Below are 70,916 nucleotides of genomic sequence, written 5' to 3' on the forward strand. Positions count from 1 at the left end.
TTTACAGCCACTCCCCATCACTCACATTACCGCCTGAGTTCCACCTCCTGTCAGATCAGCAGCATTAGATTCTCATAGGAGCGTGAACTCTATTGTGAACAGCACATGTGAGGGATCTAGACTGCGTGCTCTTTATAAGAATGAGAATCTAATGCCTGATGATCTGTCACTGTCTCCCATCACCCCCAGATGGGACCGTCTAGTTGCAGGAAAACAAGCTCAGGGCTCCCACTGATTCTATATTATGGTGAACTGTATAATTATTTCATTATATATTATAATGTAATAATAATAGAAATAAAGTGCACAGTAAATGTAATGTGCTAGAATCACCCCCAGACTATCCCCCACCACCCCAGTCCATGGAAAAATTGTCTTCCATGAAACTGGTCCCTGGTGCCAAAAAGGTTGTGGATTGTTGCTGTAGTAAATGGGATATAGATAACTCTCATCGCTGTTTGTATCTCTAATGATTTCAGTTACTTTATTATAGTGGCTAATGGTTTTTCTTCCACATTTTTTTTTTTTTTGAGATGGAGTCTCACTCTGTTGCCCAGGCTTGAGTGCAGTGGCATGATCTCGGCTCACTGCAACCTCCGCCTCCTGGGTCCAACCAATTCTCCTGCCTCAGCCTCCTGAGTAGCTGGGATTACAGGCATGCACCACCACGCCCGGCTAATTTTTGTATTTTTAGTAGCGACAGGATTTCACCTTGTTGGTCAGGCTGGTCTCGAACTCCTGACCTTGTGGTCCACCCACCTTGGCCTCCCAAAGTGCTGGGATTACAGGTGTGAGCCACCACACCTGGCCTAAATTTTTTTTACATGGCACTTCCCATTCCTTTTCCCCCAAAAAGGCCCTGTGGGGAATCTGGGGTGGTTAGTTATAATAGTCACAGAGATTTCTGCAGTGATTGACCCTGTGGAAGAGCTCTTGCTCCAGCAGGTGCTGAACTTTAGAGAAATCCTCACTGTACTGTTGTTTAACAGATTTGTAAAAAATATGCAACTTATGTACCCTAACACTCACTATAAGTATACAATTCTATAAATATTAGTAGATTTAAAACATTTTAAAATCAGGCCAGGCATGGTGGCTCACACCTATAATCGCAGCACTTTGGAAGCCCGAGGCAGGGGGATCACTTGAGGTCAGGAGTTCGAGACCAGTCTGGCCAACATGGTGAACCCCTTCTCTACTAAAAATATAAAAATCAGCTGGGTGTGGTGGCACACACCCGTAGTCCCAGCTACTTGAGAGGCTAAGGCATGAGAATCACTTGATCCTGGGGGCAGAGGTTGCAGTGAGCTGAGATCGCACCACTGCACTCCAGTGAGACTCTGTCTCAAAAAAATAAATAAATAAAATCCAGTTTCAGAACATTCCCACTACCCCAAAAAGATCCCTCATGCCCATTTACAGTTAATTCCCACTTCCAGCCCCAGTCTATCACTACTCTACTTTCTGTCTCTACATACATGGATATTTCATGTGTATGGAATCATACCATGTATGGTCTTCTGTGACTGGCTTCTTTCATTTAGCACAATGTTTTTGATGTTTATGCAAGTTGTAGCATGTACTTCGTTTCTTTTTATTGCTGAATAGTATTTCACTATATGAATTTGCATTTATCAGTTGATGGACATTTGGATTATGTCTGGGTTTTTACTATTATAATACTGTCATGAATATCTGCACATGTCTTTGTATGAATATAAATGTTTTTCATTCTCTTGGGTTAATTCCTTAGAATGGTAAAATTATGTTTAACTTTTTAAGAGACTCCCAGATTGTTTCCCAAAGTGGTTGTACCGTTTTACATTCCCACCACAGCGTATGAGGGCTGTTTCTCCATATCCTTGCCAACACTTGGTATTGTCTATTTTATTGTAGTCCTTCTAGTGGGTGTGTCACACTGTGCTTTTTCTCAGTACATGAATTAAGGTCACAAGGAAACATCACCGGCCTGGAAAATCCTTTTGTATATCTAAATTGAGCTGAAGAGTAGCTGAATCTAGGACATGATGTTCAGCTGGGAGAAAAGACAAACTGCTGTGCTCGCAGTGGGGACAAGTGATTAGCAGTAGGTGAAGTTGGAGTCTTGAAGACTTGCAAAAAGATCCCAAAGATCTTTTCTCTTTTTTCTTAAATAATACTTTGGTGAAGAGTGAGTTTATTTCTTATATTGCTATCTGGTTTGTATAGAATCCTATAGGCTTAGCAGATATGTCGGTCAGTTTTACTATTATCATACAAAGTTCTGATTTATGGGCTTGAACAAAGATGTAACTTAATTTTCAATTTCCTTTAGGTTACCATTATAATTTATCTCTCCATTTTGGGCCTTCTACTTCTGTACATGGTATATCTTACTCTGGTTGAGCCCATACTGAAGAGGCGCCTTTTTGGACACTCACAGTTGATACAGAGTGATGATGATATTGGGGTAAGTTCCCAGCCTGCCCTAGTGCTCATGGCTAGTCCCTGTCATCGTTTGATGTGAAGTGCAAGTGAAAAATAGTCACATATAGATGTTCATGTGCTGAAGCAGATCCTCAACTAGAGAAGCTAAAAACAGCTCTGATTTCAGTATATATCTCGTTATGAAGAAATTACTTGATGAAGCCATAAATGTGATTTAAACTGATGATCTTTGGTGAGCGTGCTATACAGGGCTTTGCTTCCAGTACCAAAGGCACAATTTTATTGCCATTCCCTGTTTACATTGAGAAAAGTTTCAGAGATGGTTTTCTCTTCAAGCCCTCCTGCCTAAAACTCCTTTCCTGTCAATATCACCAAATATTTCAGAAGGCAGAGGAGTTTTCGTCAAGGGAAGTGTGAAGATCATGATGTTCTTTCCTTAATGAAGTACAACTTGATAACCTGCTGATGTTTTATATTTCCTTTTTTTCTACTGCTTAAAAAAAAAATCTGTGGGCCAGGCGTGGGGGCATACACCTGTGATCCCGGCACTTTGGGAGGCCAAGGTGGGAGGATCACTTGAGCCCAGGAGTTCAAGACCACTCTGGGCAACATGGTGAGACCCCGTCTCTACAAAAAATAAAAACATTAGCCGGGTGTGGTGGTGCATGCCTGTGGTCCCAGCCATTCAGGAGGCTGAAACAGAAGTGTCACTTGACCCCAGGAGTTTGAGGCTGCAGAACTGTGATCACACCTGAGCAACACAGCAAGAAACCTATCTAAAAAAAAAAAAGAAAAAAAAAAATTTGAGCTCTTTAGAGAAAAATAAAACCATGACTGCCATCACTCCAGATTCTCTTCCTGTCTTTAAAATCACACACACACACACACACACGTGTGTGTACATTATATATGTTTATAATATATATGTGTGTGTGTGTGTATAAATATATATAGTTGGCATAATCTGTATAAATTGCTTTATGGTCTCCTTTTTGTTTTAATATTCGTTTATTCAAAAATGTCCAGAAATTGACATAGTCCACAAACTTGTTCAGTATAGCCTAGAGAATTTTTTTTTTTTTTTGAGATGGAGTCTCACTCTATTGCCCATGCTGGAGTGCAGTGGTATGACTTTGGCTCACTACAACCTCTGCCTCCCAAGTTCAAGCGATTCTCCTGCCTCAGCCTCCCAAGTAGCTGGGACTACAGGCATGCACCACCACGCCTGGCTAATTTTTTTTGTATTTTTAGTAGAGATGGGGTTTCACCATTTTGGCCAGGCTGCTCTTGAACTCCTGACCTCAAGTGATCAGCCCACCTCGGCCTCCCAAAGTACTGGGATTACAGGCATGAGCTGCCGCACGTGGCCGGATATTTTTGTTTTATCATTATCCTGTATGAGATTGTTTCTGAATTTTCCATTCTTTCATTATTATATATAATTTTTTTTTAGAAATTCCTTTTTCTTGTGGATTATTATATTGGACTATGTTCCTTAAAATGGGTAAAATTCAGAATAGTTTTAAGGTTCAAGTCAAAAGCCAAACCCAGAGTGAGCCCTTGCCAACCAGTCAAAAGTCCTTTTACCCTGGAACGGCTTGTGGATCTATAGGCATAGACGTTGAAAGTCTTAAACTACATCCTTCCTTTACAGCATTAAATATCTGTTCCTGATTTCAGAAATAGATAATAACACAAAACATAAGAGAAATGGATGTAGAGATGAAAACATGTAGGGCAGGCATTTAATTGGTGGGGTCACATGCTCAGTAATTGTTTTGTCCAGCAGTGATTGATTCTGCTTGTGTATTGACTATTTGAGAACATTGTCTCTGAGAGGCCTGGCTGATTCTTGGATGTCTTTTAAACTGATTCTAGGCAGAGGGAGGTTTTCTGACCAAAGCTGTGAATTAATGGTAACAACTCTACAAAAATAAGTGAATTTTAATGTTTAAAACTGTTGCTTATCCAAGGTGTGAGTTCTGCACTATTTATATACTTTAAAAATGTTTTTGTTAAATTATCAGTTTTCATTTCTTCAGTTTTTGTTCAGTGTAGAGCATTATAAAGCAAATAAAAGTGAGTACAAATAGTTAAGCTCACAGCAAGTAGTCACAATATTTACTGTATCACATATCCATGACACATCATTGTTATTACCAAAGCATTACACTAAAACATGTTTTGTATGTATTGTAATTTTATCAGGTGTGAAAAAGAACAAACATAAAAAGGGTAGATCTCTATTTGCATTCCCCCCGCATCCATGACCATGAGCAGCTAGTTCAGTCTCGTTCTGATAGGTAGAAAGCAGACCCAAAGGATTAGCTAGTTTGTTTAGTCTTTTGAACTTGTTCCTTAAGAAGATTTTTCTCCCCTACCTTGAAGAATAGGTAACAGCACTAGGAAACTGAGAGGTCCTCTGCTGATCAAGTACATCCTTCTTCCCAGTAGTGCTTATGTCAAAACAAACCAGTGGTGATAATATTTTCTTCCTCTGGTCCTTGACTCAGGGGATGATATTTTATATACAAATTCACTGAATCACCATATTCTTAGAGTGTCATTTTAATCTACCTGAGCAAAATCTGTTTTGAGACAATATAACACCAAGTCAGGGTTAGGCAGGCTAAATTTTAGTCTTTGTGCTAATTTGTTAAATGACCTTGGGTCAGTTTATTTCCCTAAGGGGAAATCAAACAATTCTATAACTTTAGACTGCCTTCTTTTTTTTTTTTTTTTCTTACATTTTTAAAAACATTTTAAGCCTCATGGAATTGCCTTTATTATTTTCATTTGTAAGGTTAAAAGTTTAAAAATAGGTATAGGTCCCAGCTACTTGGGAGGCTGAGGCAGGAGGATCACTGAAGGCCAGGAGTTCAAGGCTGCAGTGAGCTGTGATCACACCTGTGAATAGCCACTGCATTCCAGCCTGGGCAACAAGGCTAGACCCCATTAAAAAAAAAAATTAAGTTCATGACCAGTCTGGGCAATATAGTGAGACCCCATCTCTTAAAAAAAAAAATCCACTCTTTAAGTAAATTGAGTTTTAGGGTTTGTACAGGCCATTACCTAAATAAAGTGAAAAGTTTAAGGAATTTTGGCAAAGAAGAGAAGGAAAGATTCTTTATAAAATCTCTTTGATGTCTCTCAAATGTAGACATTGTATAAATGCCTTGCTATAAAAACAAGACCAGGTGTTCTAACTCCTATAATTATAGTTGTATATATAGTTATGTGGTTATGTATATAGCTTTCCATATACATGCTGACTCCTGCCCTGGATATATAATAGAGCTTTTTCAAACATGCACCAGCAAAATAATGTTTCTCTCCTAGAGGCAAAGTTTAGTATAAGAGGTACAACTTGTGACTTGGATCTTCTGTTAGAACATTTAGAAGCTTTGCTAACATGGGGTTCAAGAAAAAAAGATCAAGGAAAAGGCAAATAAAAGCAATAAATTGCTATTGAATGCTTTTTGTCATTTAGACAGCTGTATTTATATCTCATTCATAGATTAGCATGATGGTTTCCTGTGTAATGACTATAAACATCCAGCTGTACTGGTTTACTTTGACCAGGATAGGTTGGTTTTCTACACAGATACCTGGGCAACCCTTCAATCGCCTCTTTCCTAAGGTGGCAACTTACATGGAAGCCACTGAGTGCTTAACAATGGAAGATTCAATCTTTGTTGAGTAGAGAGGGTGATTGTAGCACTTGAGCTGTGTCTCTTTTCATTACAGATTGGGGAAGTGGGGAAATGCAGCTTTTGGAAGCTAGTCCATTTAACGTGTGTGTTGAGGGTACAGGGAGAGATTAAAAACAACCCAAGATAAGAATCTGTCGCTCACCCTCCCAGAGTGAATGTGGCCCCAAGCTGGCAAGAAACCATTCTAATGGAGACACAAAATTCAAAGACAGATCTTTCCTCTGCCACAGATTAGCTATATAGTATCAAATAAAGCAAGGAAAGACCCTACTTTCCATATCTATAACATGGAGAGATGTTAACATGAAAACAGATTTTCTTTTCCCTAGGAAGCCTTCTCTTTAACATAGATGACCACTGTCTTTTGCTTGGTCTCCACTTCTTTAAGGGAAATATCTTTGGAAGTGGCGATCCATGGGAATGTTTCACAAATACTCCCTCATCGCTTATGTTTCTTGAACCACCTAGGTCTGTACTTGAGTTCATGCTCTATCTGGTAGTTGAGTGCTTAGCCAAATAGATGCTCTGTTGTTTGAAAAGTCCACCTACCCCTATCTCTGTGGTGGGCTGGTGACTGTTTTCTGTCTGTGTTTTACACTGACTGTGCCATCTCTAATGTTCTCCACTCCTGGACTTTTAGGATCACCAGCCTTTTGCAAATGCACACGATGTGCTAGCCCGCTCCCGCAGTCGAGCCAACGTGCTGAACAAGGTAGAATATGCCCAGCAGCGCTGGAAGCTTCAAGTCCAAGAGCAGCGAAAGTCTGTCTTTGACCGACATGTTGTCCTCAGCTAATTGGGAATTGAATTCAAGGTGACTAGAAAGAAACAGGCAGACAACTGGAAATAATTGACTGGGTTTTGCTGGGTTTCGTTTTAATACCCTGTTGATTTCACCAACTGTTGCTGGAAGATTCAAAACTGGAAGCAAAAACATGCTTGATTTTCTTTTTCTTGTTAATGTAATAATAGAGACATTTTTAAAAGCACACAGCTCAAAGTCAGCCAATAAATCTTTTCCTATTTGTGACTTTTACTAATAAAAATAAATCTGCCTGTAAATTATCTTGAAGTCCTTTACCTGGAACAAGCACTCTCTTTTTCACCACATAGTTTTAACTTGATTTTCAAGATAATTTTCAGGGTTTTTGTTGTTGTTTTTGTTTGTTTGTTTGTTTGTTTTGGTGGGAGAGGGGAGGGATGCCTGGGAAGTGGTTAAAACTTTTTTCAAGTCACTTTACTAAACGAACTTTTGTAAATAGACCTTACCTTCTATTTTTGAGTTTCATTTATATTTTGCAGTGTAGCCAGCCTCATCAAAGAGCTGACTTACCCATTTGACTTTTGCACTGACTGTATTACCTGGGTATCTGCACTTCATGGTAAACTGGATCTGAAATGCCTGGTGGCTTTTCACAAAAAGCAGATTTTCTTCATGTACTGTGATGTCTGATGCAATGCATCCTAGAACAAACTGGCCATTTGCTAGTTTACTGTAAAGACTAGACATAGTCTTGGTGTGTGTGGTCTTACTCATCATCTTCTAGTACCTTTAAGGACAAATCCTAAGGACTTGGACACTTGCAATAAATAAATTTTATTTTAAACCCGAGCCTCCCTGGATTTATAATATATACACATTTGTCAGCATTTCCGGTCGTGTTGAGAGGCAGTTGTTTGAACTCCAATGTGTGCAGCTTTGAACTAGGGCTGGGGTTGTGGGTGCCTCTTCTGAAAGGTATAACCATTATTGGCTTTTTTCTTCCTATATCCTCTTTGGAATGTAACAATAAAAATAATTTTTGAAACATCCATCAGTATATCTATGTCTCCTAGTTATTGCCTCCTCCCTCTTTTGCTGTATAATGAGATTGAAGATATAAAGACATTTTGTTTTTTTGTTGTTTTTTTTGAGACGGAGTCTCTCTCTGTCGCCCGGGCTGGAGTGCAGTGGCCGGATCTCAGCTCACTGCAAGCTCCGCCTCCCGGGTTTACGCCATTCTCCTGCCTCAGCCTCCCGAGTAGCTGGGACTACAGGCGCCCGCCACCTCGCCCGGCTAGCTTTTTTTTTTTGTATTTTTTAGAGACGGGGTTTCACCGTGTTAGCCAGGATGATCTCGATCTCCTGACCTCGTGATCCGCCCGTCTCGGCCTCCCAAAGTGCTGGGATTACAGGCTTGAGCCACCACGCCCGGCCATAAAGACATTTTGTACTCTGTTCTGAGACTACTGTTTTATACCGATCTAACTATAAAATATTGGTGTAAATTATCTGTGTGTGCATGTATAGACAGAATATATGAATTTGGGGGTGGATCTCTGAAAAGTATACTAATATATTGATAAATTGGGAGATTTCAAATTCCTGAAGGCGTACTTGTTCTGAGAAATTACTGGCAAAAAAAATCAGAATTACATTAAATTCATAAAAATGAGGTTTTAGGAGCCATTAATGGGGTTTTGGGGTTTAGTAAAATTTAGTTTTTAAGCACCTACAAAATTATCTACAAAAATAACTAAAATTATCAATTTTATTGTTAGTACTAAAAGATTTAAGTTCAACCATGACCAAGTGGGATTTATCCCAGGTATGCAAAGCTGGTTCAACATTTGAAAATAACATCACAGCTAAAGAAGAAAAATCACATGATAATATCAATAGCAGAAAAAGCATTTGACAAAATAACCCCATTCATGATAAAAATTCTCAGGAAACTAGGAATAGAGGAGAACTTCAATTAGATAAAGAAAGCAATGAGCTTACAAAAAAACCACAGCTAACATCATATACTTAATAATGAGAAATTGGAAGCTTTCCCACTAAGATCAGGAATAAGGCAAGGATGTCTTCTCTTACTATTCCTTTTCAACATTGTACAGGAAGCCCTAGCCAATGCAATGAGACAAGAAAAGGAAACAAAAGATATACATATTGGGAAGGAAGAAATAGAACTATCTTTGTTTACTGATGCAATGATTGTCTACGTAGAAAACCCGGAAAAATTGACAACAGCAATAATAGAACTAATAAGTGATTATAAAGCTTACAGGATACAAGGTTAGTATACAAAAGTCAATCAAACCAGGTGCAGTGGCAAGTATCTGTAGTCCCAGCTACTCAGGAGGCTGAAGCAGGAGGATTGCTTGAAGCCAGGAGTTTTGAGGCTGCAGTGAGCTATGATCGCTGCATGAATAGCTACTGCACTCCAGCCTGGGCAACACAGCAAGACCCTGTCTCTTAAAAAATGTCAATCATTTTCCTACATACCAGCCACAAACAGTGGAATTTGAAATTAAAAACAATACCATTCATAGTAGCACCCCCAAAATGAAATACTTAGGCATAAACCTAGTAAAATATATATAAGATCTATGTGAGGACAATTGCAAAACTGATTAAACAAACGAAAGAACTAAATAAGTGAAGAGATATTTCATGTTCATTAATAGGAAGGCTCAATATTGTTTAGATGGTGGTTCTTTCCAACTTGATCTATAGATTCAATGCAATCGCAATCAATATCCCAGAAAGTTATTTTGTGTATATTAAACTTATTCCAAAGGTTATAAAAAGGCAAAAGACACAGAATAGCCAACACAATATTAAAGGAGAATGACAAACTCAGAAAACTAACACTACCTTTGAGACTTACTATAGAACTACAGTAATCATGACAGTATGCTACTGGCAAAAAAGATCAGTGGAACAGGACAGAGAACCCAGAAATAGGCCCATATAAATACAGTCAACTGATCTTTGACAAAGGAGCAAAAGCAATACAATGGAGAAAAGATAGTCTTTTCAACAAATGGTGCTAGAACAACTGGACATCCACATGCAAAGAAATAAATCTAGATACATACCTTATACCCTTCACAAAAATTAACTCAAAATAGATCATAGGCCTACATGTAAAATGCAAAACTACAAAACTTTTAGAAGATAACATAGGAGAAGATCTAGATGGTGGTGATGACATATCTGATAAAGGACGGCTATCTAAAATATACAAAGAACACTTAAAACTCAACAATAAGGGACAAAAAATTTGATTTAAAAATGGGCAAAAGTCCTGGACACCTCATGAAAGAAGAGATACAGATGGCAAATAAGCGTATGAAAAGATGTTCCACATCATATGTCATCAGGGAAATGCAAATTGAAACAACAATGGGATACCAACACACACTTATTAGAATGACCAAAATCTAGAACACTGATAACACCAAATGCTCTCAAGGATGTAGAGCAACAGGAACTTTCTTTTATTGCTGGTGGGAATGCAAAATGTTACAGCAACCTTACAAAACTAAACATACCCTTACTATATGATCCAGCAATTGTGCTCCACAATAATTACCCAATAAGTTGAAATCTTATGTTCACACAAAACCCTGCATGCAGATGTTTATAGCAGCTTTATTCATAAGTGCCAAAATTTGGAGGCAACCAAGATTTCCTTTAGTAGGTGAACGGATAAACAAATTGTGATACATCCAGACAATGGAATATTCAGCGCTAAAAAGAAATGAGCTTTCAAGCCATGAGAAGACATGGAAGAACCTTAAATGCACACTACTAAGTGAAAGAAGCCAATCTGAATATGCTGTATGTGGCCAGGCACGGTGGCTCACGCCTGGAATCCCAGCACTTTGGGAGGCCGAGGCGGGCGGATCGCGAGGTCAGGAGATCGAGACCATCCTGGCTAACACAGTGAAACCCTGTCTCTACTAAAAATTTAAAAAAAAAAAATTAGCCAGGCGTGGTGGCGGGCGCCTGTAGTCCCAGCTACTCAGGAGGCTGAGGCAGGAGAATGGTGTGAACCCGGGCGGCGGAGCTTGCTGTGAGCTGAGATTGTGCCACTGCACTCTAGCCTGGGCGACAGAGCAAGACTCTGTCTCAAAAAAAAAAAAAAAAAAAAAGAAAAAAAAGAAAATGCTATACGCATAATTCCAACTACCTGACATTGTAGAAAAGGCAAAACCATGGAGACAGAAATATCAGTGGTTGCAAGAGGTTAGAGAAGAAGGAGGGATGAATAGGCAGAGCACGGGATGTTTAGGCAGTGAAACTATTCTGTGACATCACAATGATGAATACGTGTCATTATATACTTGTCAAAACCCACAGAATGTAAATGTATAACACACCAAGGGTGAGCCGTAATGTAGACTATGGACTTTGGGTGATAATGTGTCAATGCAGGTTCATCAGTTCTAACACAGTACCATAATGGTGTGGAATGTTCATAGCAGAGGAGGCCATGCACATATAGGGGCAGGGAGTATATGAGAATTAGCTCTACTTTGTGTTCAATTTTTCTGTGAACCTACAACTGCTTTAAAAATTAAAGTTGGGACTGGGCGCGGTGGCTCATACCTGTAATCTCAGCATTTTGGGAGGCCAAGGTGGGCGGATCGCCTGAGGTCAGGAGTTTGAGACCAGCCTGGCCAACATGGTGAAACCCCATCTCTATTAAAAATACAAAATTAGCTGGGTGCGGTGGTACACACCTGTAATTCCAGCTACTTGGGTGGCTGAGGTGGGAGAATCACTTGATCCTGGAGGCAGAGGCTGCAGTAAGCCAAGATCGCACCATTGCACTCCAGCCTGGGCAAAAGAGCAAAACTCTGTTTCAAAAAAAAAAAAAAAAATTAAAGTCGGCACAGCACAGCGGTCTATAAGCCCAGCACTTTGGGTGGGATTTCTTGAGCCCAGGAGTTCAAGACCATTGAGGCAACAAAGTAAGACCTCATCTCTACAAGAAATACAAAAATTAGCCAGGCGGGTTGGCTCACACCTGTAGTCCCAGCTGCTCGGGAGATGGAGGCTGCAATGAGCTGTGGTAATGCCACTGCATTCCAACCTGGGCTAGAGAGTGAGACCTTGTCTCTAAATAAATAAGGAAAGAAGGAATGCTTCTAATATTTACATTTTTAAAAAGATAAAAGTATACTTAAGAAGAAAAAATAAAACGGCTATTTAAGAAAAAGGTATTGGCTAGTTCCTATGATACTGGGCTATCAGAATTTAACATCCACATTCAAGTCACTAAAGTCCCCACTGCTAAATTTGACTGGCTTTAAAAAAATAAAAAGTAAAGAAAATAAGTTCATATTGACCTTCTTAGTTCTAGCCTTAATCTCTATCTAAAAGAATATTGACCAATATTTGCACATTATGAGTCTATTGCTCCATAAATAATTTTGATATAATATCACATAACCCAGAAGAATGGGGGACATTCTTTAAGCAAAAGAATTTGTTACAAGTATCCAGTTTTGTAAGCACACCTTTCTATTTAGCATGGTTATCTGTTGTCATATCTACATGCTGGGTAGGAAAAACAGCCAAACCAGAACTGAGCAGTTCTATTTAACTGTAAGCTGTTTTGTATATTGTTATTAAATGATCACCTATAAATCAGGTTAAGTCTAACTCAGCCCAAAATACAGCATCCTGACGACAAAACTCAGGTAAGAGACTCTTCTCCAGAGTGGCCCATGGGGAAGGATAAAAACATGCCTAGGCACAGTTGATAAATACTGAATTTTGTCAGCTATCAGATTATTCCATTATCTTAAACTACCAATATTCTCCATATAATGGAAGATCCAGGTTTTGCTGGCAATTAAATCCTCTAGAAGAGCAGAAGGAGTTTTGATTTGGAAGTCAGGATACTAGGTTCTGGCCCCTGCTTTGCTATTGGCTTTGTAACCTTAGCAACATATCATAACCTATGAGGAAGTTTTAAGTTTCCTTCTAGCTCTAACATTCCATAATTCAATTATATTGGCAGTTGTAGCTTTTTATTTTTTACATGTTACATATCTTTTATATCTCTGAAATTTGAAGCTTTTATGCTCAGCAGAGTATCCAGAATCTCTTATGATTTTATCATTAAGACCTCATCATTTATTTCCCAGAAACCCTCTAAGGCAGAATCTGAGATTTTCCCATCACAGGTGTGTTTGTTAGCTGTGCCTATATCTGGAACCATGGAGCCCTGGCGCTACCAATCTGTGTTGCTTTCTTTTAAAAACTTATACTCAATTCCTACAAACACATCCAGACCCCAGTAGGCTTTCTATCTTGATTCTCCTTGTTGCTGCATTTTATTTCATTTTCTTAACTTTGTTGTCTTAAATTACCTTCTTTGAATAAAAGGTGATCATATTTAAATGCTAGTACACCGATTGGTGAACTTATTGGAAATGCTCAACAGAAAAAACTTCTTATCAATGTGCCTCCAGAGACACCATGCTCTTTTTTCAAGAATTATGCAAAGTATTGTTAAAACCTAGAAAGTTTTAATTACTTGTGGCATATACAAATTACTCAGATTTCATCTGGGTCAAGATTTAAGATATTGTTTAAATGGTCTTTTAGGGTAAAACCATCACCAACAGAATGATTTTTGTATAGTTAGATGACATCTGCTTTACTTTTTGGTAGCCTGTTAACTCCAGTTCTTAACTACAGGCAACAATATGGCTCTGCTGTTGTCAGAAATGCAGAAATACAGGCTCCACACCCATTTGCCACCATTTTGCAGCTTCTGCCATACCCATTCTTTCTCTCTTACCCTCTAGAATTCCTGGCTTGGGAATTTCCTAACTTGTTTCTCTCAGCAACTTTTTCTTTTTGACAGAATCCTGGCTAGTTTTCAGTTTTCCAGAGATTTTTGTTTTGTTAGTTATCTTAGGTCATTTGGTCAGTAATTTGGAATCTTTCATTTCCTGTTCCTCTGTTTTGATTTTTAATTGGACCTATTCCACTTATCTCATCCCCTAACCCCGTTCCTTTTAGGAAGAGCTTTTCCTGGCATTGACTTCTTTTCCAGTCTCTTTCACCACAACTTACTATAACCCTTTAACCTTGGCCACTCCTCCCTCCCAGCACCCCTACCCCTGCTGCCCTTACTGTTTCCTTAGTCCCCTGACCTTCATACTTGAATTCTGGTCTTAGAGGCTGCTCCTCCCACTACACAGTGCAGCCTGCTGAGTTTTTGCTGTATTCAGGTAGAGAAATAAGTGCCAATATTATCTAATATTGCCCTAAACATTAGGACTGGTGTGTGGGTGTGTGTGTGTGTGTGTGTGTGTGTGTGTGTGTGTGTGTGTGCATGCAGTATGCCAAGCACAGATAATAACCCCTCACTCCTAAAGATACCGAAAAATCAACCTGCTGAGAAATTAACACCATATTTCCTTCTTTGATGGAGGCCCACAATTAGACTTCAAGCTGCTTTTCCTTCTCTATTTTAGGTATGTTCCTCATCTCTTAACACATGTGTTTAGGATAGATCAGTGTTGTGACTCTACGGTGTTAAGGAAAACATAAACCAGGTTTTCTATAAGGTACAATTTAGATAGGAACACTACATAAAGATTCATTCATCTCTAAAGAAAGGAAAGAGGTAAATGCTGGGTGCATTATAGGCACAGTCACCCCTCTGTACCTGGGGGGTTGGGTTCAGGACTCCCCTCAGATACCAAAATCCACAGAGGTCCAATTCCCTTGTAGAAAATAATGTAGCACTTGCATGGAACCTACACACACCCTCTCAAACACTTTAAATCAATCATCTCTGGATTACTTATAATACCTAACACAATGTACATTCTATACAAATAGTTGTTACACTGTATTATTTAGAGGCTAATGACAAGAACAAATGTCAGTACTTATTTAGTACCCATGCTGCCATCCCTTTTTTCCCCCTGAATATTTTCCACCCATAGTTGGTTGAATACACAGACCCCAATACGGAGGGTCAACTGTATTTTTTTTTCACTTTATCCTCACAACCACCCTGCAGAATAATTAGTAGCTTATTTGGACATGGGGAAAGTGAAAGCTCAGAGAGGTTAAGACACTTGCCTAAGGACACATAGCTAAGAAGGAGTAAGGCCATATTGAAACCTGAGGGTGTTACCTCTTAGAGAAAAAGCTCTTTTCCTACAGAACTACCCTGCCTCCCAGTTAACGGGTTATACTGCAGTGCCTCCGTAAAATCTACTGTTGCTACATGATTATGGTCAAAGGCAAAAAGTAATGGTAGTTTAAAAGAGGAGAAGGATATAGACCTATTCACAAAGAAGAAATGCGTTGGTATGGAACCTCTTGGGTTATACTGCTTCGTCCTTGAGTTCTGCAAAAACACACACACACACACACACAAAACCAATAAAACTTAATTATAGGCTGGGTGAAGTGGCTCATGCCTGTAACCCCAGTGCTGTGGGAGGCTGACGTAGGAGGATTACTTGAAGCTAGGAGGAGGTTTAAGATCAGCCTGGGCATCAAGGCAAGACCCCATCTCTACAAAAAAAAAAAAAAAAAAAAAAAAGGCCAGACATGGTGGTGCACATCTGCTGTCCTAGCTACTCAGAATGCAGGAGGACCACTTGAACCCAGCAGTTTGAGGCTGCAGTAAGCCATGATCACATCGCTGCACTCCAGTCTGGGTGACAGAATAAGACACTGCCTCTAAAAATTAAAATATAAAATAAATAAAAATTTTAAAAACCTAAACATAGCTGCATTTTACTCAATATATTTACAGTTCTACATACGTAAAAATGTGTAAATTGACTATGTTTTAAATGTGTAGGGGAAGTTTCTCACCTAAAGGAGTACCATAATGAACATTTAAGAGCAAATTATTCCTTTTTTATTTGTATTTTCAGTTTTGCCTCTAGCACATCAGGTATTCTTTAAGAAAGCTATGCCTCTGAGGTTGCATGATCATTAACTAGTTCATAATTTCCCTTGCATATATTTGAATATTGTGGTGTTTTAGCGTTTCCTACACTTTTTTTTATTTGCACGTCTTCACAATCACTATTACATCTTTGTTCCACCTGTACTATTATTTACTCACTCTTTATCTTTAAATCAAATCACGTTTTCTTACTCAAGTAGATTTAATTTTAAGACGAACTTTATGGTCGGGCATGGTGGCTCACACCTATAATCCCAGCACTTTGGGAGGCTGAGGTGGGTGGATCATGAGGTCAGGAGTTTGAGACCAGCATGGCCAACATAATGAAACCCCCATCTCTACTAAAAATACAAAAAAATTAGCTGGGCGTGGTGGCAGTCACCTGCAATACCAGCTACTTGGGAGGCTGAGGCAGGAGAATCACTTGAACCCGGGGCAGAGGTTGCAGTGAGCCAAGATCATGCCACTGCACTCTAGCCCAGGCAACAATGCAAGACTCTGTCTCAAAAAAACAAAAAAAGGAACTTTATATCACTACCATAAATCACCAGAACTCACAATAAACAGAAGTTAGTAAAGACACTGAATTCTAATGAGATGTTATTGCTTGTTGAAGGCTTTGATCTTAGAAGGATTAGAAAGCATTCTAGGCCAGGTGTGGTAGCTTCCTGTGTATGATCCCAGCACTTGGGGAGGCCAAGGCAGGTGGGTTGCTTGAGCTCAGGAGTTTGAGACCAGCCTGGGCAACATGGCAAGACCCTGTCTCTACAAAAACATTCAAAACTTAGCCAGCTGTGGTGATGCCCGCCTATGCTCCCAGCTACTCAGGTGGCTGAGGCAGGAGGATTGCTTGCACCTAGATGATGGCTCTCTAGTGAGCCATCATCGCACCACTGCACTCCAGCCTGGGCGACAGAGCCAGACTCTGTCTCAAAAAAAAAAAAAAAGACAGAATTCTAGTGGTGTGGTGTGGAAGACACATTCTCAGCAGACTAAGGTTGTATCTTTATAACCACAAGGACTGAAAGAGAATTGAAGGAGAATAACTTTCTCATAAGGCGATTCAATGTTATTTAGTACTGTTTCTGTGTACCATCAATCATCCTCTTACTACACAGAATATTATAACACCATTTCATTGTCCACATGAGCTCAGAAACTGGTCATCAAAGCAGAAAAGTCTTTAAAACATTGCTCTCTGGCTGGGCGTGGTGGCTCACGCCTGTAATCCCAGCATTTTGGGAGGCGGAGACGGGTGGATCACAAGGTCAAGAGATCAAGACCATCCTGGCCAACATGGTGAAACCCCGTCTCTACTAAAAATACAAAAATTAACTGGGCATGGTGGCGGATGCCTGTAATCCCAGTTACTCAGGAGGCTGAGGCAGGAGAATTGCTTGAACCCAGGAGGCGGAAGTTGCAGTAAGCCGTGATGGCGCCACTGCACTCCAGGCTGGGCGACAGAGCAAGACTCCATCTCGAAAAATACAATACAATACAATACAATACAATACAACACAACAAAACATTGATCTCCAAGAAAGTAGATCATATCTGCTCTCTTTCTATCTGACCACATTGATAAATTTTGTTATGTTTGCAGATTAAAGAGGAAATGATGGACAACAGAGGCAACTCCTGTCTGCCTGACAAACTTCCTATCTTCCCCGATTCTGCCCGCTTGCCACTGACCAGGTCCTTCTATCTGGAGCCCATGGTCACTTTCCACCTGCACCCGGAGGCCCCGGTGCCATCCCCTTACTCTGAGGAGCTGCCACTGCTGCCTTTTCCCAGTGACTCCCTCATCCTGGGAAATTATGGTGAACCCTGCCCCTTCTCTTTCCCGATGCCCTACCCAAATTACGGAAGGTGTGAGTACTCCTACGGGCCGGCCTTCATCCGGAAAAGGAATGAGCGGGAACGGCAGCGCGTGAAATGTGTCAATGAAGGCTACGCCCAGCTCCGTCATCATCTGCCAGAGGAGTATTTGGAGAAGCGACTCAGCAAAGTGGAAACCCTCAGAGCTGCAATTAAGTACATTAACTACCTTCAGTCTCTTCTGTACCCTGATAAAGCTGAGACCAAGAATAACGCTGGAAAAGGTTCCTCCATGATAGTAACCACCAGCCACCATGCTGACCCTATGTTCAGAATTGTTTGAGTTGTTGTTTCCAAATAGAAATGAATAATATCACAAAATGAGGTATCTTACAGCATCATTCAACAGTTTTTCCTAAGTGTAATTTCCATGTGGGCAGGAAATAGCTCAAATGCTAACCTATGCTGAGTATTACTCACCTGGGTTTCAATTGTACTAAATATGATCTCATGTAGGTTGAGGAGCTGCTCTGCTTATTTCTTTCATGAGCTCTAGGGGAGCAGGGGGCCCCAGAGTCTCTGCATGTCTCATCTTGCCCTTCTCACACGCTTGGCCAGAGGCTCAGCTGTGAGAAGCTCTCACAGAAGCCTGTGAAGTGTGACTACTAACTACTAGAGGCCTGTCTCACTCCGTCGAAGCGTCATGCTGAGCAATCACAATGAACCTCTCTTCGTTTGTCAGCATTTGGAGATTTTTATTTACTGGGGATTCACAAGAAGTCACCACCATGGGAAAGTGTCTTGGGGCTAAAGCAAAAGTAGTTTACAAAACCTTGTTGTTATTTGAAATTATTTCAGATGCATCATTTTCCTGCATGCAGACTTCTTCAGGCAGCTCAGTATAGGGTCCAAGAAGGCAGACCTGTAGCTGGGTGCGGTGGCTCACGCCTGTAATCCTGGCACTTTGGGAGGCCGTGGCGGGTGGATCACAAGGTCAGGAGATTGAGGCCACCCTGGCTAATGCGGTCAAACCCTGTCTCTACTAAAAATACAAAAAATTAGCCGGGCGTGGTGGCAGGTGCCTGTAGTCCCAGCTACTCAGGAGGCTGAGGCAGGAGAATGGCGTGAACCCAGGAGGCAGAGTTTGCAGTGAGCCGAGATTGTGCCACTGCACTCCAGCCTGGGTGACAGAGCGAGACTCCATCTCAAAAAAAAAAAAAAAAAAAAAAAGAAGGCAGACCTGTATTTGCAGTATAACTCTGCTACCTCTTCTCTATGTCTCAGTTCTTCTCCACAAAATGAGAATAATAACAACAGCAATTCTCATGTGTTTATGATGATGATTAACAGAGCCTGACATGTAAAAAGTATTCATAATCATTAAAACCATTTTTTTTTTTTTGAGATGGAGTTTCGCTCTGTCGCCCAGGCTGGAGTGTAGTGGTATAATCTTGGCTCACTGCAACCTCCGCCTCCTGGGTTCAAGCAATTCTCTGCCTCAGCCTCCCGAGTAGCTGAGATTACAGGCACCCACCACCATATCCGGCTATTTTGTTTTTTTATTTTTAGTAGAGATGGGGTTTCATTATGTTGGCCAGGCTGGTCTTGAACTCCACCTCGGCCTCCCAAAGTGCTGGGATTATAGGCATGAGACAGCACTCCCAGTCAAACACATTTTTTTTTTAGAGATGGGGCCTTGCTATGTTGTCCAGGCTGGTCTCGAACTCCTAGCCTCAAGCAATCCTCCCACCCCTGCCTCCTAAAGTGTTGGGATTACAGGTATGAGCCACTGTGCCTGGCCACCATTACTGATTATTATTATCATTATCTTATTTTGTCCATAGCATCACCATTCTCTAGGTTCCCTAAGCTAGAAAACTTGGAGCTGCCAGACCTTTCCTTCATACCTGGGAAGGACAGTCCCTGCCCCATATCTTGGGGGGTCTGCCTTCAAAATGTGTCTATTTCTGCTTCCATGGCCAGCTTCAGCTCTTCCTTCTCCTTTAACTACCAAGTCCCATCTGTCCCCAGGCCCAGTCAATGACCCATCACACACTGTCTATCACATTCCTCTCCACTGCTATGCCTCTGTGAAGTCCTCCCCAACTTCCTATCCCAGCTGTTACTTGTTCCTTTATTTCATATAAATATTTGTCTTATGGTTGCTATCCTGCTATCTTTAAACACTTTACACACCTATCTCTGTCTTCTTCAATAGACTGCAAGCTCCTTGAAGATAATTCATCCAGCCTTATTCATCTTCTATTCCTAGCACCCAGCAAAAAGCCTCAAATCAGGAAGGTGTTGGTGAATATCTGTTGTTATCGTTTTCTTATTCCAATCCCATCACCTGTGTCTGGGTCATTGGTAGCAGTCTCCTGTCTGGCCTCCTGGGCTGTGTCCTCAACAGGCTCCACCCTCACTCTCTCTGAAAGTATTTCATGTCACTTCGTCGCTTAAGCTGCCTGATGACTGCCTTCTGAACGCCATCTTGTTTAAATTTATCAGCTTAGTTTTCAAAGTTCCCTACTGCAAAACAAAGCAGCAAACATAAGAAGTCATGTTTTCTCACTTCTGCTTGCCAGCAACATTTCACAATGCCCCTGACTCTTACCACGGGCAGCTCTTTCGCTCTTTGAAAAGAAGCTTTGAAGGACAGGACAGAGTACACGCCCCTCTCCCTCTTCCACCCCGTCTCCTGCCTGAGTCGCTACATTCCTTAAAAGATAAATGACCCAAGTTTTGGCCTTTTCCTACATGTAAGATAACATCTGGTGGGGTTAGCGATGATGCCTCTGTAATCTATAACCAAAATTACTCTCACACGCAAACCCTGATGTGAGTCTGCTTTCATGTGACTTCTAAGCAAGTTCAGGGTGATTTTGCACATGCTGAACCCATTTTCCCCAAACAGAAAATCACTCTTGCGAATGTATCCTTCTATCTTCTCTCTTGCTTCCTACCTAAACTGGAATATTCTCCTTTTCCCCTCCTTCATTGAAATCCCTCTGTCTCATTCAAGAATCCTTCTTTCATTGCCAGAGACTTCATGGGTATTTTTTAACTTATTTTTCATTTGTTGAGACGGAGTCTCTCTCTGTCACCCAGGCTGGAGTGCAATGGTGCGATCTCGGCTCACTGCAACCTCTGACTCCCTGGTTCAAGCAATTTTCCTGCCTCAGCCTCCCAAGTAGGTGGGATTACAGGCAAGAGCCACCACGCCCAGCTAATTTTTTGTATTTGTAGTAGAGATGGGTTTTCACCGTGTTAGCCAGGATTGGTCTCGATCTCCTGACCTCGTGATCCACCTGCCTTGGCCTCCCAAAGTGCTGGGATTAGAGGTGTGAGCCACCGCACTCGGCCATGGGTCTTTCTCAGACTTTAACTTTGTGTGCCAAATAACTCGGCCTCGGTATATGGTCCTGGGCAGCAGTCATTCTCCTGACTATGAAGTGATACTCTGGGAGGGCAGTCATTAGCTAAGAGGCTTTTGGTTGCAAGTAAGAAACAGCCCAATTCAAAGTGGCATAATCAATTAGGGGAATTATTGGCTCACACAGCTGAGGCCTAGAGTAGCAGCACTGCCTGCAGGTAGGACTCAATACTGTCACCAAGAACCTATTTTCAGCTGGATGTGGGGGTGCACGTCTGTAGTCCGATCTCCTCGGAAGACTGAGGAAAAAGGATCCATTGAGTCCAGGAGTTTGAGGCCAGCCTGGGCAACCCTGTTTCAAAACCAACCAACCAACCAACCAACCAACCCTCTATTTCCTGAGGTCGATCCTCTCTTTCTCTGGGAATAGCTTCAGTCTTCCCAAAAGGCTGTCAGAAGCTTTCAGAACTATCAGCTTTCTCCTTCAGGCATAGGAAGAAAGAGAAAGCCTATATCCCAGGATTCCCAACCGAAGTCTCCAGATTCCTGCTGATTGGAGAGGTTCAGGAACACGCCCCTGCCTAACCAACTTCTGGGGCCAGACGGGGATGGAAGGGGTGACTGACACCACTCTACTCCTGGAGGTGGTACCCTGGCCTCCCTATTCCCATGGATCTGCCAACTGTAACAGAACCTGGTAGAAGCGGGGTATGGATGTGGGGGGAAACCTCCAAACTTGCCTGCATACCAGGAACATAACCAGTGCGCAGTGACTGTCAGAGGTCTCCAAATACGAGCCCCTCCCATGAGCGGAATCTGGACTTCTGTTCCTTTGTTGCCAGTGTCCACGCCTCTCCCTCCAAATGGTCACAACACCTCTGCTCCTCAAAGGAGTCCTGCCTGTTATAGACAAACAGGCCCACACCTTTGGTTATTTTGGTTTAGACTAGGGACAAATTCTACCCTAGAGTCCCCAAGCCGCCAGTGGCTCCCCTACCCCTGCCTCTAGTGTGTACAGGGAGGAGGCCTTCAGTTTCGGTGGAGGAGGCTCCTCCCTCACAGGAGTCCCCTGGGATCCTTGAGGGCTTCCCACCACCACTGACTCTTCTAGCAGTGGGACAGCCTGAGTTTTGGAGAACTGAGGCTACGCTGGCCTTTCTCCCTCCCTCCTCCTCCTCTTCTCTCCAGAGGGAAACCTGGAGAACACCCCCTCCCCCATCACTTCCTGCCCCACCCCTGCCTCCAAAGGCCTCCTGTTGGCCTCTCTGCACGCTCAGTGCACTCACTGGCCACAGACGACAGCGTCCCCAGGCTGCACCCACAGCGATCGGCATGGCAACCAGGAGTCGGTTGTGCTGAGGCCCTGAGCCCCAACTGTCAGAAGGGGCCTGAGGCTGAGGTGGAGGCTGGGAGTTTGGGGCTGTGGGTAAGTCCTTTTGGGGTCAGACCTGTGGACTTAGGCAGGGGCGGATCCTCACAGGGCTCTGGTGGGCTGCGGCGGTGCGGCTTGATCTTGGGCCCTGGTGGCAGCTGTCTCCTCTGAACGGAGCTAGAAAGAGGATAGACGGCCCTGAGAGCTCAGCTCACCTGGGGCCAGAACTAGCCTTGTAGGTGGCCGGGGAGGAGGAAGGAGGAAAAATACTAATGTAAATTGAGCTGCTGAATACGCCAGGTGCCTTCCATGAATTCTATCCTGAGTGTAACTGGAGGGCAGAGGTTAAGTGAGCACACAGCCAGCAGGTTGTGAGGGAGGATTTAAAGCTGGGCTGCTCTAAACTCACAGCTCTTGCTCTTCCAATCCCTTCCCTGTTTCCTGAGTGGAGGTTCCCAAAGCAGGTGACTCAAGGAGGAAACTGTGAGAGTTTGTGGGAGCAGGTGGGGCCGTGCATGGACTCAACTGTCCCCAGAGTCAGCTAACTGCAGAGCTGAGCCCTGCCTCGCCCAGGCGGCCACCGCTGGCTTTAAGCTGCAGGTCAGGGAGTGGTGGTGCCTATTCTCAGGTGGATCCTCTGAAGGCCATGGACTCCTCCACGGGGCCCAGGATGCCTTTGCTCAAATACTGCAGCGTGGCCACAAGCCTGAAGGCCCCTGGCTGGGACGGTGCTGCTCCACTGTGGGACCTTTCCTTCACCTACCCCTTTGCCCTCCAAGCACCCTGGCTCACTGGGCACAAGCCCCTCGCAAGGTACCTGTCTCTGCCCCTCTGGAGGAAGTGGGCGCCCCTTTCTTTTTTCCTTTGTTCTTGGCTGTTGGTGGTAGACCTTGGTGGAGAGACTTGCTTCCTGAGAAGGCGGAAAGGGGTCTTCATTGTTTGGCTTATGATTGGTGTATCTGTGTGCGGTCTGTCATTCCAGCCTACACTGTGCTCCCAGAGCCCTTCAGGGTTGATCCAGCTTTAGCAGAGTTGCAGATGCCACAGTTGGCATGAGGGAGAGAAGGCAGTTAGGGATAGCCAGTTACCAAGTTTATAGCTCATTTTACCATCAACAATGAGACTTGGCTGGGTGTGGTGGCTCACGCCTGTAATCCTAGCACTTTGGAAGGCCGAGGCAAGTGGATCACTTGAGGTCAGGAGTTGGAGACCAGTCTGACCAACATGGCAAAACCCTGTCTACTAAAAATACAAAAAAAAATTGGCTGGGCATGGTGGCTTACGCCTGTAATCCAAGCACTTTGGGAGGCCAAGGCGAGTGGATCACCCAAGGTCAGGAGTTCGAGATCAGCCTGGCCAAGATGGTGAAACCCCGTCTCAACTAAATATATAAAAATTAGCCAGGCATGGTGGCAGGTGCCTGTAATCCCAGCTACTCAGGAGGCTGAGGCAGAGAATTGCTTGAACCCAGAAGGTGGAAAGGTTGCAGTGAGCTGAGGTCGTGCCATTGCACTCCAGCCTGGGCAACAGAGTGAGACTCTGTCTCAAAGAAAAAAAAAAAATTAGCTGGGCGTGGTGGTGCATGCCTGTATTCCCAGCTACTTGGGAGGCTGAGGCAGGAGAATTGCTTGAACTCCGCAGGCAGAGGTTGCAGTGAGCCGAGACAGCGCCATTGCACTTGAGCCTAGGGAACAGAGCGAGACTCCATCTCAAACACAAAACAAAACCAAAAAAAAAAAAAAATGAGACTTGCTCTGGCACCATAGGAGAAATCAGCTAAGGGGGGGTCTCCAGGTCCCTCTTCAGGTTCCCTCAGTACTCCTCCTTTGTCCAGGATTTTCCTAAATAGGATCCTCAGTCCGCTTTCTAAAGCATGGATACAAGAGGCCAAAGGCACCACAGCCTATATGCACACATGGAGCGTGTCAGCTCCAGGGACTCGCATTCCTGCTGCCTGATCCATTGTGCCCATGTTAGGGACATGCCAGCTTGAATGATCCTTAATGGCTCCCTTTCGTGATTCACCCGGTGGACCATCCTGTTCAAAGCTAGAGTTAAGCATTGGACTTGAGATGCCAACAAGCACAGGAGGGAGGCTGAGGGGGACTGAGGGTAGCTCAGCATGGGCCTGCAGGAGCTCCTCAGCACGAACACCCTGGGTGCTGTGACAGCATGTTGATGACAGCAGGAGGCAGGCAGGCCCCCTTTGCATTCAGCCTTGCCCACAAAGTAAAATGGCTTCTTCAAAAACCCAAACCCTGACTCAACAACTCCCCTAGACCAACTGGCCCTGACCACAACATTATCCGGAACTAGCATCTCCTTTTTCTGTCCCACAACCCCTTAGCTCCTCTGGGTTGTCCCTGCCCAAACACTTCCTCATCTCCCTGACCCCACAGCATCAAGTGGCATTACAATTTCACACCCTTGGTATTACTACCCAAGCTTCCACGCCTCATCCTGGAATCCCACACGCCACCTTAAGATTTACCTTCCTGGCACTATTTTTTTTTTTTTTTTTTTTTGAGACGGAGTCTCACTGTGTTGCTCTGTCACTAGGCTGGAGTACAGTGGCGCAATCTTGGCTCACCACATCCTCCGCCTCCCGGGTTCAAGTGATTCTCCCGCCTCAGCCTCCTGAGTAGCTGAGATTACAGGTGCCTGCCACCACGCCCAGTTAATTTTTGTATTTTTAGTAGAGATGGGGTTTCACCATATTGTCCAGATGGTCTTGATCTCTTGACCCCATGATCCACCCACCTCGGCCTCCCAAAGTGCTGGGATTACAGGCGTGAGCCACTGCGCCTGGCCCCTGGCGCTCTTTTCTTTTTTCGATAGGGGGTGTCACCTTGTCACCCAGGCTGGAGTGCAGTAGTGTCATTTCAGCCCACTGCAATCTCTACCTCCCAGGTTCAAGCAATCCTCCTACCTCAGCCTCCTGAGTAGCTGGGACCACAGGCTCATACTACCACACCCAGCTAATTTTTTTGTATTTTTGGTAGAGATGGGGTTTCACCATGTTGCCCAGGCTGGTCTTGAATTCCTGAGCTCAAGTGATCCATTTGCGTCAGCCTCCCAAAGTGCTAGGATTACAGGCGAGAGCCACACTTTTCCAGTCTGTTGTCTAGTGTAGGAACAAGCATTAATTAACTTGAATGTATCAAGGCAAATTACCTTTTGGTTGCCTTGAACCAACTCCCAATCCACCAAGGATGGTTCCCTTCACTGTCCTCTCCTACTGCCCCTCCTGGAGGTTTATCTTATCCTTCTGGAAGTCATAGATTGCCACTTTCCATGTGGATTTCTGTTCCACATGCCTTGTGTGCTGTGGTGCACCTCAGATGTACCTGAGAAACATGTTTCTTGATGTGTTTAGGGCTTGTTACTCTCTATCCACTAATTCCATTTGCTTTTTTCCAGGCACACCTCTTCTTGCCCGTGTCTCCACATTGCCGACCCAGCATGGCAAGGGCCTGGCTGGCTGGGAAGAGCTGGAGATGCTGCCAACACATGGGTCCTGGCAAGAAGGGAAGCAGATGGCTTTTACTACTGGGCTCAAATAAAGGCTGCTCCTGAGGCAAGTCCCTGACCCTCAGTATCTCCCTGGCATGCTCCTCTGGGTGGCCCTGTCGTACCTGACATGCCTTGGCTGTGTGCCTCTAGCAGGCTGGTTTTTTGGATAAGCACAGCTCTCTCATGGCCATGTTGTAGAAGTGAACATGTAATACCACTGAGTGCGTTAGTTTGCTAGGGCTACCTAACAAAGTGCCACAAACAGAGTGGCTTAAACCACAGAAATGTGTCATCTCCCATTTCTGGAGGCTGGAAGTCCAGGGCTTGGCAAGGTTGGTTCCTTCTGAGAGCTGTGAGGAAGAATGATTCCCATGCCCCGCTTCTGGCTTCTCATGGCTTGCTGGCAGGCTTTGGTGTTCCTCAGCTTATAGAGGCATCACCTTGATCTCTGCCTTTACCTTTACGGGGCTTTCTCCCTGAGTGTGTGTCTGCCCACATTTCCCCCTTTATAAGGACATCAATTACACGGGATTAGGGACCTGCCATATTCAGTCCTCATCTTAATTACATTTGCAATGACCCTATTCCCAAATAAAGTCACATTCTGGGGTCTAGGACTTCAACATATGAATTTGGCAGGGGGCAAGGCATGGTGGCTCACGCCTGTAATCCCAGCGCTTTGAGAGGTGGTGGTGGGACGACTGCTTGAGGCCAGGAGTTCAAGACCAGCCTGGGCAATATAGCGAGACCCTGTCTCTACAAAAAATTTAAAAATTAACAAGGCATGGTGGCACATGGCTGTAGTCCCAGCCACTTGGGAGGCTGAGGCAGGAGGATCACTTGAGCTCCAAACTGATGGCACCACTGCACTCCAGCCTGTGGGAGGAGGGTGGAGGTGGGGCATGGGACACAATTCAATGCATAACAGAGAAGAAAATGTACTTTAAAAGTACTTTGTTGAGGAAAATTCCGTGTGTTGAATGAACACCAGCCTAAGGGAAAGAGGCACGAGATGTGTTTGCTCACATGCATGGGTGTGTGCTGGTACACAGAGAAGCATACTCCTGCCATGCTGGGGGCCAGGCCTGGCCTGTACTTCAGTGGCTACTCACTTCTTTTTTTTTTTTTTTTAATTTTCTTTTTTTCAGAGTCAGACTTACTTTGTGAATGTAGATTCATGAAGGGAAGACTAATGTAAATTCTTTAAAAATATGAATTTCAGAATTTCCAATCAAAAGTCAGTTTTTGGCCTGGTGTGGTGGCTCATGCCTATAATCCCAGCACTTTGGGAAGCCAAGAAGGGTGGATTACCTGAGGTCAGAAGTTCGAGACCAGCCTAGCCAATGTGGTGAAACTCGTCTCTACTAAATATACAAAAATTAGCCGAGCAAGGTGGTGGGCTCCTGTAGTCCCAGCTGCTTGGGAACCTGAGGCAAGAGAATCGCTTGAACCTAGGAGGCGGAGGTTGCAGTAAGCCAAGATCATGATGCCATTGCACTCTAGCCTGGGTGATGAGCGAAACTCCATCTGGGGGGGAAAAAAAGGTCAATTTTCAAGTAATATGTGAATTAAAATGAAATTCTAGCAAAACTTTGCTCGAATATAGTTTCTGTCCAGTGATTTGGTAAAAATAATTTATAACCAGTTTATTTCTCTTCTAAATCACAGAGTACTTGAAACAGCCTGTACTTTTAAGTAGCTGCATCACTGTTCTCTCACTTTTGCTATTCACTTGCTTAGCTAACCCTTTCCTCGTCGACTGTAAGGGCGGTGCTGAGGGCAGCTCTGTGGCCACAATCTCTCCTCGCCTACATGAGCCTCACAGGTGAACAACCATCCATCCCTGGTTGGTCTTGGACACAGGAGCGACGCTTCTTGGGGGTGCTGGAAGGAGGGGATCGCATTGAGAAAAGGTCCAGGGAGGACCCAGGTTATTCCTGGCAATTGCAGGTCAAAAATTTGGTAGGAGGAAAGAAAACCAGGCAAAGGAAGGGAATGGAAAGGGAGAGGCAAGAAGTGTTGCCCGAGGAAGAAAAAGATTCAGGGAAGCCCAACCGTGCCACACAGCCTGCCTATCTCAGCTATGACTGGCTTGAAAGAGCATCTGCCTCGTCCCTTCTTTAGGTGCCTGTCACTGTTTGGAAGGCAGTCCCTGGGCCTGGTTTGGGGGCATTGTAGGGAACCTGGGTGCTCCCTCTTGTACTTTGTAATGCCAGTTCTTATTCTGAGTGTTTTCTTTCCCACAGCTGGAGAGACAGGGGGTCCTGCTTGTGGAATTTGAGGCTCCTCTTGTCGCAGGCCCGAAGCTGCCAGCCCGGCAGCAGAGAGTGGTCTTAGAAGAGGATGTCATTCCTCTCTCACCATCGGTAGGATACTCACTGAGACCAGGGGACAAGGTGCTGGCACTTTGGCAGCCAGGACAACAGCAGTATGGTCCCGGCACTGTTCTTTTGGGCTTGGAGATGAGAGATCCCCGGAGAGGTAAGAGAAGCTGCTCTGACTCATCAGTCCCCAGAAGGAGCCAGGCTATAATCAGGCCAGATGAGAGAGCCAAGGGTGCGTCTACAGCTTAGGGGTTTCTAAGGCATTAAGAAGATAATTTTTACCCCCTTGCCTGCTGCTTAATCTTGAGGCAGCAACAGATGCCTCAAGATGCACACTGTATCTTTCAGATTATTAAAAAAAAAAAATTGTAATCAGGGTAAGTGGCCTAAAACTCTATGTCTATGTTGGTTAGCTAAACCATGGTTTAGCTACTCACGACCCAGCTCTCACCAGGTCCTCCAGGGACCGGACAGTCATCTTCTGCCGGGTCAGTCAGCACCACTGTAATTCAGAGAATGACAGAATGAGGCTTCTACTGAGAATGCATGTTGGTTTTGACAAGAAAAGTGAGCCCCTGCAGGCCACTGTAGTCCAGGAGGCAGGGAGGCTCAGGCAAGTCCTCGGGAAGTGGAGGTAGGTATGATGCAGGTGAAGGATGTTCCTGGCAGGCTCTCCACGGAGAGGTGCATGTGAGGAGCCAGGCAGCCAGAGCACAGGGGCCGGGCTGAAGCTCTGCCTTTGCCTGTGTGGATAGGAGAGGCCTTATCCCACGATTAGGAAGTGGAAGCCACTTGGGAGGCTGAGGCAGGAGGAGGGCTTGAGCCTGGGAGGTTGAGGCTGCAGTGAGCTCTCACTGTGCCACTGCACTCCAGCCTGAGCCAGACCCTGTCTCAAAAAAAAAAAAAAGGTAATTGATAATTATAACAAAATTTTGCCATTTTTTGTTATGTAGCATCAAAGGAAGAAGAAATCACTGTTCATTTCTGGAATGGCAGAGCCGCTAAAGTGCCCCTAGGTGGGGTCCAGTCGGTGTCCCTGGCCATCTGGAAGAAGGCTGTGGAGAGGCTGCACAAGTCTTTCACCAGGGAGCACCCCAGGCCCCTTCACTGGCCCCATGCTGCTCTCTGCTGGGGCCAATCACTGGGCGCATCACTAACGAGCTTCCTCCGGGCACTCCATTCCTGTGCCCTCTCTGCCACCCTCATGCCTGCTGCCAGCTGCTGTGCCAGGGCTGCCTCTGTGGCTGCCCCCCATGTGGCACCACTTGGTGGCCTCTAACCAGGACCTCAGAAGTCACAGCCAGAGAACTTCCAGAGTTGGAGCCCCCAGCACAGCTTTTGCCCCTGGAAGGTCCTAAAGGGGAAAAAGTAGCAACGCACGCTCCCCTGGCTGTTTCCTCCTCCTCCTCCTCCTCCCGTGAACAAGACGATGTGGAGAATGATCTGGAGATGGGCCCTCCCCAGAGACTGATGGTAAACAGTGCAGTCAACACAGATCCCATCCTTCTTGAGACTCCTTTGAGGCAGAGTGGCCTCTGCCAGCCTGAGTGGAGGTATTGGAGGAGAAACGGGCCTGAGCCACGCCCTGGGAAGCCAGGTATGCCAGGGGAGTGGGCTTGCCTTCTAAGGCAGGGGCTGGGGCCCCGGCTCCCTTCCCTCCCACATGTCCCTTATGAAGCTGATGCACGTGTCCACTCTGTTGGGACTACAGTAATCCTTGGGAGTCTGGTCATGCTGAAGAGGAGGCTGTGGGAAAAGGGAAATAGCAGGTTTCCATTTCAGCTATGAGGCCCACAGGAGCAGAAGGATGAACTGATCTTTGTGCTAAGGTTGCATCCCTATTTAATACCTGCCTTTTTCTTTCTTCACTAGTCTCTACTGACAGGGCACTGCCATTGTCTGTTTTTAGCCCCCTCCTTTTTTCTTGGAGGCCTTGGTTTTTCTCTAGATGAATAGTACAAATGCCTCCTGGTGTTGATGAGAGTTGATGCACTGAAGCATAGAAACTGGTCTTAAGCATTGGTCATGAGGCCCCACTCTCCTGCTGGGCCCCTCAGTAAGTCAGCGGGGAGGACCTGGGCACTGTGATGTGCTTCTTATCCCTCATGGCCAACAGGAAAGCCGTGTCCTGTTGCTGCTGGCAGTCTGCAGCCAGCCCCACACTGCATCACCTCCAGCTGAGAACTGTGTGGCGGGCCCTGCTAGGTTCCGGGAGCCCATTCTATCTAAATTCCCAATGGAGCCCGGAAGGAGCAGAAGCCTGTCAGAGCTGTGTGAAGGAGGTGGCCCTTGACAAGATTCTGGGGGTCCTGGGGTCACTGAACATATCTGGGGCAGGGAGGCTGTGAGGTGAAGGAACACCATTGCTAAGGGCTTAGATCTCTAGGCACTGCCCACACTGGGACCCACTAGGGTTCCCTGGTTGAAACCATAGCCCTATTTCTAGCACAGTCACTGAGCCAGAAGGACTGCTTAGCCCATGAGAGTTTTTTGTTGTTGTTGTTTGTTTTTTGTTTGTTTGTTTTTTTGAGACAGTCTCACTTTGTTGCCCAGGCAGGAGTGCAGTGGCATGATTTTGGCTCACTGCAACCTCTGCCTCCCAGGTTTGAGTGATTCTCATGCCTCAGCCTCCCCAGTAGCTGGGATTATAGGTGCATGCCACCATGCCTGGCTAACTTTTGTATTTTTAGTGGAGATGGGGTTTTGCCATGTTGGCCAGGCAGGTCTCGAACCCCTGGCCCAAGTGATCTGCCTGCCTCGCCCTCCCAAAGTGCTGGGATTACAGGCATGAACCATCAAGCTGGCACCAATGAAGATTTCAATCTTGCCCCAGGGGTAACGACTTTATTAGTGTTCGGTTCCAGAAAGTTGAGAAATTGTTTGTAAAGAGAAGCTTTCCTGGTGACTCCTCTGAACCCTTGGGCTTTGGGAGGGGAGGGGTATGTCTGCTGCACTTGGATTTTATATGAGGATTTTTCCCCTATATCTCAGACCCAGCTGTGCTCGTCCTCCACTCTCCAGGAGGAAACTTTATATTGAAAATATAAAATGGGGAGGTGGGTCCCAGGCTTCTGTGAAATGGGTTACTCCAATCTTGCAATGGCAAGCCTTGGCAGCAGCCACTCAGAAATGGTGATTTCGCCGGGTGCAGTGGCTCACCCAGCACTTTGGGAGGCCAAAGCGGGGGCGGATCACTTGCAGTCAGGGGGTTGAGACTAGCCTGACCAACAAAGTGAAACCCCGTCTCTACTAAAAATACAAAAATTAGCCAGGCGCTGTGATGCACATCTGTAATCCCAGCTAGTTGGGAGGCTGAGGTACCAGAATCAGTTGAACCCTGGAGGCAGAGGTTCCAGTGAGCCACTACATTCCAGCCTGGGTGACACAGTGAGACTCTGTCTCCAAAAAAAAAAAAAAAAAAGAAAGAAAGATATGCCAGTTTCTTTCTCCATTTGAAAGAAATGCAGCTATGGAGAATTTAGCATGCAAACACTAGAGTTTGGTACCATTTTCTTTATATTATCACTTGTAGAGAGGGCATAAAGAAAATGGTACCAAACTCTAGCGTTTTCATGCTAAATTTTCCATAGCTCCCAATGCCTCTTGCTCCAGCAGAGCCTGGAGAAAGAAAAGCTGTACCTACCCAACAGAAAAGGGTCTGTGGGGAGCAAATGAGACAATACCAAGCCCAGCATAGGGGAGAGGGACAACCAGAGGGGCCATGGGGGCCAGAGATGCCCTAGGTACCACATCTGTGTTCCTATTGCTGTGGCTTGCTCCATAGCAATCTCTAGAAGGGTTCCAAACCTGATTAAGTCCAAACAAATTTCCCCTGGCCCTAAGTTTACACAGCTCTTACTGCTACTGCCCGAAGCCTACACCTACAGTCTCTCTCCATCACCACATTTAAACAGATCCACTCCAAAGTTATTTTCTCCCCCGAAATAAATTCTAATAATCGACTATAAAGAAGAGAACTATAGTATCTTCAGGTAGTTGGCCCAGCTTTCCCGTTAAATACTGGATCTTGTGTTATGCTCTAGGGAGAGTTCCTGGGGCTGACCCGTGAGCATCGTCAGCATGTTCCCAAATATACAGAGAGCATGCCCGAGAGGGGGTGTGGAGACATGGCCATCTCCAGCCTTCACCACACACGTGGGACTGCCTGTCACAGCTCACTAGTTAAGAGAAGCACAGAAAACCACATGTGGGTCAGGGCTGAAACAAGGCAAACACCAGCGCTTTGCTTTTCTCCCCTCCAGGTTTTGTATCTTTTAAAGGAAATATGCTGTTTTGCTTCTCCTAAACATGCTTGATGTTTAATCAGTTCCTGCTCTCAGGACTCGATATCCGTTCTGTCGAGTGCTGATGCTCGACACTCAATTTTGAGCTTTGCCTCTCACAAAAGCTCTTGCATAGGTTTCTCTGTCCTCCACACTTTCCCTTACTTTCAGTTACAGGCAGTGAGAGGTTACAGTTAGATTCTAACAGTCCTAGGGAGGCCAGATTGTCAGCTGCTGGCAGGGAGGTGCTTTCTGCCTCCTTTGCTTATAACTGAAACAGGATTCAATCTGTAGTTGTAAAAGAAACATAAAAAGCGTTCCTTCCCTTTTAGATTGGTCTGTTCCTCAGGAAGTCACATCTCCCATTATTTTTGTTTTGCCCTAATATATATATTTTTTTATTTTTAGAGACAAGGTCTCACTATGTCACCCAGGCTGGAGTGCAGTGGCATGATCATAGCTCACTACAGCCTCAAACTCCTGGGCTCAAGCAATCCTCCTGCCTCAGCCTCCCAAATAGTTGAGACTACAGGTGTGCACTAATGCACCCAGTTCAATTTCTTAAAACTTGTTTTTCCATCAGCTTGTAGTCTCTTCTTTATGGTCCATGTTATCAGTGATCAGTGAAGGTGTCGAAGCTCCTTTAACTGGTGGCAGTCAGTTACCTTCACTTGCCCTAATGGCAGTTTAGAAAACACATCCAATAACTTCTTCACTACTCCAAATCTTGGGTATCAGGTAATGTTTCCCAAAAGCATAAGGGCCAGAAATGATAAAAAATTTTTTCTCTAAAAATAGAAAACATTACATGGACACATTGCATGATGGTAAAATAGGCCAAGTGTAGTGGCTTACACTTGTAATCGCAACACTTTGGGAGGCTGAGGCTGGAGGATCGCTTGAGCCCAGGAGTTCAAGACCAGCTGGGCAACATAGCAAGACCCTGTTCCTATAAAGAAACTAAAAAATTAGCTGAGCATGGTGGTGTGCGCTTGTGGTCCGAGCTACTGGGGGCTGTAGTGAAGAGGGGGTGGCAGGTGGGAGGATGGCTTGAGCCCGGGTGGTCGAGGCTGCTGTGAGCTATGATCATGCCACTGCATTCCAGCCTGGGTGATATAGCAAGACCCTGTCTCAAATACATAATAAATGAAAAGAAAACAATGCTGTGAGCTTACAGATACTTCAGTGATCTTTGTTTTAGTTCTACTTATCCCATCAAAATGATGGCATATTCAACCTAAGTAATTGACTTTTGGGTTTAGGAACAAGATATTCCAACATCTGGAAAGAAGAAAAGGATCACAAACAGCAGAGAGGACAAACTGTAGTAGTGGGGACTACCACGGAGCTGGTCTTGAAGGCAACCAACACGAAGCCACCGCAGACCCCGCCAGGGGAAGTTGAACACAGAAAGCAGAGTCAGAGCCTTGCAATAGGTCCATGGAACAAGAATTCCCCTTAGACTGAGAGCCCTGAGGATCTAGGTAAAGCAGAATGGCTGGAAAGGGGCTTCCTAAGGACTTCTCACATGGGTCTTAGACTTTCTGGGTCACATCCGCTTTGAGAACAGTAAAACCTATGACCCCTTGTCCCAGAAAAATGTACATACCCTCAATTTTGCATGTAATTTCAGAATGCTTATGGAACCTATGAATTTAATCACAGGCTTCTTGGGGGTGCAAGGATCCCCATTTAAATGACCCTCTGTTCTATGGTATTGGGTAGGGGTCTGCTTTATTAGGCCCTCTGAATATGGAGTCTGTTCCTCACTAACAATGGTAATATAGCTCTACTTAAAACTTCATTTCCATCATATAAAATACTGGCACCTTTCCCAAGGAAAGGTGGAAAGGTTTGTGTTCAAAATGAGAGAACCAGGCAATGAAACTGGGAGGTGTCACAGTACTGCTGTGGCAGCTTCAAGACGTTTGGGACACAGCAATGATTTTTTTTTTTTGAGACAAGATCTCACTCTGTCACTCAGGCTGGAACGCAGTGGCATAATCATGGCTCACTACAGCCTTGAACTCCTGGGCTGAAGTGAGCCTCCCATCTGAGTCTCCTGAGTAGCTAGGACCTGAGTAACTAGGCACATGCCACCACACCTGACTAAACTTTTTACTTTTTGTAGAGAGAGGGTCTCACTGTGTTGCCCAGGCTGGTCTTGATTACTGGGCTCAAGTGATTCTCCTGCCTTAACTTCCCAAAACGTTGGGATTACAGGTATGAGCCACCACACTCAGCACATCAATGACTTTTTAAAATCAGTGACTTTTGAATAAAATTACAGTCAGCATAACAATCTATGGATTTTTCCCCTTTTATAGGTAAAGAATAAACATGTATAACTTGAGGAGAGTTATACAGAGTGGCTGACAAGGCCTTCAACGGAAGGAGGCACAGGACAGGCCACAGGTAACAGTCAAATAACCAGCAGTATCTCCACCCCACGAAGACCTCCCTGCAGATAAGCAGCAGGAAGGCACCTGTTGTGAGGGGTATAGGAGTGTGGGGTCCTGCCCTGGGGGTCCCTGCCAGGGCCCTGGTGAGACTGCTTTAAGGTGCCTCTTCCACGGAAGAGAGGGTCAGCCTGCTTTGGGCAAATGTGTCCACAGCCACTCTGCCACCTTTCCATAGAGCCTACCGTTGTACATGAGTGACATTTTTGTTTTACCTCTCAATAAAAATGAATTCTCTTCATTTCCAGTCTCTTTATTATCATAATTAACCTCTACTTGGAAAGCAAGCAGTAAAACCTGTTCAGAGAGCGAATCATATAACTTTCAGGCAAACAAGCATGAAGGACTCCTACACCTCCAGTTAAAAAAGGCACTGAAAAAGACAGACTCCAGTTCCTGGGAAGGCTGACCCAGTCAGCACTAAAAACAGGATTAATGTATAGCTATCAAGAGAATCATACAGTGGCTTTATTCTTACTACTTAAAAAAAGGTGATGTGAAGGCAGTGATGGTCAACATCACATAGGGAAGATCAGGTCCACACTTTGTCCAGAATCAACTGCTACCACATGAGTCTTCTTGGTTAAGTCATTTGAGCCCACAGTGACAGAATAGGTCCCTGGATATACTTCTATGTAGAGGTCCTTAGAAATGTTCTCAGCCTAGAAGGAAAAAAAGGATATTAGCAGTTTAGAGATTTTATACCCCACTGCCACCATGGCCCCCCAGCAGGCTACCTGTGCATGCAGAGGTGTGATGGAATGAAGTGCTAATGTGGGAGACAGGTCCTGCTTTCAAGGCTCAGCCTGCTCACGTACAACACTGTCATTTTGGTAGGTCTCAGCCTTTCCCTATTTCTAGAACTGTGATAATACCTCACAAATAAGCATGTGAAAATGCTCTGTAAATGCTAAAGTGTTACAGGAACATGAAGGATTATAAAAAGAACACTCTACTTGGAGTTAGGCAGAGGGAAAGGCTAGAGGCCACTGTTTTGGGGATCAGAAGTAGACAGTGGCACTTAGCACAGATGAGCAGTAATGGCAAGGTAATCGGGAGTGATGAGAGCCATTCTTTTAAACTGTGCTTTGCTAAGTTCACTATTAGGAAGATGATAGGCATTTCTTTTGTCCTAAAGCTCAAAACAATTTGAGTGGATTCCATTTTGTCACTGAAGCAGCAATTCAGCTGGCTGACAAAACTTTCCCTTGGAGGACTGGTTCTCCCAGAGTACAAAACATTGGAAGCCAGAGTTAATGGAAAGATTTTTATTTAGAGCCGAACTGAGTACAATCAGTCTTCCAAGGGTAGACTTCACTCATGGCTGGGAGGCAGGTTACATCAGGTGTGCAGACAGAGGATGGGTCTCAGTTCAAATGACAAAAGGACAAAGTCACAAACCAGAAAAGAGCCTGTAATTAAGGGCCAGATTGACAGCTGGGATGCCATTACATGTTTGCTTAATGCTGAGAAGGGGCCACAGGCAAAAGCTGTAGATTCCACTACCACACACAGGAAAAGCCAAACTACTGGCCAGCAAATTGCACTCAGAGGAATAAATGATCATGTTTACATTTTTATGAAATTTCCTCTATTCCTCCTACCTTGCAGATGGATTTGAAGCCAAGTTTTTCCAAAGCTGTTTAATGTTGTATTCTTGCATGCCTGTCCAGTTTCTGCAAAATTGGAAGTCTATAATCCTTTAACTGATGTAAATGTGTATAACAATGTCATTAACTATTTATTGGTTGTCAACCATGTAAATAGAAGTCACTTTTAGAAAATATGGTTGTATCAGAATTGCAGAAAGCCAAGGATGCTTCATTTGCACACAAGGAGACATAGAGGTAAGGTTGGCATGTGGCTGTAGAACTCCAACACTGTGGAACATCAGTATTACCAAAAGTCTGCAAGTGTTGAGAGGCGTCTAAGCCTTAACAACTTATATTTGTACTAGAAGCAGAATATTCTGAATTGTTAATAACTCTAGTATACTCCAAATCCTGACTAGTAGCAAGCTGTATACAAACAAAAAGTAAGAAATGTATTGCGGCACCATGCTGGATGAAGTTCCTTTCCTCAGAATTCTAGCCCTTCCAAGTTCCAAAAAGGATCCCCTGGCTTCATGAACTAATGAGTACTTTACTTAAAAATGAAAAACTCATTATATGTTTTTACAAAGAAACATTTTTGGAAAATGAGAACAAATGCCTTCAAATGTTGTGGAACCTGATCTCACCAAATGTGTATGTTTCAGAATTTCAGCAATGGTTTTCACTTTGTTGGCAGGAGGATCGTGCCCCTCCTGCTGCTTGAACAGATGGTGGAATTCCAGCAGGACCCAGTGCCAGCTCAGCTGAGCTGTAGGTAGGAACTGAGATGTGAATACTTCACATTCTTTCCAACCACAACTATGAGTTCAGGCACAAAGAGTATCCCTGAAGCTTTGAGTGAAGGAAGAATACCAAGAAAACCCAGTTTTACACTGAACCAAAATTTTGTGCACTCCCTTCTTAAGTGTAAGAACATCTCAACTTAAAAATACTATAGACCCAATTCAAATAGCCCTCTAAGAACCATGTCAACTGGTTCATGGAGTTGTAACGGTGGTGAAACCCAGTGCGTAAGCAGTTCCGTACTCACAGGCTGGGATGCCTCTGGAGCACACTCGGATATTTGATAGATGCCTCCAGGACCAAGGGATGTCTTTTTTCTGTCTTTTCTCTGAAGAGACAAGTAGAACACTGATTTGTGCCCAAACTTTCACTTTTGGATTGTAAAGAGAAGTTTTCTTCTACCTTATGAGGAGTTAGTAATTGTTCTGTCAGCTTTTTCTAAGTTGTCATCTAAGTCATTAAGGCATTTTTAAGTGAATTCTGTAAGGTATTTTTAGTCAGATGTTTATTATAATTTTCATCCTTACATGGGCTTTGGAATCAGACACACCTGAGTTTAAGTCCTATCTCTGCTATTTACTAAGAGAGATTAACTTCTCTTGAGCCTTGGTTTTCCAGTCTGTAACATGGGACTCTTGGATTGCAGGGAAAATTTAAAATGCAAAAGTGACACTTAGGCTCTCAATACATTCTCTTCTGTGCTTCTTCTAGGAGTAGGGGTGGTCCTAGAAGGCAACAGGCTGACTGATAAAGCCAATTTCCCTTAGAGGGAACTTACATTTTAAAAGGAGAGTTGGGAATGACTCTTCCCCACATGTACCTAAGTGCACCCTTTAGGGTCAGGTGCACTTAGGTGAGAGTTCAGGCTAGGCCAGAAAAGGGGGCTCAGGACTCAAGCTCTGGCACCACTACTCACCTCCCAGGCCAGGGGAGGCGTGTGGGAGGTGCTTCAAGTGTACACTCAGCCCTTGCTCATGTCCCTGTGTCCACTCTCCCATCCTTGTCCTAAATTTCCTCCCTCTAACACCCCAAAATGGCTGACAGACCAAAGAAGTCAAGAATCCAACTTAGACTCCGGAATCGACTCTGGACTTCAGTTTGCTATCTTTGAGTACAAGCAGGTAGTTTAAAACAAAAGCAAAAACCTAGTCTCCTCAGAAACCACCACCACCACCACCTCCTCCTTTGAATCAGTTCAATAAACAGAATCTTTGGCTTCCCCAGAATGATATGTGGTAAAAGGTAAGTTTGTAGTGAGAGGCCTGTAATTGTTACTACCTTTACAAAAAAGTATTTTGTTAAACGAGACCCCCGTCACCACACTTCCCTTGTACTTTCTTTTTAAAAATTATGAAAGACATGGGCCAGGCACGGTGGCTGACGCCTGTAATCCTAGCACTTTGGGAGGCTGAGGCAGGCAGATCACCTGAGATCAGGAGTTTGAGACCAGCCTGGCCAACACAGTGAAACTCTGTCTCTATTAAAAATACAAAAATGGGCCGGACGTGGTGGCTCATGCCTGTAATCCCAGCACCTTTGGGAGGCCGAGGTGGGCAGATCACAAGGTCAGGAGATCAAGACCATCCTGGCTAACACGGTGGAAGCCTGTCTCCACTAAAAATACTAAAAATTAGCCAGGCGTGGTGGCTGGCGCCTGTAGCCCCAGCTACTTGGGAGGCTGAGGCAGGAGAATGGCATGAACCCAGGAGGTGGAGCTTGCAGTGAACCGAGATTATGCCACTGCACTCCAGCCTGGGCAACAGAGTGAGACTCCGTCTCAACAACAACAAAAAAAAGAGAAACACAAAAATTAGCTGGGCGTGGTGGCAGGTGCCCGTAGTCCCAGCTACTTGGGAGGCTGAGGCAGGAGAATTGTCTGAACCTGGGAGGCAGAGGTTGCAGTGAGCCACGATTGTACCACTGCACTCCACGTTGGGTGACAGTGAGACTCCCTCTCAAAAAAAAAAAAATAAATAAAATAAAATAAAAAATTACCAAAGACATGACAGTTATGACCTTACAGTAAAAAATGTAATTATTAAAAATCTTTTCCCCCAGCCTGGGCAACATGGCAAAACTCCATCTCTATTAAAAACATTAAAAATTAGCTGGGTGTGGTGGCATGCACCTGTAGTCCCAGCTACTTGGGAGGCTGAGGTGGGAGGATCACCTGAGCCCAGGAAGTCAACGCTGCAGTAAGCCACGATTGCTCCACTGCACTCTAGCCTGGGTGACAGAGTAAGACCCTGTCTCAAAAAAAAAAAAAAAAAAAAAATCCTATCCCTAGATGTAGAAGAGGATATTTGGAGCTCTTTTTTAAAAAAAAATACAGAAAGGGTCTATGTTGCCCAGAATAGAGTGCAGGGGATAGTCACAGGGGCGATCACTGCATGCAACATGTTCCAGGCTTGGAAGCTCTTTTCTTTAAACCTGGCCGAGAATCCCATGGCCCAGGACTGCAGGTTCACCTAAAGATCCTACAGTGGCATCAATCTTATATTTTTGACAACCTCCTATTTCATGTTCATTGCTGTAAGTTCTCTAAGGTTATGAATTTATACATTTCTGTTAAGCCCTGTAATGCCAAGTCACACTGGCATCCAGTAACACAAAGTCTCGCAAGGGCTCTTGAATATAGGGTGTCATATCTTGGTAGACTGAAGGCATGGTGCCGGATAGTTGAGTACACTTACCTGACCATTCCCTATGTCCGAGCACATGTACAGCTTCGACTTGCCTCTGTGATAACGATAGACATGGGTTGCCCCTCCTTCCTCTGGCACAGATGAATAATACTTCTAGAGAAGTAATGTCAAAGATGTTAGCTAACCAAATTGTCTTGTCAAATTTTCAAAATACCCTGATATTTGGGCAAAGTACAGTTGAGGAGGGAGGCAAGAGAGCAAAGGTGAATTACCTGCCCTCTTGACAGGCCTCTGAAGTCATGCAACAAACGTTAGCCCACCCAAAGTGGCTGCAGAGAAAGAAATGCATTTGGCATCCTCGTGCTGCCACCTGCTGCCTCTGTAGGGCAAGAACGCTGGCTAAGGTGGGCAGGACCATGCTCTCTGCCAGGTTAAACAAATTTCACATCTTTGCCCCCATGTCCAATGCACATATCCTTTCATTTCCTCCCCTAAAAAATGTGGATGAACAGTTCCATGTTTATTGTCTAAGTGTCAGACAAGGACATGGGAAGAGATGGGTACATTTTCTTGAAATTTAGAAACACAGCAGGAAATGAAACATAAACCCAAGAGCTCTGCAGCCCTTTTCTCTGTGCTTCCCGTGCGCAGGGGAGTGGAGGGAGAAGTCTCTAATTTAAGAAGAATCTTCCAAAAGATCAGAAAACAGTTACATTTCTCTTGTCTGCTTCCTTCCTCCCCCTCAAAGTTAGCCTTAGACTTGCCCTTGATAATGACTAATGATGAGGACATCACAGCTCTGCTTGTTTTGAACACAGGGTAGGGACACTGTCTAAAACACATGTGACGAGAAGAATGAGAAGCCGGGGAAAGCACTTGAGGACACAGACCTAAAGATGTATTTTAGTAGCTGCTTCAGACTGTAGAGGCAAACCCAGTACATAATTCTTAATTCTATCTCTAGAAAGCCAAGGGGTTCTGAGGCTCCATTTCATAACAGAGACTTGAACTGAAGCATGAACAGAAAACCAAAATGAAGAACAGCAATTTGCTAAACCTTAAATGAAAGACAAATATTATTGCTTTTACTGAACCATGAACCAAGGGTTTAATCACTTTACAGTAGAGCTGAAGCTATTGATTTTTCTAAAACCACTGAACAATACAAATAAGATAAAAATATTCCCTGAACTATTCCTCACTGGTTGGAGTCCTATTCTTGGAGTCAGGGATTTTTACAAAAGATGTAGAAAGATTAGAGTGTTTTGAGATCTTAACATATGAAACTGAAAAGCAGGGCAGAAACAAGGTATTCTCTTCCATCTCCCTTGTGGATCAGCCTCCTTACAACCATGTAGGACTCACGAAGTGTTAATGCTGCATGAGGCCAGAGTCTGCTGTAATTCCTAGAAGACAGCGCCTTCCATGCAGTTAATTTCCTTGAATGTTTTCTGGCCTGCCTTCAACCTTCCCCGAGTATGGAAAGATGACTTGGCTGGTTATGGTGGCTCATGCCTGTAATCCCAACACTTTGGGAGGCCAAGGTGTGCAGATCACTTGAGGACAGGGGTTCGAGAGCAGCCTGGCCAACATGGTGAAGCCTTGTCTCTACCAAAAATACAAAAATTAGCCAGGCATGGTGGCACACGTCTGTAGTCCCAGCTACTGGGGAAGCTGAGGCAGGAAACTTGCTTGAACCAGGAGGCCAGGAGGCAGGGGTTGCAGTAAGCCAAGATTGAGCCACTGCACTCCAGCCTGGGTGATGGAGTGAGACTGTCTCAATTAAAAAAAAAAAAAAAAAAAAAAAAAGGCCAGGTGCGGTGGCTCACGTCTGTAATCACAGCACTTTGGGAGGCAGAGGTGGGCGGATCATGAAGTCAGGAGATCGAGACCATCCTGGCTAACACAGTGAAACCCTGTCTCTACTGAAAATTACAAAAAAAAAAAAAAAAAAAAAAATTTGCTGGGCGTGGTGGCAGGCGCCTCTAGTCCCAGCTACTAGGAAGGGTAAGGCAGGAGAATGGCATGAACCCAGGAGGTGGAGCTTGAAGCAAGCCGAGACTGCGCCACTGCACTACAGCCTGGGTGACAGAGCAAGACTCTGTCTCAAAAAATAAATAAATAAATAAATAATAAAATAAAAATAAATAACCCCTAATATTTAACTTACTTGCTATGGAATTCAGCAAATAAGCTATTTTTCCCCCCACCAGACTGAAAGATCACTGAGGGCAGAAGACCTTTTCTGACTTTTCATAGCTGTATTGTCAACTACAGAGTTAGGCATTCAATAAACATTGGTTGAGTGAATTCTAACTTGGATTTACCCCCTGGTTTAAGTCCTTGACTGTTTACAATCTGACCATGAAGGCTGGGCAGGAGAAACAGGTAGTCTCCAGATTCTCCCTAAATTCCAGAAGGATCCCCATTGTGGTCCATCAGCAGGTGATGGGACATAGCTTTGGTTCACACCAACTTACCCCACACTGACTTGAAGTATAGTCCATGAATTCAGCCATTGTTCTGAAGGAAGCACTAAGGGTTGGGGGCCTCTCTTCTCTCTATTTGAATAAATGGCACGTCACAGGTTAGATCTAGGATTCCCTACTGGAGAATAAAGCCATTTTGGAAATAGCCTCCTTTTTACTTTTCGAAAGGCTCTGCAAGTTTATGTCAGAAAGAACGATGTTACTGAGAAAGAATTCCAACCCTAAAAGATGGACATGCAATTTATCCAGGACCTAAGAGATAGGTTTGCAGGCTTTCCAGGCTTTCCTCTATTATCAGATGACAGCTGTAAGTTTTTTGTTTTTTTTTTTGAGACGGAGGTTTCGCTCTTGTTGCCCAGGCTGGAGTGCAATGGCACGATCTCGGCTCACCGCAACCTCCGCCTCTCGGATTCAAGCGATTCTCCTGCCTCAGCCTCTCTAGTACCTGGGATTACAGGAATGCGCCACCATGCCCGGCTAATTTTGTATTTTTAGTAGAGACGGAAAGTTTCTCCATGTTGGTCAGGCGGTCTCGAACTCCCGACCTCAGGTGATCCGCCGCCTCGGCCTCCCAAAGTTCTGGGATTACAGGCGTGAGCCACCGCGCCCGGCCTTTTTTTTTTTTTTTTTTTAAGTAACCAACCAGGGCTGAACACTACCGTTATTCTACAGCTACCCAACAAGAACTTGTCAAATATAAATAGTTTTGAAAGGACTTTTCCATTCATTGTCCTGATCCTTTCCAGCTTCCGCTAAGGGGAGGTTTCCTCAGGTGCTTCTGCGCTGCGCGCCCCAGGCTCCCAGCGGGCTACAGCGGTGCGAATGACTGGGGCGGTCCCCAGCACGGCGACCCTCACCTCTCCCGGGAAAACGCGCTGCGGGCCGGCTGCCGGCTGTCTCTCTAGGTGGGGCGCCTCCCGGGCAAGGACCCCCATGCAGCCTTTGGGACGCTCCAGGGCATGCCAGTCCACCGCCCTCCTCTTGGCCCGCTCCAGCACTTCTAGAGCCAGCCTTGCTGAACGCTGCAGGGAACGTCGGTCCACCCCATTCAGCGCTGCGGCAGCCAAACAGTTGTCCATGGCTCCCTAAGTGGGCACATAACGTACAAACGCCGGCGGTTCAGCTGGGCCGCCGCAACCCTGCTCCAAATTCGGGTGGGAGCCCCAGCCTCGACCTCCCTGGAGACCACCGCTCCTGGTCCGCCCCCAACGCAAACTCCAGCAGGAGCCTAGCCAGGACGAGGCCTAAGCGCGCCCACCCCTTCCATTTCCATCTGCCCCTTCCGCTACTTAGGGAACCCCCTCACCCGGCTCACTCGTCAAGGCGCATGCGCGCAGCGCTATCCTAGGAAGCGGGATGAGGCCTGGCGCTCCCGGCGGCGCCGGCGCAGTAGGGCCATTGGCGGAAGGCGCGAGCGGCGGGGCGGCGGGGCGGCGGGGCGGCGGGGCGGCGGGGCGGCGGGGCGGCGGGGCGGCGGGGCGGCGGGGCGGCGGGGCGGCGGGGCGGCGGGGCGGCGGGGCGGCGGGGCGGCGGGGCGGCGGGGCGGCGGGGCGCCAAACACGCCTTCTGCGCCGCGGCCGTGGCGTCTGCGCGCTAGTTGCCTTGTTAACTGTTGAGCGCTGGAGGCGGGGCGCCGGTAGCTGGGAGCCGGGGGCTGGGGACCGAGTTGAGCCAGCCTCCCAGGACATCTGTCCGCGCTGTCGGAGGAATCCCTGGGTGTGGAGCTGGCCCTTAGAGGGCTACTGCGCTGCTTAACTTGATGGACCTGGGGTATAAAGGCAGGTGGTCTCCTGTTGGGCTAAAAAATTATGGGGTACCAGCTAGGTAGGCAACATCGCGAGAACCCGTGTCCACACACACACACACACACACACACACACACACACACACACACACACTAACCAGGAGTAGGCAACATCGCGAGAACCCGTGTCCACACACACACACACACACACTAACCAGGAGTGGTTATGGGGTACCAGCTAGGTAGGCAACATCGCGAGAACCCGTGTCCACACACACACACACACACACACACACACACACACACACACACACACACTCTAACCAGGAGTGGTTATGGGGTACCAGCTAGGTAGGCAACATCGCGAGAACCCGTGTCCACACACACACACTCACTCACTCACTCTAACCAGGAGTGGTTATGGGGTACCAGCTAGGTAGGCAACATAGCGAGAACCTGTGTCCACACACACACACAGTAGGAGGAGTGGTGGCGCGCATCTGTAGTCCCAGCTACTCGGGAGGATCGAGGTGGGAGGATCGCTTGAACCCGGGAAGCGGAGGTTGCAGTGAGACGAGATCGCGCCACTGCACTCCAGCCTGGGCGACAGAGCGAGACTCCGTCTCAAGAACATCATGGGGAACAAGGCAAGTGCCTCCAGCGCCTCTTTCTGCTTGGTCTACATTTTGGGGTGTCGCTACTTTTGTTTGAGTAGGTGATTAGGCCAAACTGTGTGGCTGCCAAGGTGGCCTTTGGAGAAGGGAACGGCTCGGGATGGAGGCGAGACGGAGGCGGGGTTGTCTGCAGATGTTCCTGGCCCTCAGGGCAGAGGGCGCCTGAGGAGTTGTAGGGTCTCTTATAATCCCTTACTGCAGCTTTCTCGCCCCACCAGGGTTAAGTACGGATTCACACATTTTTGAAGACCTGTTCTCTTGGGGTCTGACTCCATCTTTCAGGAAGGCTGCATCATGTTTAAGTAAGGAACTGTGAATGCTTAATTAAACCATGTTTAAGTGAGGACCTGTCACTCCACTCCGCTGGTTATTTGATAGGAGATACAACACAGGCTCTCACTGCTAATTAGTGACTCAGCCGCACCACCCAGCGCACAGCAAAGCGCTGATGCTTAGGAAGGTCCCCTTTGAAGGACACGCTCAGTGGGGGTCACTTTAAGGGACACAAAGAAATCCTCCTTTAAGTCTCCTCTGTGGTTTATGAAAAAGCAAAGAAAGAAACCCTCCATCGTCACCTAGTCTCAACAGATGGCTTGATGAGCAATTATGAGGTACCAGGTGAGTAGTAGGAGACCAATACGACCTCCGTCTGTACTATTTAATTTTTGCAAATTTTCTGCTTTCCCCTCATAAAAAGGAATGACAGTGAGTGAAACCCTTCGTTATCCTTGACATGATTTTTCATTTTAGTGGTATTCCAAAACATTTCCTTCAATAAAGGTTCATCAAGTGCCTCCTTTAGCACGTAGTGGTTATACGTGCATGGGGTCCTGTATATCCACTCCGGAGAGCTGTTTTGAATTCTGGCTCTGCCATCTTTTTTTGAATTCTGGCTCTGCCGTCTTTTTTTTTTTTTTTTTCCATTTCTTCTTCTTCCTCTTCCTCTTCCTCCTCTCCTCTCTCCTCCCTCCTCCTCCCTCCTCCTCCCTCCTCCTCCCTCCTCCTCCCTCCTCCTCCCTCCTCCTCCCTCCTCCTGCCTCCTTCCTCCTTCCTCCTCCTCCCCCCTCCTCCCTCCTCCTCCTCCTTCCTCCTCCTTCCTCCTCCACCTCCTTCTTTTTCCTTCTTTTCTTTTTTTTTTTTTTTTTGAGACAGAGTCTCCCTTGTCGCCCAGGCTGGAGTGCAGTAGCGCGATCTCAGCTCACTGCAAGCTCCGCCTCCTGGCGTCACGCCATTCTCCTGACTCAGCCTCCCGAGTAGCTGGGACTACAGGCACCCGCCACCACGCCAGGCTAATTTTTTTTGTATTTTTTTAGTAGAGATGGGGTTTCACCGTGTTAGCCAGGATAGTCTGATCTCCTGACCTCATGATCCACCCGCCTCGGCCTCCCAAAGTGCTGGGATTACAGGCTTGAGCCACCGCGCCCGGTCTAGTATTTACTATTTTGTCTGTCACAGTAAGGACTGAAAACAGCTCTTGAGTGTGTGAATTGGGTTGCCATAAGGATTTTGTGAGATAATTCCTGTAAAATGCTTAGCACAGTGCCCTGCAAAGACAAAGTGCTCCATAGACTTAGCTAGCATTAGTATGTGCCAGGCACTGCCCTAGGAGTTGTGGGGAACAGAATGTGGATCAGACTAACGGAGAATAAAAAAGAGGGAAGAATGCACATAAAATCTATAATGCCAAGAACAAAATATTCGGACATGCCATAAGATTGACACAGATAAAATGCTATCAAGCTTAGGAGACTGTTCAGCTGGGAGGATCAAGAAAGGTTTTGCAGAGAATGTAGTTTTCAAGCTAGGCCTTGAAGGATGACCTAGGAATTAGTGAGAGAAGAGGTAGATGAGAGACCTGTTAACTGCGTTTACAATAAGTGTGGCTAGAGTGGGACAGAATTTGGTCCTCTTTATTTTTTATGGATTTCAAGGTTTTAGCACATTCCTCATAGGGTTATTGTGAGTATCAAGCAAGTTAATATATATAAAGTGCATTAATAGTACCTAGTACATAGTAGGTGCTCAATAAATATTAGCTAGTATTATTATCTTAAGCTTCAGCCTGGTCTCCCAAAATATGCTCTCACTTACCCAGTATCATAGCCACACCTCATCTCATTTGTCTCTCTTCCCCATTCTATTTTAGGCATTCCAGTTGAGGCACTACTTTCTTTTTGTCAGGTCACTCTTTGAAACCTTTCCCAGTGGTTCCCAGTTGCCACCTCTGTTGCCATAGCCTTAAAAAATTTTTTGTGGATGTACTTTTCCAATCTAATTTATATTATGTGTAGTTATGGTTTATTCTCTCCCAACAGCCTTTCAACTCCTTGAAGGCAGAAACTGTTCCTTATTTGTCCCTAAACATTCCAGGGCCTGTTAAGTAGGGAGGGGGGTGTTCAATACACATTTGTTGAAATTACTCTGATTTAATTTTTAAGTTAAATAGACTTCTGTTAGCCCAGATAAAGAGGTGGCTTTGTGGTGGCTCACACCTGTAATGCCAGAAGTTCAGGAGGTTGAGGTGGAAGGATTACTTGAGTCCAGGAGTTTGATACCAGCCTGGGCAACATAGTGAGAACCCTGTCTCTAATTTTTTAAAAATTAAAAAATTAGTCTGGCATGGTGGCTCACACCTGTAGTCCCAGCTACTCAGGAGGTTGAGATGGGAGGATTGCTTGAGCCCAGGGTATTGAGGCTGAAGTGAGCTATTATCATGCCACTGCCCTCCAGCCAGGGCAACAGAGTAAGACCCTATCTTAAGAAAAAAAAAAAAGGGTTGGCTTTTCTATTTAAAAACCACCTGTGTACATGCACTTTAATGAATGTAATGAATATTCATTTATAACTACATTTTCTCAGAATTTAACATTTAGAAATGTATGGGAAAGATGCTTGGAATGAGACTGAAGCCAGAAGACTCTAAATTAAATCTTTGCATTTGTTTTTATTTTTCTACTTGTAAACATATTTTTATATGTGTATATTTATAATTTTAAAGATTCATTCTGTAAACCACAGATTGAGAGACTTGAGAGACTCTTTTTTATCTTTTCTAAGATTGACTGGGAATAATGATAGAACATGACCTACTATCAGGCCCCTTGTGGATCAAATACAGCCCACACCAAATGAAAGCCACTGGTGAGAATTGAAAATGGAATTGTAAATGGAGAGAGGGCAACTAATTAGGAATGTGCCTGGTCAACAGAGAAATAGACTGTCAGTATTGACATAAAAATAAACTATTGGTATGAGTTTTTTAATGACCTCTATCTTCACAAGGGTCAATTCACTATGGAGAACAGATGAAAGTTAGTTGTCAGGGTTCTATGTTTTGGAGTAGATGCGTTGGAAGAGGTCTTTAATTGTGAAATGGGGAAAGAGACTGGTACTGTATTTGGGACTTTTTGGGGAGAAAAAAACAAGTCCAGTGAAGAGCAATGTAAATCGCTTTTCTTTATGTGAAGGGGGCCAAAAAGGGCTAAAAACCCAGGATGCAAAAGTGGGTACTGTGCCAGAGTTAGACAGTGATTTATACTGTACATACCAGAAACTGTATAAATCATTTTATTTGACAAATGGTATTGTTATTTCTCCAGCAGACTGAAGAGCTTTGGAATCATCACAGCTTTGTAAAATAGTATTACAGTCTGAGTCATTAGATCATTCATTTTGCCTGATTACATGAACTCATTGGGTTATTGGGGAATGAAGGAATTCATTATCAAAATTGTCGATGATGTAGATTAAAGAAAATGAATCAAACTTCTGAGAATTAACTTTCACAATCTGTTTAAAACTTACTGGGAGTTGAAAAATTGGTTGCAGAACAGGAATGATTAAAATGTTGTCATTTTTAAAAGTCAGAGATTAAAGGAATAGTATTTGGAAGATATTTCTTAAATGAATAGTATTTGGAAAATAAACAGTTGAAATTCATGTAGCTTTTTTTTTCAAAAGATTTCTTTATTGAGGTATAATGTACATATGATAAAATTTACCTGTTTTAAGTGTATACTTCAATATTTTTTGTAAATTTACAGAGTTGTCAACATCACCAAAATGCAGTTTTGGAACATTGTCATTACCTGAGAAAAATCTCTAGTGTACACCATTTGCAGTCAGTTCTCAGCTCCTGCCTCTGGACCTAGGTGACCACTCTTCTGCTTACTGTCTCTATGAATTTGCCTTTTCTGGACAATTCATATCGATGGAATCTGATAATATGTGACCTTCTTTTTTTTTTTTTTGCCTGGCTTCTTTTAATCAGCATAATGTTTTTGAGGCTCACACGTCGTAGCATGTATCAGTATTTCATTCTTTTTTTATGACTGAATACTATTCCATTATATGAACATATTACATTTTGTTTATCCATTTACCGGTTGGTGGTCATTTGAAGTATTTCTGGTTTGGGGCTATTATCACTGATAATGCGTAGTAAGACTTTGTGTGGACACATGTTTTCATTTCTCTTAGGAATACAGACGTGAGCCACCGCACCCAGACCAGATGTATGATTCATAAGTATTTTCTCCCAGTCTGTGTCATGTATTTCATTTTCTTAATGGTGTAACTTGAAGCACAAACGTTTAAAATTTTGATGAACTCTAACATTTTTTTCCTTTATAAATTGTGCTTTTGGTGTTACATCTAAGAAATCTTTGCCTAACCTAAGGTCATGAAAAATTTTTTTGAAGATTTTTTTCTATGTTTCCTCCTAATAGTTGTATATTTTAGTTTTTACATTTAACTGTATGCCATTTTGCATTAATTTTTGTGTGCGTTATGAGGTAAGGGTCTAGCTTCATTTCTTTTCATGCAGATGTTCAATTTTCTCAGTACGATTTGTATAAAAGACTATCCTTTTCTCATTAAATTCCCATGGCACCTTTGTCAAAAACCAATTCACCATAAATGTAAGAGTTAGCTTTTAGACTTTAAATTATGTTCTATTGATCTATATATTCGTCCTTATGCCATATCATACTGTATTGATTATTGTAGTTTTGTAGTAAGTTTGGAAATTGGGAAGTATATCAACTATGTTCTTCATTTTCAAAATTGTTTTTATATTCTAGTACAGTCATATTTCCATAAAATTTAAATTCAGTTTGTCAACTTCTGTGTAACAACTGTTGATGTTTTGCTAGAGATTATATTGAATTCATAGATCAATTGAGAAAGAATTGCAATCTTAACAATATTGGGTTTTTGAATTTATGAACATGGAATGTCTGTCCATGTATTTCAGTTTTCTTTCTTTTTTTTTTTTTTACTAATGTTGTGTAGTGATTAGTGTACATATTGCACTTTTTTTTTTTTTTTTTTTTTTTTGAGATGGAGTCTTGCTTTGTCGCCCAGGCTGGAGTGCAGTGGGGCCATCTCAGCTCACTGCAAGCTCCCCCTCCCGGGTTCAAGCCATTCTCCTGCCTCAGCCTCCCGAGTAGCTGGGACTACAGGTGCCCGCCACCACGCCCAGCTAATTGTTTATATTTTTAGTAGAGACAGGGTTTCACTGTGTTAGCCAGGATGGTCTCGATCTCCTGACCTTGTGATCTCCCCGCCTCAGCCTCCCAAAGTGCTGGGATTACAAGCATGAGCCACCACGCCCAGCCCATACTGCATTTCTTTTAACAAATTTATTAAGTATTTTTATGCTGTTGGGAATGAAATTGTTTTCTCAATTTCATTTTCAGATGAAATTATTGCTAGTGTATAGAAATATAGTTGACTTTTTCATATTTATATTGTATCCTGTAATCTTGTTAAACTCATTTACTTGTTCTAATAATTTTTTTGTGGATTCTTTAGGATTTTCTACATACTGGATCAGATCTTCTGTGAATAAAGAAAGGCTAACTTTTTTCTTTTCAGTCAGGATTTCTTTTTCTTGCCTAATTGCACTGGCTGGAACCTCTAGTACAATGTTGAATGGAAGTGGCAAGGGGAACATATTTGCCTTGTTCCCAATTTTAGAGTCAGAACATTCAGCCTTTTACCATTAAGTATGATATTTGTTTTTTTGTAGATACTCTTTATTAGGTTAAGGAAGTTCTCATCTATCTTAAAAAAATTAATTTTAATTAGCTTCTTCAGGTTGAGAAGAAGTTTCCTTCTATTCCGAGTTTAGTGAAAGTTATCATAAATGATTGTTGAAGTTTGTCAGATGCTTTTTGTACATCCATTGATGTGATCATGTGGTTTTCATTTTTTATTCTATTAATACGTGTTGAATGAATTGATTTTTGGATATTAAGCCAATCTTTCATTGTTGAATTTGGTTTGCTAGTATTTTACTGAGGATTTTTCTGTGTATATTCATGAGGGATATTGATCTTTAGTTTTCTTGTTTGTAGTCTTTGTCTCTTTTGGTATTAGGATAATATTGGCCTCATAGAATGATTTAGGAATGTTCTATTTCTTGGAAGAGTGTGTAGAATTGGTATTATTCTTAAGCATTTGATTGAAACCATCTGGGCCTGGGCTTTACTTTGTGGGAAGATTTTTAATTAATTACTAATTCAACTTTTTTCCTTGTTTTAGGTCTACTTATATTTTCTATTCTTTTTTTTTTTTTTTTGAGACAAGGTCTCACTCCTGTTGCCTAGGCTGGAGTGCCGTGGCATAATCACAGCTCACTGTAGCTTCAATTCCCTGGCCTTAGGTGATTCTCCCACCTTAGCCTCTCGAGTAGCTAGGACTACAGGCATGCATCACCACCAGGCCCACCTAATTTTTTTGATACTTTTTTAGTAGAGATGGGGTTTTGCCATGTTGCCCAGGCTGGTCTTGAACTCCTGGACTCAAGTGATCTTCTATTCCATATTGAGTCAGTTTCAATACTTGGTGTCTAAGAATTTGCCCATTCACTTAAGTTGTCTAATTTGTTGACAAAAGCTATTGATAATATTCCCTCACAATATTTTTTATTTCTTTAAGATCTGATTATGGTAATCTGTGCCTTCTCTATCTTGCTTTTTTTTTTTTTTTTTTAAACATCTTGGTCAGTCTAGGGAAAGTTTTGCCAACTTTTAATATCCTTTTTTTTTTCTTTTGAGACAGAGTCTCACTCTTTCACCCAGGCTGGAGTGCGGTGGTGTGATCTCAGCTCACTGCAATCTCCGCCTCCCAGGTTCAAGTGATTGATTCTCCTGCCTAATCCACCCGAGTAACTGGGATTACAGGTGCATGCCACCACCTACAATATAAGACTACAATATAAGTAGCCTCTCTATATTTAGTAGAGACGGGGTTTCACCATATTGGCCTATGCTGGAGTGAAACTCTGTCTCAAAAAATAAATAGATAAATAAAACCTTTAAAAATACAGATGGCCAGGCGTGGTGGCTTATGCCTGTAATCCCAGCACTTTGGGAAGCCGAGGTGGGCGGATTATGAGGTTAAGAGATCAAGACCATCCTGGCCAACATGGTGAAACCTCGTCTCTACTAAAAATACAAAAATTAGCTGGGTGTGGTGGCGCATGCCTGTAGTCCCAGCTACTCGGGGGGCTGAGGCAGGAGAATTGCTTGAACCTGGGAGGTGGAGGTTGCAGTGAGCCGAGATCACGTCACTGCAATCAAATGTAAATTCAGCCATATCGATAATAGTGTTAAATGTGAATGGTCTCAACAGCCCATTCTATAAGCAGAGATTGTCAGACTGGATTAGAAAGCAAGATCCAACTGTCTGTCTACAAGAAACACAACTTATAGTCAAACACATAAATAAGTTGAAAGTCAAAGATTGGAAAAATATATACCATATAAACTGTACACATATTATTGCTGGAGTAAAGAAACAGAATCCTGCAAATACCTTGATTGTAGTCCAGTGAAAACCATTTCAGACATCTGACCTCCAGAACCTTAAAATTATAAACCTGTGTTGCTTTAAGCGTCTCCCCTTGCCAAAAAAAGATTACTGAGGTAAATGTATTAACATCAGACAAAATAGACTTAAAGACAAGAAATATCACTAGACAAAGTGGGACATATCAGAATCATAAAAACGACAAATTATTACATCTGGAAGATATAGCACTTGCAAATGTATATGACCCTAACAACACAGCTTCAAAATACCAAAGCAAAAACTGACAAAATTCAAGCAAGAAATAGACAATTCAACAGTGGTAGTTGGAGACTTCAATACCTCACTTTTTTTTTTTTTTTTTTTTTATTGGAGACGGAGTCTCACTCTGACACCTACGCTGGAGTGCAATGGCGTGATCTCAGCTCACTGCAACCTCTGCCTCCTGGGTTCAAGCTATTCTCCTGCCTCAGCCTCCTGAGTAGCTGGGATTACAGGTGCATGCCACCACGCCCGGCTAATTTTTGTATTTTTAATAGAGACAGGGTTTCACTGTGTTGGTCAGGTTGGTCTTAAACTCCTGACCTCATGATTTGCCCGCCTCAACCTCCCAAAGTTCTGGGATTACAGGAATGAGCCACCACGCCCGGCCCAATACCTCAGTCTTAATAACTGATAGAACAAACAGAAAATCAGCAAAGACATAGAAGGCTAAACGATACTGTCAGCCACCTTGACACCTATAGGAAACTCCATCCAACAACAGCACAATACACATTCTTGTCAAATACTCCCAGAACATTCTCCAGAACAGATCATTACTAGGTTATAAAACAAGTCTCAATGAATTTAAAAGGACTGAAATCATACCAGTTATGTTCTCTAACCACAATAGAATTAAATTAGAAATCAACAATAGAAAATTCGGGGAATCTGCAAATATTTGCAAATTAAACAACAGATATGTAAATAATCCATGGGTTATAGACTAAATCACAAGGGAAACTAGGAAATGTTTTGAACTGAATGGAAACAAAGATATGATATATCAAAATGTATGAGAGGCAGCTGAAACTGTGATTAGAGGGAAGTGCCAAACTTTAGATGTCTATATTAGAAAAGAATATAGGTCAAATCAATAACCTAAGTGTCTACCTTAAGAAACTAGGGGCCGGGCATGATGGCTCACGCCTGTAATCCCAGCACTTTGGGAGGCTGAGGTGGGTGGATCAGTTGAGGTCAGGAGTTCTAGACCAAGGTTTCACTCTTGTTGCCTAGGCTGGAGTGCAATGGCATGATCTCGGCTCACTGCAACCTCTGCCTCCCAGATTCAAGTGATTCTCCTGCCTCAGCTGCTCAATTAGCTGGGATTACAGGTGCCCACCACCACGCCAGGCTAATTTTTTTGTATTTTTAGTAGAGACAGGGTTTCACCATATTGGCCAGGCTGGTCTTGAACTCCTGACCTCAGGTGATCCACCCGCCTTGGCCTCCCAAAGTGCTGGGATTACAGGCATGGGCCGCCGCGCCCGGCCTTTAAAAAATTTTTTTTAGTGATTGTTCTAGGAATTAGAATATGCATCTTTATTTGTCACAATCTACTTCTTTCTTCCTCTTCCTCTTCTTCTTGTTTTCTTTTCTTTTCTTTTTTTTTTTTGAGATAGAGTCTTGCTCTGCCACCCAGGCTGGACTGCAGTGGCGCAAGTGTGGCTCACTGTTGCCTCCACCTCCTGGGCTCAAGTGATCCCCCAACTCTACCTCCTGAGTAGCTGGGACTATGGGCACACACCAACACGTCTGGCTAATTTTTGTGGTGGTTTTGTTTGTTTGTTTGTTTTTTTGAGGCGGAGTCTCACTCCGTCGCTCAGGCTGGAGTGGGGTGGCATGATCTTGGCTCACCGCAAGCTCCGCCTCCTGGGTTCACGTCATTCTCCTGCCTCAGCCTCCTGAGTAGCTGAGACTACAGGCACCAGCCACTAGGCCCGGCTAATTTTTTTTTTGTATTTTTAGTAGAGACAGGGTTTCACCATGTTAACCAGGATGGTCTCGAACTCCTGACCTCGTGATCCACCCGCCTCGGCCTCCCAAAGTGTTGGGATTACAGGTGTGAGCCACCACGCCCAGCCAATTCTTGTGTTTTTTTGTAGAGATCGTGTCTCACCATGTTGCCCAGGCTGGCTTCTAACTCCTGGGCTCAAACAATCCACCCACCTCGGCCTCCTAAAGTGCTGAGATTACAGGTGTGAGCCACTATGCCTGGCCACAATCTACTGATTGATATAAACTTAATTTAGGTAAAATATAGCTACTTCTCTCCAATATAACTCCATATGCCCCTTCTCGTGCTGTTATATTACATTCATATATGTTACAGATTCAACAACATGGTGTTATAATTATTGCTTTATGTGCTCTTATGGCTTTTAAAGAAGTTATGAGGAAAAAATGAGAGTCCTTTATATTAATAAATGAGAAGTTACGAGGAAAAAATATAGAGTCCTTTATATTAACCCACATATTTACTATTTCTGATGTTCTACATTCCTCTCTGTAGATTTGAGTAACTCTGAAATCACTTCCCATCAGCCTGAACAACTTCCTTCAATATTTCTTGTAAGGCAAGCTGGCAACAACAAATTTTTTCAGTCTTTATCAACTGTCGAATTCACCTTCACATTTAAAGCCTTTAAAGGCTATTTTTGCTGGATGTAAAATTTTTAGTTGGCACATTTTTTTCCTTTAAATACTTTGATCCCTGCTTTCTTAGTCTGTATTGTTTCTGATAAAAAGTCATCTGTTAATTTGATTGTGGTTTCTTTGTAAATGATGATCCATTTTTCTCTGCTGCTTATGAGATTTTCTCTTTGAAAATCTTTCAACAGTTTAACCTTGGTGTTTCTGGGTATGGACCTCTTTCTGTTTATGGTACTTGGAGTTCTTTTGATCTTCTTGGATGTGTAGATTTGTTTTTCCTCAAATTTATAGTTTTCAGCCATTTTTTTTAAAATAGTTTTTCTGTCCCCTTCTCTTTTTCTTCTTTTTCTGGGACTCTTCTTATACATATGTTAGTATGTTTGGTGGTATCTCTCAAATCTCTGAGGCTTGTTCATTTTTCTTCATTCTTTTTCTTTTCTTTTCTTCAAATTGTGTAATCTCTATTGATCTATCTATCTTCCAGTTTACTGATTCTTTTTTTGTAATCTCAAATGTGCTCTTGAGCTCCTCTAGTGAATTTTCAATTATTTTTTTCACTCCATAATTTGTTTGTTTTGTTTTATAATTTCTTTTTATTGGTATTCTATATTGTCACTGTTGCCATACTTTCCTTTAATTTTAAAAATTTGGTTTTCTCTAGTTCTTTGAATATATTTACAACAGCTGCCTTGAAGTCTGTCTGCTAAGTCTAACATTTGGGCCCCTACATAAAAAGTTTCCATTAACTGCACCTTTTTCTGTATATGGGCCCCACTTTTTGTTTGTTTGTATGTCTTGCAATTTTTTGTTGAAAACTGAACATTTTAGATCAGAGGTCAACAATTTATTTCTATAAATGACTGGATAGAAAATATTTTAAGCTTTGTAGTCCGTGTGGTCTCTGTTGTAATGTGAAAGTAGCCATAGATAATATATAAGTGAATGAAAGTAGATGTCTTCCAATAAACCTTTATTTAAAAAACAAGCAGTAGGCCATAATTAGGCCATGGGCTGTAGTTTGCTGATCGCTATTTTAAGTAATGTATAATGGCAACTCCAGATTCTGATTTCCACCCCTACCTAAGGATTGTTGAGATTGCTGCTGTTTGTTGGTTTATTTGTTTAGTGAGTTGACTGGACTGATTCTGTAGTCTTTCTTCCTTGTAGTGTGTAGCTACTGACATCTCTCCTTAATTTTTTTGTTTCTAATTCTTGCTTTATTTTATTTTACTTTATTTTATTTTATTTTTTATGAGATGGGATCTCACTATGTTGTGCAGGCTGAACTCGAATTCCTGCGCTCAAGCAGTTGTCCCTCCTCAGCCTCTTAGTAACGGGGGCTACAGATGTGTGCTACTGTGCCCAATTTGGTTTTATTTTTTATTTTTTATTTTTTATTTTTTTGAGACGGAGTCTCGCTCTGCCTCCCAGGCTGGAGTGCAGTGGCTGGATCTCAGCTCATTGCAAGCTCTGCCTCCCGGGTTCACGCCATTCTCCTGCCTCAGCCTCCCGAGTAGCTGGGACTACAGGCGCCCGCCACCTCGCCCGGCTAGTTTTTTGTATTTTTTAGTAGAGACGGGGTTTCACCATGTTAGCCAGGATGGTCTCGATCTCCTGACCTCGTGATCCGCACGTCTCGGCCTCCCAAAGTGCTGGGATTACAGGCTTGAGCCACCGCGCCCGGCCTTGGTTTTATTTTTAAGTCTGATTCCTAGGAATTGCCCCTGGGTCATCATAGCTAGTGGTCAGCTAATAACTGGGAAGAGATTGTACTTAACCTTAATCTTAAGCCTAGTAAGGCTCTACTGTTTGCTAATTAATCTGTGTATGGTTTAGGGAACACACTTAAAGTTCAGTCAAGGCCATGTGGCTATGGCTTATGCCTATAATCCCAGTGCTTTAGGAGGCTGTGACAGGAAAACTGCATGAGACCAACAGCTTGAGGCCAGCCCAGGTAACACAGCAAGGCCCTGTCTTCACAATAAGTTTTTTAAAAATTAGCTGGGCATGGTGGTGCATGCCTGTAGTGAGACTCTATCTCTAAAAAAACAAGAACAAAGAAATAGAATTCAGTCAAGTCTGCCCCAATTTTCTTTCTATGTATGCAAGGCTTCACGTTCAGCCATTAACATCTGTAGCCCACTGTGGTCTGTCCTGGGCATATGCATAACCATGCACTTGTACACAGCCTTCCAGACAGGGTGTCAGGTTCCACTATGGCTGTCTTTTTCCCTACATCTACCTGTCAAATTTCTGACTGGTCTGTTACTTGTCCCAACCAAAACTACAATTTCAACCAGCAATGATACTGACTTTCCCCATCATTTACCACCAAGATCACTTGTTTCTGACAATGTCCTACGTACCAAATTACATTGCAGAGCTGCTGATTTTCATGGATTTTACTGTCCTGATAGAACTACTATGTTGGAGCTGGGGGTAGGGAGTGTAGGGATTGGAAAAACTCAAAATACCATAGATTCATATTTTTCTTACCAAGGTTCAATAGTTTGTTTTTTTTTTTCCTTTATAAATGCTTTTTAATTTGTCATGTGCCTCTAGTTAGTTAGTTAGTTTGTTTTTCTGAGATGGAGTCGTGCTCTGTTGCCCAGGCTGGAGTGAAGTGGCGCAATCTCTGCTCACTGTAACCTCTGCCTCCCAGGTTCAAGTGATTCTTCTGCCTCAGCCTCCGGAGTAGCTGGGACTACAGGCATGCACCACCACACCTGGCTAGTTTTTTTAATTTTTTTAATTTTTTTGTAGAGATGGGCTTTGCCATGTTGGCCAGGCTGGTCTTGAACTGCTGACCTTAGGTGATCCACCTGCCTCGGCCTCCCAAAGTGCTGGGATTACAGGCATGAGCCACTGAGCCCAGTCTCAGTTTTCAAAATCCTGAAATGACTGTTTTAACAGTTTTGTACAGATGCTCCTTGACTTACGAAGGAGTTACATCCTGATAAACTCATTTTAAGTTGAAAATATTGTAAGTTAAAAATGCATTTAATACACCTATCTGCAAACATTGTATCTTAGCACAGCCTACTTTAAACATGTTCAGAACACTCACATTAGCCTAAAGTTGGGCAAAATCATCTAACACAAAGCGTATTTTATAATAAAGTGTTTTTTTTTTTTTTTTTTTTTTGAGTCGGAGTCTAGCTCTGTCGCCCAGGCTGGAGTGCAGTGGCCAGATCTCAGCTCACTGCAAGCTCCGCCTCCCGGGTTTACGCCATTCTCCTGGCTCAGCCTCCCGAGTAGCTGGGACTACAGGCGCCTGCCACCTCGCCCAGCTAGTTTTTTGTATTTTTTAGTAGAAACGGGGTTTCACCGTGTTAACCAGGATGGTCTCGATCTGCTGACCTCGTGATCCGCCCGTCTCGGCCTCCCAAAGTGCTAGGATTACAGGCTTGAGCCACCGGGCCCGGCCCTGAGGTGCCTTGAGTAAAGAATATAGCAAGTAGAGAGGTATGTCACCTTTTATATTACTTTATTCCTTTAATTAGGGAAGTTTTGCTCCCCTTTGTGACCAGGCAAGACTGGGCATAAGGTATGTCGGGCAGAGGATGCTTCTAGTATGAGAAAGCAGAAAGAGAAGATGGGTGGTTAGGATTGGTGCTGAATAGATCGTGTGGCTGGTGGAGAGAAAAAAGGTACAGAAGGGCTGAGTAGACTTTATGCAAGGCAGATTTATTTGGTTGACAGTAGATCTTCTCAGTTAATACATAGATTATCATCCTTTTTGCAGTTAAGTAAAGTAAAATAAGGTGAGGTAGGAGGATTATTTTAGTAAAATAGTAGTGGGATTTTCAAATCTATTTTCTGTTATGTAGTGGGGACAGAGGGAAAATACTGGCAAATGTTTCAGGCAAATTGATTTTAACCTGGTTCTCTGACTAACTTAATCTTTGACTACAACCAAATTGTTTAACTGCCTAAGCATTATTGCTAGCACTTATGAAATGAGATGTTAGAAAAAATGAAGATAATGCAAAATATTTTGAAAACTTATTCGCTATATAAATGTAAGAAAGCTTTATCATTCTATAATGCTAAAATATTAACAGCTGCTGCTAAATGAAAATTTCTTGTAAGATAAATCTTCACAGGCCGGGAGCGGTGGCTCACGCCTGTAATCCCAGCACTTTGGGAGGCCAAGGTAGGCAGATCACCTGAGGTTGGGAGTTCAAAACCAGCCTGACCAACATGGAGAAACCCCATCTCTACTAAAAATACAAAATTAGCTGGGTGTGGTGGCACATACCTGTAATCCCAGCTACTTGGGAGGCTGAGGCAGGAGAATCGCTTGAACCCAGTAGGCGGAGGTTGTGGTGAGCCAAGATCGCGCCACTGCACTCCAGCCTGGGCAATAGGAGTGAAACTCTGTCTCCACCCCGACCAAAAAAAAAAGATAAATCTTCACCAAAATCATGATGAAAATTAATGGAATGATAAGATTTAATTTACTGCAAAAATCCAACAGACATGTATTCAGTACATGTTTGTTGAGCAGTGAGGTTCATGTATATTAAAAGTGACAGACAGACCACTTATTTAATTGTCATAAATCCTACAGGACTATTACTTAAAATTTCTTGGTGCCCTTTTCTGCTTATTGTGTCTATGATGCTAGTTTAACTCAGTACATTTGCTTTATAAAAAGCCAGAGAAAGATGATAGTCTGTTTATCTAGGTCCTCCAAAGCATTTCCTGCCGGGCAGTTGACATGTAGCCTTGGCACAATTTCAGGAAACTGTTTGCTTCTGTTTACCCTTTCCAGATACAGTATCTCCTAAGAATTGAGGTGAGGAATCTCCTTTAACTTTTTCACATTTTAGAAGTAAACTTTATTCTAACACTTTAGAATGCTTTTCATGTAAGAGCAATGAAAATCTTTGTGTCTTTAAATTAAAAGGAAAATGGATGTTTTAGTGCTTCACTAGTAGAAAAGGCAAAGCCTTAAAGCAAGTTAACCTAATAAAATGTACTCAAAAGAATATTCCTAGGCCGGGCATGGTGACTCATGCCTGTAATCCCAGCACTTTGGGAGGCTGAGGTGGGAGGATTGCTTAACCCTAGGAGTTTGAGACCAGCCCAGACAACATGGTGAGACCTTGTCTCTACAAAAAAATTTTAAAAATTAGCCTGGTGTGGATCTGTAGTCTCTGCTACATGGGAGGCTGAGGCAGGAGGATCACTTGGACCTGGGAGGTCAAGGCTGCGATGCACCATGATTGTACCACTGCACTCCAGCCTGGGTGATAGAGCTGAGACTCTGTTCTCCCCACCAAAAAAAATTAGGAAAAAAAAAGAATATTCCTTTCCTATAATATTATTCATATTAGTCTCTCTTTCTGAAAACTCAATGTAATTATAGCTGAACATATAAAACTTATTAATTATGGGATAGTTGTCAACATTTCCAAAATCCTTCTTTACCATGAAAAAGAATCCACCACTGAATTTTTTCAGAATAGTATGCTTTTCTTGATTCAATTATAATATTTTTCTTTTTATATAACATTTCAGAAATATTCAGTTAAGTGGCATAGATATTATATTTGAAAAATAAGTTACTCAACATTTTTATTCCTTATTGGGAGCCAATTTGTTTCTAAATGTTTTAAATACTCATTATATAGTTAGGAAGCAGGAATGTATTATAGCTTTATTGCACTCCCAGAGTACATGTTAATTAAGTATGCATAAATATATCTTTGAGAGAATGTGGTAGCAAATGTATTAATTTAGGGATTGAAAGCTTGAGGTGTGGAAAGATATAATAACTTGATGCACATACTACAGTTAATTGTGAGCAAATTTATGTCCTTTCTGCATATTGCTGTCACATAAACTAATTATCTTTTAATTACTTTGTCCTTCCAGAATGAATTTAAAAACATTCTATAACTTTGGCCAGCACTAGAACTATAGGCAGCCGTGGGTGGGGAAGCAGGACAAGAAACTGTGATGAGACTGACATGCATGTCATGGGACAGGTGGCAAGAGAATAATTTAGTTTGTGATCAGGCCTAGGCTAGGGGTCAGGAACCAGATAAACATTTTAGATTGGTAGCATATCCGTGACCCAAGATTAGAACAAGGTCATGGATCAGAGCCAAATGGCCTCTGAATGGCAAGGATCAGGGCAAGCGACAGGTCAGAGACAAAGCGGAGGAAGAAGTTGTCACACAGGTACCAATGGAATTGGTAGATGGGGAAGAATGAGCAAATATCCGAAGTTGGGAGTCTCAAATTTAAGTTCTGCCGTTAAAAAATGGCCCCTTAGTCCTTCTGAACAACATAGATCTCTTACTTCCCACCTCCCTTTCCTCTGTTTACAAGATTTCAGACTTAGTTGGAAGACATGACTCTGGCTTTAACACACTGATACTGAAGACTTACGGGCTGAGATGAATGGCTCCTTGTTTAAGAGAATCAGAAGTCAACATAGCTTGCAGAGTGAGGTCTAGAGAGTTCTGCCTTAAAGGGTAGAGTTATAAGGCCAAAGGATTCAGCAAACCAAGGGTCATCATTGGTACCATGCATGAAGAGTTATCTTCATCTTGTGAAATTGGTGACTTTGCTCCATTCCATGACTTACCTCTGTTTTGAAACCATGTTGACTCCTAGACTGCCTGGCCCTGTAACCACCCATCACTGAATGACTGCCTTAACCCAATCCTGTAAACCTACCACAACTTAATTCTTAGAATTTCTAGCTGAATATTCTAGAGGAAATAAAGAATAGGAAATCTAAATCAGATGTGGTGACTCGTGCCTACAATCTCAGCTACTTGGGAGGCGGAGGTGGGAAGATTGCTTGAGCCCAGGAGTTTGAGGCTGCAGTGAGCTATGCTTGCACCACTGAACTCCAGCTTGGATGACAGACCCTGTCTCAAAAAAAAAAAAAAAAAAAAAGGAAGTCCAAAGAGTTAGGGTGAAACAACAGAATTACTGGATGGCTGGGATTTTTTTTTGTTAGTAAACTAGTATTAGTATCCTTTTAGGGACTGATCTCATCCTCACCTTCACTGAATTGCCTGTCATGGAGAAAGTCCTTAATAAATGTTGGTTGAATCATGAATTAGAGGGTCTGCAAGTGATCAAAGTAACCAAATGAAAGGAGTGAGAGAGCAACTTCTGACACAGGCATAGAGCCTGAATGCATTTTTAAGATGTGAGAGAGATGGAACTGTATCTCTATACAGGAAAAATCCAAGAAGTCAACTAAGATACAAAGAAATTACTGACCTAGCCAAGGCTATAGAACCATTGAGGGCAGTACTAGAAAGAATGGGGTGTCTTCATTCCTAGATTTTATGCTGTGCACACTAAACAAATGGTTTGTAAAGATTCAAAACATCACTTAAGTCAGCCAAAAAAGTTTTTCTATTAATCTAAAGTTTGAGTAAGTGAAATTTTGAAGATGATGGAATCTAATTGATAAGTTCCTTACTCCTTAACCTGTAAATAATCTCCCTTTTTAAAGTGCTCATTATAGTAGTGATTATGTAGAGAAAAAGCCTCTGATGAAAATGTGGTATAAAATTGTATTCTTTGTTCAGCAAGTTAAAACAAGCTGGTCTGTAAGCAATTATTATCTTCATCAAAATTCCTAGCTCTAATGTTTTGGTTTCATAGGCCCAGCACGTATGTCTTCTCAAACAATTGGATGGATTTAAAACACTTATGAGATGTTTGTGCTTATATCTTAACATAGCATCAGTTCAACAGGAAAAAGAAAAAAAAAAGTAAGACTTGGCATTAGGGCTTAGTTTGAAAAAGAAAATCAAATCAAACTAAAGTAAACAAAAAACCCCTAATGACACTTAATCCCTGCATAGGAATGAACATTCTTCATTCAGTTTCATAATGCCCTTAGTAGCAGTGTTCTAGTTAGAGTGTCTTTGTTTTCTTCACTCTTTAATCACTTGACATTTCTGGAAAAAAAAAAAATGATCAAAATGCTTGTTGGCTAACCACTATTAATGTTTATATGGGTCATATATTCCAAAGAGATCTCTTTTTGCCTTTTCTTTGGTTTTATCTGTAGTTATCCCAAATGAAAACAACAACAAAATGTGTTCTGTATTCTAAGAGCTGTTCAGGTGCCCACCTGGGTGAGCAGATGATTTAAAACGGAATTAGCTTTTTGAACTCTGAGCAAGTAACTCGGTGCAAGTGACTATAAAGAATGCGCCTTTAGATAAGATTGGGAATGTTTATTTTAAAAAATAATCTTTTTTTTTTTTTTTTGAGACGGAGTCTAGCTCTGTTGCCCAGGCTGGAGTGCAGTGGCCGGATCTCAGTTCACTGCAAGCCCCGCCTCCCGGGTTCACGCCATTCTCCTGCCTCAGCCTCCCGAGTAGCTGGGAGTACAGGCGCCCGCCACCTCGCCCGGCTAATTTTTTTTGTATTTTAGTAGAGACGGGGTTTCACCGTGTTAGCCAGGATGGTCTCGATCTCCTGAACTTGTGATCCTCCCGTCTCGGCCTCCCAAAGTGCTGGGATTACAGGCTTGAGCCACCGCGCCCGGCCTAAAAAATAATCTTTAAAAATTGTTTGATTGATTGAGACAGACTCTCACTCTGTCATCCAGGCTGGAGTGCAGTGGTGCAATCACAGCTCACTACAGTCTCAACCTTCTAGGCTCAAGAGATCCTCCCACCTCAGCCTCCCAAGTAGCTGGGACCACAGGCATGCAGCACTATGCATGGCTAATTTTTGTATTTTTTCTAGAGACAGGACCCTGCTGTGTTGCATAGGCTCATCTCCAACTCCTGGGCTCAAGCAGTCTACTCACCTTGGCCTCCCAAAGTGCTGGGACCACAGGCATGAACCACAGTGCCCAACCAAAAAATGATAATATTTTAAAATTAAAAATAACCATAGATGCATTTTGAAACTTACGTAGTATTTTTCTAGTGGGTTTCTGGTTACATTCTATGATTAATGATTACATAGTCAAATATTTATACTGTATGTTCACCTGAAATTATTGTAATTCAACAGCTATTTATTAACAGCTATTTGCTAGAGGTTAAAGATGGAGCTTATACTGATAGATAAATAACCGATGCTTTCAAGAGGCTCACAATCTGGCAGTCAGCAGATTGGCTCATGGTGAGCAATACTTATGAACAACTGTTATGGGCTATGAACTGAGCCTTGGGTGCCAAGGGAGAGAGTAATCTATTCTGCCAAGGAGTAGGAGGAAGTTGGAGAAGGCTTTGTTAAAAAGGTGACATTTGAGTTGGGCCCATCAGAGATGTTACCTTTTATAATATTTTCTGGGAAATGACAAGTTGTTTATGAGATTGGAGCATAGGATGCCGGAAGCTAGCAATGTAATGTAAAGTTTGAGGTGTCTGTGGAACATCCAGGTGCAGATATCCACAAGGTAATTGGAAGTTCAGGTCTAGAAATTAAAAGAGAGAAGTCAGAGCTAGAGATAATAGTTTGGCAATATCAGCTAAATTTAATTGAAACCATGCAAATAGATAAGATGCCCAGGATGGGGGCTGTGTAGAAGAGAGCCAAGAAAAAAAATTCCAATTAAAGAGTATACAGAGAAGGAGATAGTAAATGAAAGACAATGAAAAAGAGTGGTCATAGAGACAGGAGTTTATAGAGATATTAAGAGAATAGAGAAGTTAAGTAAGAAGCTTAAGATACTCTAGAGAAAAGGAACAACAAGAACAAGACTGGCTGGGCATGTTGGCTCATTTCTGTAATCCCAGCACTTTGGGAGGCCGAGGTGGGTGGATCACTTGAGGTCAGAAGTTTGAGACCAGCCTGGCCAATGTGGTGAAATCCTGTCTCTACTAAAAATACAAAAATTAGCCAAGTTTGGTGGCGGGCACCTGTTAATCCCAGCTACTCAGGAGGCTGAGGCACAAGAATCGCTTGAACCCGGGAGGCAGAGGTTGCAGTGGGCCGAGATCATGCCACTGCACTCCAGCCTGGGTAACAGAGTGAGACTATCTCAAAAACAAACAAACAAAAATAACAAGACATTTTGGAAAGTAAAAATATCATAGTTGAAATTTTAAAAATTGATAGAAGAATTAGAAGAAAAAATTTACAAAATTTCCCATAAAGTAGAACAAAAAGACAGTAAGATGGACAATTAGGAGATCAATCAAAGAGGTCCAACATAGAAGTCATAGGAGTTGTAGAAAGAGAAATTTGAGAAATTGTATGGGATGAAATTATTAAAGGAACAGTACAGGAACATTTCCCGGAACTATAGAACATGAGCCTCCAGATTAAAAAGGACTACCAAGTGCCTTAGAACAATGTTTGAAAAAGTACCCATACTAAGGCACATCACTATGAATTTTCAGGAAAAGATCCTACAAGCCTCCAAAGACAAAAAAAAAAAAAAAAAAAAATACATTATATTTCCCAGCTGGTAAAAAAAATTTACCTCCTCTGCAGCCTTTCACAGAAAACCACTGGAGGGGGTACTCACAAAAATGAAAGGGAAGAACAGGAAAGAGGAAGACATGAGATGAAGGAAACAGGAGATTCAACATAGGTAAGGGTCATTCTTCAAAAGAAATAGAGTGAGCATGCTTCTGAGACAGGAGATGGGGGAATGAAGATACATTTGGACATGGTAGGGGAAAGTTGAGGGAATTTACACTTCTCCTTTCTCAGTGGTGAAGGCAAGGTTACCTCCTGAGAGTGAGTAGTTGGAAGTTTCGGGAACAGAGAGACTTGGGACAGTTGCTGTGGGGAACAAGAAGAGGATCGAAATCACTAGGAATAAAAGGATTGTTGAGCAGTATTCAGTATTGGGAGGAGGTTTGTAGTGAAGCCTGTTAATTTTATTTATTATTATTTATTTATTTTATTTTTTATTATTGCTACCTCCAGGAGATAACACGCGTGATCATAGCCACTGTGACCTCGAACTCCTAGCCTCAAGCTATCCTCCTGCTTCAAGGCTTGTCCATTTTAGAAATGAAGATAGTTTTTCTGTCAGTCAGCTTTAGTGCTATTTATTGGAGATCACTTTCTCTTGAGATGCTCTGAAGATGCATTTTGCAACACAAACTGAATTATTGTCAGAAAACGATTTATTTCTTCACAATATTGAAAACTCTGTTCTGGAAAGCTGAGACTCTTAGCAATCATATAATAAATCACATTTGGTAGTAAAAACACACACACACACACAGAGACACACACACACACACACAGAGTTCAAAGTGACAGTTTCCAATGCATCTGTAACCTAGGCTTTTTGAGCTCTTAAATATTTTGGCTCTTCAAGTCTTGATTAGTTGAAAGTCGACTGATGAGTACCTAGGAGGAAGGAATTAAGAACAGCACAGAATGCCAATTATCCTAAAAGAAAAGGAAAAAGGAAGCAAAGAAGGAAAGGAGATGTAACAGTTTGGCCTTCCAGGAGACTGAAGATGGCTCTGTCCTTTGTCTGTGATATGTCAACCATGGTCCCCAGCATAATGGAAATGTTGGGGTAGGCTGCTGCTTAGTTAGTAATAGAGTAGATGCCTGAAAACTACCACCACCATTCTATTGGTACCTAAATGTTCAAAGTAATAACTCTGGTTGTACAAATGTTAATGTGACTAACCTTTTCATAACTTAACTATTTCAATCGAAACTCCCTAAGCATTTATCGTTCCATTATTTTATTAGAATGTTTATTTGAATTCACTAAGTATGTGAATTTGGTCATCTCTGAACTTGACATCTCCTCCTTGCCTCTAACCTCTAGTCTAGAATTTCCCATAATTTTTTTTCAATCATATGTGCCTAGCATAAAGACTCTGATTCAGGATACCTGGAGATGTCTTGGACCAGAGCATTGTGTTTTGAAAAGCTTCCCAGGTGATTTTTTCCTCCAGAGGACAAATATTTTATTATTTAAAGAATTTATAAAGGAATTGGAAGATGACTACAGTTCTCTTTGGGTGATTTTTGACATGCAGCAAAGGTTAAGAGCTATTTTTGTTTCTAGAGTTATTTTCCTCAAATGCACATCATATCACTGTTCTCAAAAATATTGTCTCCCCACATCCTTCAGAATCAAATTCAAATTCCTTCATATTGCCTTCATGGCCTTCCTAGATCTGATCCTGTATCAGTCAGGAGGAGCTAAGCTTATGCTGCAATAACAGCTTCTCACATTTCAGTGGCTTAAGACAATGAGGATATTTTGTACATATCCAGCACGGCCAGCACGGATCAGTAGGGAGATACTGGTTTATTCAGGGAACCAGTCCGCTACAGTCTTACATGGCTTTGGGTTTATGTGGCAGAGAAGAGAGGCATGGACATCTCTCACCCCTTCTTCAATGCTGTGGCCTGGAAGTGACGTGTGTCACTTCTGCTCACAGCCTCTTGGCTAGACGAGGGTTGGACAGTCACACGGCCCAGCCTAACTGCACAGTGACTGGGACGGTAGACTTCTGTGGACTGGGAAGTATAACAGTGAGCACTAGTGAGTCTACCTTTTTTTTTTTTTTTTTTTTTTTGAGACGGAGTCTCGCTCTGTCGCCCAGGCTGGAGTACAGTGGCACTATCTTGGCTCACTGCAAGCTCCGCCTCCCGGGTTCATGCCATTTTCCTGCCTCAGCCTCCTGAGTAGCTGGGACTACAGGCGCCCGCCACCACGCCTGGCTAATTTTTTGTATTTTTAGTAGGGATGGGGTTTCACCATGTTAGCCAGGATGGTCTCGATCTCCTGACCTCGTGATCTGCCCCCTTCGGCCTCCCAAAGTGCTGGGATTACAGGCGTGAGCCACCATGCCCAGCCAAGTCTACCTTTTAAAAAAATGTTTGAGGTGAAATTTATACAACATAAAACCTAACCATTTTAAAGTGTATAATTCAGTGACATTAATTATAGTCACAATATTGTGCAATCATCACTTCTAGTTCCAAAACATTTTCACCACTCTCAGGGAGATCCCATACCCACTAAGCAGTTACTTCCCATTTCTTTCTCCCCCCGAGCCCTGGCAACCACTTACCTGCTGTCTCTATGGATTGATGGAAAATCATACAATATGTGACTTTCTGTGTCTGGCTTCTTTCACTTAGCATAACGTTTTCAAGGCTCACTCACACTGCATGTATCAGAATGTTATTCCTTTTTATGGTGGAATAATATCCCACTGTATAGATACACCACATTTAAAAAATCCATTCCTGGCTTGGCGTGGTGGCTCACACCTGTAATCCCAGCACTTTGGGAGGCTGAGGCCACCTGAGGTCAGGATTTCAAGACCAGCCTGGCCAACATGGTGAAACCCCATCTCTATAAAAATACAAAAATTAGCCGGTCGTGATGGTGGGGGCCTGTAGTCCCAGCTATTTGGGAGGCTGAGACAGGAGAATTGCTTGAACCCTGGAGGTGGAGGTTGCAGTGAGCCAAGAACGAGCCATTGCACTCCAACCTGGGTAACTGAGTGAGACTCTGTCTCAAAAAAAAAAAAAAAAAAAAAAAATTTCATTCAATTGTTGATGGACACGATTATTTCTACCTTTTGGTCCTGTATATAGTGCTGCTATGAACTTTTGTGTATAAGTATTTGAACACCTGTTTTCAGTTCTTTTGGGTATATATCCAGGATTGGAATTGCTGGTCATATGGTAATTCTATGTTTAACTTTTTGGGGAACCACCAAACTGTTTCCCACTTAATTTACCTTTTTAACTTCCTACTTCAGTCAAATGAGGACCAGTCACTGTTCTTACAGCTAGTTTCTCATTTTCATGGCTTAGGCAATTCCTTTGGTTTAAAATGTTCTCCCCTTCTTTTCTATTGATTGAAATAAAAATTCTGACATTCATTGGAGGTTCAGTTCCAACCCTCTTTCTCTAAATTCTAGTAAGAATCTCTACTACTTCTGCAAATTCCCATATTTCCTCCTCTTTATCTCTTGTGTGCTATTATTTTTGAGTAGTTGCTAATTAATGCCTTTATCACTAGATTTTAAATTTGCTTACACAACTTATTTCTCTTTTATTTCCCCCAGTGTCAAAAACAGTCTTTTGCAGATGTTTAATAAGTGCTTATTGAATGAATAAACAAATGAATAAGGAGCTATGGATACAATCATGATTTTTTTGCGGGGGGAACTACGGATTTTTGTTTTGCCAATAAGATGGAGAATGACAAGATGATATTACATTTCACAATTCTGGTTTCAGGGATGCATGTTGGGTAAAATTCAGTGAATTCAGTGACAAATATAAATCATTATTTCATCTGGAGATAATTCATTAAATCTAAGACTGATACCATTAGAACAAAGATTGGTAACTAGTGTTTCAAATGAGTAAGTTTTTAGACTTTAATTTCTTCCAATAAATAATTATCTCCAGGCTGGTTCAAGTGCGGTGATGTTTACAACTAATTGATGACAACCAGTTACAGATTTCTTTGTTCCTTCTCCGCTCCCACTGCTTCATTTGACTAGTGTTAAAAAAAACAAAAAACAAAAAACAGAAAACGGCGGGCGCGGTGGCTCACACCTGTAATCCCAACACTTTGGGAGGCCGAGGCGGGCGGATCACAAGGTTAGGAGATTGAGACCATCCTGGCTAACACGGTGAAACCCCATCTCTACTAAAAATATTTTTAAAAATTAGCCAGGCGTGGTGGTGGGCACCTGTAGTCCCAGCTACTCAGGGGGCTGAGGCAGGAGAATGGCGTGAACCCGGGAGGCGGAGCTTGCAGTGAGCCAAGATCCGTCTCAAAAAAAAAAAAAAAAAAAGGACGACTTAGCAAGACAGAGGAGCGAGGGGACCATCCAGGTGGGATGAAGCTTTCTGAGCTTCTTCTTGTCTCCTGTCCATCTAAAGGCCACCTGGCATCTCATTTCATTTACTCTCAGATCCAGCCTGCCCAGCATCAGCAGTCAAGTTGCTTTATTACTTTCTTCTTTTTTTTTTTTGAGACAGAATCTTGCTCTGTTGCCCAGGCTGGTGTGCAGTGGCACAATCTTGGCTCACTGCAACCTCCGCCTCCGGAGTTCAAGCAATTCTCCCTGCCTCAGCCTCCTGAGTAACTAGGATTACAGGCGCTTGCTACCTTTTTAGAAGAGACGGGGTTTCACCATATTGGCCAGGCTGGTCTTGAACCCCTGACCTCAGGTGATCTGCCCACCTTGGCCTCCCAAAGTGCTGGTATTACAGGCATGAGCCACTGTACTTTATCTAAATAAGTATTAGATAGCTTGCTATCTGGAATAAAACCCCAAACAACATAACAGGATAAAATAAAATAAATGGATTGGAGTGAACCGTTTTGTGAGCTGATAATAGAAAAAGAACTTTGATTGGATGTATCCTATCTTTTGTACACTTAGTAGGGAGGGAACAAAAGGCACTGCATGGTATCCAAGGCAGGAAATATAATCTACTATTTAAAAAAGACATAAGTAATACAACTCAGTTTAGTTATTCCT

At 43.1% G+C, this 70,916-nt stretch overlaps 4 protein-coding genes across 12 annotated transcripts in view; 3 read left to right on the plus strand and 1 right to left on the minus strand.

Annotated features, from left to right (window-relative positions):
- The window catches only part of TMEM9B (TMEM9 domain family member B), a 17,345-nt gene extending 9,393 nt beyond the window's left edge, over nucleotides 1-7,952 (plus strand). For all 4 annotated transcript variants that reach the window (XM_015435138.3, XM_045370364.3, XM_005578665.4 and 1 more), the window contains 2 exons: nucleotides 2,315-2,449; nucleotides 6,781-7,952. In XM_015435138.3, the coding sequence (XP_015290624.1) occupies nucleotides 2,315-2,449; nucleotides 6,781-6,936 (291 nt within the window). In that variant the 3' untranslated portion in view covers nucleotides 6,937-7,952. The remainder of the gene's footprint in view (nucleotides 1-2,314; nucleotides 2,450-6,780) is intronic.
- A 4,635-nt stretch (nucleotides 7,953-12,587) lies between these two features.
- ASCL3 (achaete-scute family bHLH transcription factor 3) lies at nucleotides 12,588-18,067 on the plus strand. The gene is made up of 2 exons (XM_065529727.1): nucleotides 12,588-12,617; nucleotides 17,472-18,067. The coding sequence occupies exon 2, from the start codon at nucleotides 17,484-17,486 to the stop codon at nucleotides 18,027-18,029; it is 546 nt and encodes a 181-aa protein (XP_065385799.1). The 5' UTR covers nucleotides 12,588-12,617; nucleotides 17,472-17,483; the 3' UTR covers nucleotides 18,030-18,067.
- Nucleotides 18,068-23,062: 4,995 nt separating this feature from the next.
- C14H11orf16 (chromosome 14 C11orf16 homolog) lies at nucleotides 23,063-35,016 on the plus strand. The gene is given in 7 exon segments (XM_005578673.5): nucleotides 23,063-23,244; nucleotides 25,852-26,008; nucleotides 28,191-28,425; nucleotides 29,222-29,377; nucleotides 29,380-29,865; nucleotides 33,814-34,035; nucleotides 34,879-35,016. Coding segments are annotated over 6 exon segments (1,401 nt in total). The 5' UTR covers nucleotides 23,063-23,077; the 3' UTR covers nucleotides 34,014-34,035; nucleotides 34,879-35,016.
- A 231-nt stretch (nucleotides 35,017-35,247) lies between these two features.
- Nucleotides 35,248-43,898, minus strand: AKIP1 (A-kinase interacting protein 1). 6 transcript variants are annotated; one of them, XM_045370346.3, is made up of 6 exons: nucleotides 43,856-43,898; nucleotides 43,398-43,625; nucleotides 42,532-42,612; nucleotides 40,100-40,204; nucleotides 37,654-37,734; nucleotides 35,248-35,672 (listed from the first exon to the last, which is right to left on the minus strand). In XM_045370346.3, the coding sequence occupies exons 2-6, from the start codon at nucleotides 43,617-43,619 to the stop codon at nucleotides 35,529-35,531; spliced, it is 633 nt and encodes a 210-aa protein (XP_045226281.1). In that variant the 5' UTR covers nucleotides 43,620-43,625; nucleotides 43,856-43,898; the 3' UTR covers nucleotides 35,248-35,528. The 6 variants fall into 6 exon arrangements, with proteins under 6 accessions (XP_045226281.1, XP_005578724.2, XP_015290628.2 ...); XM_005578667.5 differs by having other exon boundaries at nucleotides 43,847-43,898; XM_015435142.4 differs by adding an exon at nucleotides 36,615-36,686 and having other exon boundaries at nucleotides 43,398-43,871.
- Between the last annotated feature and the right edge of the window lie 27,018 nt (nucleotides 43,899-70,916).

The sequence above is a fragment of the Macaca fascicularis genome, chromosome 14 (assembly GCF_037993035.2).
Source record: "Macaca fascicularis isolate 582-1 chromosome 14, T2T-MFA8v1.1".
In the NCBI taxonomy this organism is placed as follows: Eukaryota; Metazoa; Chordata; class Mammalia; order Primates; family Cercopithecidae; genus Macaca; species Macaca fascicularis.

What these genes read in the sequence shown, in the direction of transcription:
- AKIP1 (XM_045370346.3), bottom strand. Translation starts at nt 43,619, where the DNA reads ATGGACAACTGTTTGGCTGCCGCAGCGCTGAATGGGGTGGACCGACGT. An exon ending in AGCGCGTTTTCCCGGGAGAG is followed by an intron (nt 42,613 to 43,397) that starts GTGAGGGTCGCC and finishes TTATTCAAATAG; the next exon opens with AGAGAAGAGAGGCCCCCAAC. An exon ending in ATACTTCAAGTCAGTGTGGG is followed by an intron (nt 40,205 to 42,531) that starts GTAAGTTGGTGT and finishes TTACTTCTCTAG; the next exon opens with AAGTATTATTCATCTGTGCC.
- ASCL3 (XM_065529727.1), top strand. Translation starts at nt 17,484, where the DNA reads ATGATGGACAACAGAGGCAACTCCTGTCTGCCTGACAAACTTCCTATC.